The 72,089-nt window shown below is 41.3% G+C and overlaps 3 protein-coding genes and 2 long non-coding RNA genes across 5 annotated transcripts in view; all 5 read left to right on the top strand.

Annotated features, from left to right (window-relative positions):
* Positions 1-15,166, top strand: part of LOC116354961 (uncharacterized) — a 19,706-nt gene extending 4,540 nt beyond the window's left edge. Inside the window, exon 3 of the long non-coding RNA XR_004204136.1 lies at positions 13,796-15,166. This is a non-coding gene — a long non-coding RNA (uncharacterized LOC116354961). The remainder of the gene's footprint in view (positions 1-13,795) is intronic.
* LOC109879116 (uncharacterized) lies at positions 9,451-10,318 on the top strand. Its single transcript, XR_002253479.2, has 3 exons — positions 9,451-9,657; positions 9,784-9,901; positions 10,192-10,318. It is a non-coding gene; the product is annotated as an uncharacterized LOC109879116 (long non-coding RNA).
* Positions 15,167-31,035: 15,869 nt separating the features above from the next.
* On the top strand, positions 31,036-34,074 carry LOC116354959 (avidin-like). The gene is made up of 5 exons (XM_031797140.1): positions 31,036-31,178; positions 31,281-31,319; positions 32,137-32,362; positions 33,540-33,657; positions 33,948-34,074. The coding sequence occupies exons 2-5, from the start codon at positions 31,311-31,313 to the stop codon at positions 33,982-33,984; spliced, it is 390 nt and encodes a 129-aa protein (XP_031653000.1). The 5' UTR covers positions 31,036-31,178; positions 31,281-31,310; the 3' UTR covers positions 33,985-34,074.
* A 15,352-nt stretch (positions 34,075-49,426) lies between these two features.
* LOC109910064 (avidin) lies at positions 49,427-52,432 on the top strand. The gene is made up of 5 exons (XM_031798380.1): positions 49,427-49,545; positions 49,648-49,686; positions 50,496-50,721; positions 51,898-52,015; positions 52,306-52,432. Exons 2-5 carry the CDS (start codon positions 49,678-49,680, stop codon positions 52,340-52,342), a joined length of 390 nt encoding a protein of 129 aa, XP_031654240.1. The 5' UTR covers positions 49,427-49,545; positions 49,648-49,677; the 3' UTR covers positions 52,343-52,432.
* A 4,865-nt stretch (positions 52,433-57,297) lies between these two features.
* LOC109879115 (avidin-like) lies at positions 57,298-60,304 on the top strand. Its single transcript, XM_031798344.1, has 5 exons — positions 57,298-57,416; positions 57,519-57,557; positions 58,367-58,592; positions 59,770-59,887; positions 60,178-60,304. Exons 2-5 carry the CDS (start codon positions 57,549-57,551, stop codon positions 60,212-60,214), a joined length of 390 nt encoding a protein of 129 aa, XP_031654204.1. The 5' UTR covers positions 57,298-57,416; positions 57,519-57,548; the 3' UTR covers positions 60,215-60,304.
* The last annotated feature ends 11,785 nt before the right edge of the window (positions 60,305-72,089 follow it).

The raw sequence follows: 72,089 nt of genomic DNA, 5'->3' as shown, positions 1-72,089 counted from the left end.
TGTTGAAGCAATCGAGAAAAACAGTAAAGAATGTGATCTAACAGGTTATTGGTTCATTTCAGTTGGCATAGTAATGTGTTCAAAAGGTTCAGTGGTGCCAGTTTCCTTATCTAGGACCTCCCTCAGCTAAGAGTGTCAGGGAGGTGTAGCCCTAGAGCAGTTACCCTCAGGGCACTACAGTCATAATAAAAAGGCCAGCTCATTGAGCACTTATTGATACAGATTTAGGGTGATTTACACTGATACTCCTCATCAGATACGGTAAGTTTGACTCTTCCTTCAATATAAACTAACCCAGAAGATGTGAGAAATAAGAAGTAGCTGAGGTGACCCTAACAATGTTATTTTGTTTCTTCCATTTAGCTCAGCATTGTTCCCTCCTAAAATTCCGCAATGGCATTTTTAGCTGAACAGAGAAGCAAGGGGGTTATTTTAAGAAGTAAGGAAAGGGAATTAGAAGAGGGGGAGAAGTGCACTAGGTACTTTTTTAAGAAAATAGTTAGTAAGGGTAGGTTAATGACTCGTTTAAAAAATAAAGATGGGGTTTTAAAAACAGATACAGAAGGAATAAAGGAAGTAGTTGAGGATTTTTATGGGGAACTGTTTGGGGTAAAAGATGTGTGCGAAGAAACAATGGGGGACCTTTTAACATACATCGACAAGACCCTACCCAAGACAGACGACCTGACAAAAGACCTGACGAGGACCGAAATCGAACAAGGACTGAAACATTTTAAGAGGGGTAAATCACCGGGGGAGGACGGCCTCCCTTTGGAGTTTTATTTGACCTTTTGGGATGTTTTAGCCGACGAACTTCTGACTGTTTTTACCGACTTTGAACATCTTGACAGATTACCTGACAGTTTTAGAGTGGGGATCGTGACTCTTTTATATAAGAAAAACGACAGGACTGACTTGAAGAACTGGAGACCGATAACCCTTTTAAACTTTGATTGTAAACTTTTTACCAAGGTTTTAACACTCAGAATGTCTTCTGTTTTAGGGGAGGTGATCCACCCGGACCAAACCTGTGCCGTGCCCGGAAGGAAGATCACGGACACGCCTGATACTGATCCGAGATGCCATCTGTTATGCGAGAGACAGAAACATGCGGCTTGTAGTCCTAAATTTAGATTTTGAAAAAGCCTTTGATCGGGTCTCGCACCAGTACCTCTTTAAGGTACTGCAAAAAATGGGTTTCCCGGACAGGTTCTTAGCTTGGGTGGGACTGCTGTATGGGGACATCACCAGCAAAATCCTTGTAAATGGGCATCTGTCAAAAGCAGTGGGAGTACACTGCGGCGTCCGTCAGGGCTGTCCGTTATCTCCTCTTCTGTTCGTAGCCTGTATTGAACCACTGGCACAGGTCTTGAGAAGGGACCAAGGATCAGTGGGGTGGGTATCCCGGGGAGTGGGGGGATGACCGCCAAGTGCGTCTTTTATATGGACGACGTCAACATTTTATGTACCGACCTTTTATCTGTCGACAGGACTCTGGACAGGACTGACTGGTACGGTCGAGCCTCTGGGGCGAGACTGAACAGAGACAAGACAGAGGCCCAATTCTTCGGACCGTGGGCAGACCCAGACTTGACCAGACTACCTCTGACAGTTAAACTAACGGACATAAGGGTACTGGGGGTAAAGTTTGACCGGGGGGGAGGAGGGAGTGGTAACTGGAGTGGAATCCTGGGGACCGTAAGACAGAGACTGGGTTTTTGGGGACTACGACAGCTGACTCTTGAGGGCAAGGTTTTAATCATTAAAGCTGTGATTTTACCTGTGCTTTTATTAATCAGTTCTGTTTTTATCCCCCCTCGAAGGAGTATTTTAGACCTGGAGCGAATGCTTTTCTACTTCCTGTGGGGAGGCAAGTGGGAGAGGCTGAGGAGGGAGGTGGTCAAGAGGCCCAGGTCCAAGGGGGGGAAAGGCTTGCCTGACCTCTACTTGTTCCTGGGCAGCCGCTACACAGCGTTACATCTGACTCTTGCCACCTCCCCGGTCAACAACAAGACTCAGGCCCTCGCACGGTTCTGGCTGGGATCATACCTCAGGACTCTGAGGCTGATCCCAGTCGACCTGCGAGCCCCGGTCTCTTTCCTGCTACCCCCGCCCTACGTCCAGCTCCAGAAGTTTTTAAGACATTTTAAACTGGAAAAAGAAACAGTCACGGTCTTAACAAAACACCGCTCTCTTCTCTCTCTTGTGCAGGAGCGGGAACCAGTATGTCCAGTGCGCGGGCTCGCTATAGGTGAGCCCACAACGGTTTGGCGCAACGTGGCCCATCCTGCTCTACTGAATCGGCATCGGGACCTGTCCTGGATGGTCGCCCACGAGATCCTCCCGGTCAGGGCCGTTATGCACTCACGGGGCATGGCGAGGACATCCGCGTGCCCCCGAACAGGCTGCGGCCAAGAAGAATCGGTGAGGCACATGCTCTGGGAGTGCAGAGCCGCCAGGGACCTGTGGAAGGAAGCAGGCCCCCTGATTACCTCGTGTCTGCCAGCAGGGGAGGACCTAACACCTCAGCTCGTGCTATATGGGGTGGGCCGAAGGCCCATTTCATCGAAGACCTTCACCAAGCTCTGGCCCACCCTCACGTGCCTGAAGGAAGCACTGTGGTCCTCCCGCAACCTGCTGGTAGCGAAAAACGTAGAGACCACCCCCCAGGCAGTGGCCATGGTAGCCACGGAAGCCCTGGGGTGGTACGAAAGGAAGGGGGCCTCGACCCCAGGCGAAGGGTCCCCCACAACACCCTAGGTCCCGGCGGCCACGGCCTGACAGCGCTGCGGCGCCTAGGGCGGTGCGCCTAGGGGAGGGATCTCCTCTGGGCCCCAAAGGATGGGACGATGGTCTATTCAGAGGAGCAGGATGAGGTGAGCTTGATAAAGACTCACCCCGCTCCTGTACAAAGGACTGAAGACAGCTTTTTAACAAAGTGGCTTTTTAACATGTTTTTCATGTCTTAAAAATGTTTTACCTTTTTAGATCATTAGTACACATTTTAAATGGCTTCTACAGATTTGATATTTTTACAAGGAAAGTACTTTTACTCATGGTTGTTTTAACTAATTGATTTTAACAACATGTACTTTTTAACAAATTCAAATGTAACTCTCAAATGCTGTGTTTTATGCCTTGTTGCCGTTTTTATGTGTGTAAATGATGTAAAAAATGTATGAGCTGTTTTTAAAGGAATTGTGCCAATAAAACTTTTCCAAAAGAAAAAAAAAAACGTTTTTACTTACCACCCCGCTGCTTGATCGACATGTCAGAGCCTGCATGGTGCTCTTTAATAAAGTTAGATCACATAATAAATTCATTAGTATTCTACATAAAACATAACCAACTATAATAACACGAGATAATGTTTCTGTTAAGAAAAACTAGCTAATTTCTCATGACATTTTAGGATGATTGTGCAAACGGTCACATTTTTCTGTCGTGCCGCCAAAATTGAACAGGGCGTGACACTAGGCAAAACATGGTAGGGTAAAGGTTAACACCATCTGCTCACGAAAAAACACTGTACATAATTCAAGATCTCAATTTATATTCCCATGAAACGGATTGAGATCAAATGGTTAGTATGCAGATACTGCATGGACGTTTCACTGGTAGAATGTGAAGAGTCATCATTCACGATTAACAGTGAAAAACGTGATGGGTGCGTAAAAAAAAAAAAAAGTGTGCATAAAGTAGATTATTAACATGTGCAGAGCGGTTGTTTAGCTCTGGGGAAGAGGCATCCAGGGGGATGGAATGGGGTGTTGCCATTGAATCGCGCAGCCTCAGACAAATCATTTCAACAGTGTCATTACCTTTCCTTCCTCGCCTCCAGACCGTGGTCGGGACGGGACAGAGATATTGAGAACTGCCAAGATGGCTGCTTGAACAGACGCTTTTTTCCGGGGTCCGTACCAAACTTCAGAAAGATTGTGAAAATTGTTTTTTTTTTCTTTAAAGTTTAGTCATTATTTTTATTTGTTCAAGATATAAGACCTTTCCTGTGACTGGAATGATAATTGGATAATTTATTTCAGCATGTCCATGCAAAGTCGTGACAAAAAAAGAAAGGAAAAAGTTAGCCGTTCTATTGCTAATCAACAAGAGAGAAACGTGCTTATAGACAACTGCCATAACTACACTTTGCCTATGGATAATATCATGCTTTCGAATGCTGAAGATGACGAATTCCCCTCTTTACCGGTTACTCCGTGCAAACCTCCACCCTCCAAAAAACCCAACATGAACTCTGACATCGTGGCTACCCTCTCCTTACTCATCAACTCCAGGTGTGACGCCATTGAGAAAATGGTAGGCGCGAACACCATGGTTATCGAAGGCTTGAAAAAGACTGTGGAGTTTGCATGTGGTGAAATTAATGATGTGAAAACGAGAGTGGCAAAAGTTGAAAAAAATGTGGAAAGGGTGGAAAAGAATAACAATGTCTACCATAGACGTCTCACTGATCTGGAACAATACACAAGAAAATGGAACCTGAGACTCTACGGCTTGCCAGAGGTGGAGAATGAAGATGTGCGAGGAGAGGCTATCCGTATCTGCCAAGAAGTTTTGCCTGCAGAGAAGAACAAAGTTGGTGATACCATCGACGTTGTACATCGCCTCGGCAAGAAGCAACAGCAAAGCGATTCAAGACCCAGGGGTATCATCATCCTATTCACTACCAGATTCTACAGGGATGCTGTCTGGAAAGCTGCTAGGAAGAACGCCTTCCTTCAGAGCCATGGTATGCGTTTCGCCGAGCATCTCAGCCCGGAAGACATAGAAAGAAGGAACAAGTTGTGGCCAACGATCAAGATAGCACGAAGTGAGGGGAAGGCTGCTTACTTCGTCGGAGGACGAGGTTTCATCAACGGTTCAGAAATCCATATTCCTCCCTAAAATCTCACCAGAAGGAACAGGTTGATGGTTTCAGCCATGGTATTCTCATTTTCCTTATGTGGTTTACCTAACAAGCATCAGGTGACTATTTTAAAGGAATACTCAGGTATTTCAATTCATTAATTTGTTCTTGTATGACCAGAAGTCCTATTTTGTTTATAAACTTACGAAGAAGATTGAAAGCTGAATTTATGTTTTATGTATACAGTAACTAAGATACTGTCCTAAATGGCATACAGGTCTGCTCTGACTTTACACGGTTATTGTTCTATTTAGTTATTAATACTTATTTCCAAAAAAGGTCTTAGGAACGTTTATATGTAAAACATTTTGTTATACAATTATTTTATGATCAGTTTTCATATGTACTTAAAATAGTAGGTACCCTTTTATTTAAATTATTATTTATTTTATTTCTCAAAATAGTTCCTGATTACACTAAAGAGGATTTTTAGTCTCTCTTACTACAAGAACCCTTGGTTTGGTCTTGAACATAATTTCCAGTTGAGTTGAATTTCAAAGGTTATGGAATAAGCTATTTTCACTTTAAATTGACTTAAATGGTGCAGATCTCGGTTCCTTATCGTTTACGTTCACTGCTCCTACGTCTTTGACTCATCCTACTACAGTTTATACTTTTATATAATCTTTGTTGTTTTGTCTTTGTCTATATTATCTCTTAATGCTAGGGGGTTACGAAACAGTGTGAAGCGCAAGGCCTTATTTCTATTTGCTAAACAATTTCGAACAGATTTTTGCTTTTTTCAAGAGTCTCACTCAATTTCTGCTGATGCCAACTTCTGGAGGTCACAGTGGGGCAACGATATTTGGCTTTCCCATGGATCTGAACGCTCTGCTGGTGTCACTACAATGAAAAATACCTTTGGTGGTAATATTCTACACTCGGAATGTGACCCCTTTGGTCACTTTATTTGTCTTGTGATCAGTTACAATGACATTACACTCATTACTGTAAACTTCTACGGGTACAACACCAAACATGAGAATGATGAGTTGCTTGAATCTATAGAGAAACATATACTTCATTGGTTATCTAAATTTCCCAATTCGTTATTATTGATAGGAGGGGACTTTAACATTACAATAGATAATTCAACTGATAGATGGCCCCCAGGTAGGCCAACCAATCAGAATTTGGGTTTAATACTTTTTATGGAAAAGTTTGATCTTACTGATATATGGAGAGAGAGGTTTCCGGCCAAAAGATCTTTCACTTGGAGTAACAAAACAGGCTCCAGACAATCCAGAATAGATTTTTGGCTTATATCCAAATGTATTGATAGTGAGTGTGTTACTACAAATATTTGTACTACTCCCCTCACAGACCATAGGGCTATTTACATTGATATCAAAATATTTACCCCTGATACGAACCTTGGTAGAACATCATACTGGAAGCTAAATGGCTCATTATTAAATAATGATATCGTTACATTTGAGGTTAAAGATCTGCTCTCACACTTTTGGAAAAGGGCTTGTGAAGAAAAATCTTATTGCAAGAACTGGGAGCTCTTTAAATTTGAGGTGTCCAAATATCTTAGAAAATATGGTAGTAATCTTGCTAAGACCAGAAGAGCTGAGGAGGAAAAGGTGATCATTAAGATAACTTCCCTTTCTCAGAGGTCCCCAGCTGACCTCTTGGGGGAGGAGAAGATGGAACTAATTGAGTTACAAAATAAACTGGATAATATATATAAATTAAAAGCAGAAGGAGCCTTTATTAGATCTAGGAAAAAATGGATTGAGGAGGGAGAACAGAATTCATCCTATTTCTTTAGACTTGAGAAATTTCACTCTAAAAATAACACTATCCATAAGTTAAACATTGATGGTGTTATTACAGATGACCAAAAATTAATCGCTAAATACTGCAGCAATTTTTACAGAAAATTGTATAGCTCTACGTACTGTCAGGAATCCACAGATATGTTTTTTAACTCACTGAATAATGTTCACTCTATCAGTGATATAGAATCTAAACAGTGTGATGAACCCATCAAAGTTGAAGAGATTATAGAGTCTATCAAACATCTAAAGAACAATAAATCACCAGGTGTTGATGGAATTACATCAGAATTTTACAAATTATTTTCTGAACAAGTAGCTCCCTTCCTATTTGAAGTCTTTTTAGAGAGTATTAAAAACAATGTTCTCCCTCCTACAATGAGTCAGGGGTTAATAACACTGATACCTAAACCTAAAAAAGAAGTGCTGCTCATCGATAACTGGCGTCCAATTTGTCTTCTTAATAATGACTATAAGATATTAGCCTCACTACTTGCAAAAAGAATTAAAGAAGTTCTGGATGCAATTATTGATGAAACACAGTCTGGCTTCATGAGGAACAGACATATTTCTAACAATGTCAGACTAGTATTAGACGTACTTGACTACTCAGACCTAATAACTGAGGATAGCTTCATATTATTTTTAGATTTTTATAAAGCATTTGACACAGTAGAGCATCAGTTTCTCTTCCACTCCCTTGAGAGACTTGGCTTTGGGGATTTTTTCTGTAAGGCTATTAAGACTCTCTATGCAAATGGTAACAGCTCTATCAAATTGAAATATGGCACCTCACCTAGATTTGAGTTAAAGAGAGGAATTAGGCAAGGTTGTCCTATCTCTCCATACCTGTTTTTATTAATCACCCAACTTCTTGCAAATTCTTTAAATAATAGTCCTGTACAAGGTATTTCCATAGCTGGTAAAGAAATTATTATAAGCCAGCTGGCTGACGATACTACACTTTTTCTGAAAGACGCTAACCAAATTCCCATATCGATCAATGTGATACAATCCTTTTCCAAAGCGTCTGGTCTATATCTTAACATTAAGAAATGTGAACTCATGGCTGTCAAAGATTGTGTGACACCTTCATATTATGGTATTCCAGTAAAAGAAGAACTTACATATTTAGGCATAACCATTACAAAGGATCAGAAGTCTAGAGGCTTACTAAATTTTAACCCTCTTATTAAAAAAACCCAGAAGAAACTAAATCAATGGCTACAGAGGGACTTATCTTTAAAAGGTAGAGTCCTGATAACCAAGGCTGAAGGTATCTCTAGACTAACATATGGTGCTCTATCTTTATATCTTGACCGTAAAATAAGCAAGGAGATAGACCAGATGCTTTTCAACTTTCTTTGGAGAAACCGTACCCATTACATTAGGAAAACTGTTGTAATGAACACTTATGAGAATGGTGGACTGAATTTTCTGGATTTTACTACTTTAAATAATACTTTCAAGATCATTTGGATAAAACAATTCCTAAGAAGACCCACTTCTATCTGGAATTTTATTCCTCATCATGTCTTCTCTACTTTTGGTGGCCTTAACTTCATGTTGTTTTGCAATTATAATATTGACAAAGTTCCAGTGAAACTTTCTGCTTTTCATCGGCAGGTTTTCTTGTCATGGTCCTTAATTTATAAACACAATTTTTCTCCACACAGATATTATATATGGAATAATCGGGATATATTGTATAAAAATACCTCTCTGTTTTTAGAATATTGGTTCAGAAATAATATCCTATTGGTGAGCCAACTGGTAAATGCAGAGGGTTTTTTACTCAGTTATAAAGAATTCTTATCACTTTACAAGGTCCCTGTAACACCTAAAGATTTTGCAATTGTTTTAGATGCCATTCCCTCAGGTGTTGCTATGTTATTCAGGAACATGTCAAGACCTGACCCTCAGAGCCTACCTTCTATTGACCCTGTTGACTCATCAGTAGGAAAGATTTGTTTCTCTTTTGGTCCATTCAACAACAGAGCGATACGATCCTTGTTTCAGCAGGATGTTGTATCTATACCTTATGTCATGCCTTATTGGAATGGATTTATTGATAATATCTGTTGGAAAAAAGTTTGGATGTTGCCACAAACATACCTACTTGTTAACAAAATTAAGGAAATTTCCTTTAAAATTATTCATAAATATTATCCTGCCAACCACTATATGAAGAAGTTTAAGGAAAACATCAACTCAAATTGCTCCTTTTGTAATGACCACCCAGAAACAGTTGTGCATCTTTTTTGGCATTGTATGCATGTAAGAAAACTGTGGCAAGACATCAGTAGGTTTATAATTGAACACATTTATGAAGATTTTACACTATTGTGGAGAGATGTACTGTTTGGATTCTTTACATACAATAGAAATAAGCGGAATCATTTTTATGTAATTAATTTCATTATTCTTTTGGCCAAATTTCATATACACAAATGTAAATTTACAAACAGAAAACCACATTTTCGTACCCTACAAAAAGAAATTGAACTGTATTTTAAGACGGTTAAATGCTCTACTAACAAAAAAGCTGTTAGAATTGTAAGTATATGCATGTCCCTTAAGGTCCTTGTGTAATTGTAATGTGATATTGTACCCCCTAGCTCGATTGTCTATTATTTGTAATCTATGTATGCTTGTGTTCCCTCATGTGCTTTATGTATTGATTTGTTGTTAATAAAAAAAAATAAAAAAAATAAAAAAAATAATAAAAAAAAGACCGTGGTCGGGACGATGCTCTAGGGTAATTCCCACATTTGGGGTTCTTATCTGCCGAGCTGGTCTGGAATTCCACTGAAGTAGTTCATATTTATTAAACTTGTACACCATGTCAGGTAGAGAAAGAGAATCAGAATAACAGAAGGAATCAAAGACTGGTTGGTAAAGTAGGGGTATAGCTTTAAAACACCGAAGTGCATTATGGGTAACATAGTAAGTTAACTTTTGTTTTTGATGCAATTGTTGTGTGAGCAACGCTCTATTATATTGTCATATTATTTTCTCTGTTATTCTGATTCTCTTTCTCTGTCATCCTCTTTCTCTCTTTTCCCCTCACAGGGTCCTGTTCCGCTTTCACAGGGCAGTATTTCAATGAGAATAACCAAGAGGTGATTAAAACCACCTGGAACCTGCGGTCGTCAGAGCCATCTCTCGGTCAAGACTGGGAGGGCACAAGGTGAGATGGTACCCTCAATGAATAACAGGATGATGTACTGTATGAATTCAATTAATGTATGATGTTTAGCTTGTGTGTCTAATCTATTGACCATGTGTATGTCTTTCTCGAATCTCTGAAGATTTCTTATCTTTTGACATGAAATTCCTATAATATGCTTATTCCACAAAGTTAATTTTCCCACCTATTAGTCTGAGTAGGCAATGTGTATGAATTAATATTGTCCATGATTAATTGCACTGCATTTCATAACAAATCATTAATCTTACTTTGTCTCTTTGTGTCCTTAGAGTTGGAACTGATATATTCCGTAGGGTTGCTAAATAAGGAACAAAAGAAGAGGGACAAAAGAAGAAATTCATGAAATGTGACAGCACTGAATTAAATCATTAAGGAAATAAACATATTTTAACTGAATGCATGTGTCCAATCAATTTAATAATAAGGGCGATTCCAGCGTTTTGGACATTACATTTTAATGCAAAATCACAACTTTAATGTCTTGTAGAAAAGACAAATCAAATTAAAGTTTATTTGTCACTTGCACCGAATACAACAGTGAAATGCTTACTTACAGGCCCTAACCAACAGTTCAAATTTTAAGTAAAAAATAGGTAATAGGTGAACAATAGACAAGTAAAGAAATAAAAAACAACAGTAAAAAGACAGTGAAAAATAACAGTAGCGAGGCTATAACAATAGCAAGGCTATATACAGTAGCGAGGCTATAACAATAGCAAGGCTATATACAGTAGCGAGACTATAACAGTAGTCGAGGCTATATACAGGCACCAGTTAGTCAGGATAATTGAGGTAGTATGTAGATATGGTTAAATTGACTATGCATATATGATAAACAGAGAGTAGCAGTAACGTGAAAGAGGGGTTGGCAAGTGGGCGGCAGCGTAGCCTAGTGGTTAGAGCGTTGGACTAGTAACCGGAAGGTTGCAAGTTCAAACCCCCGAGCTGACAAGGTACAAATCTGTCGTTCTGCCCCTGAACAGGCAGTTAACCCACTGTTCCTAGGCCGTCATTGAAAATAAGAATTTGTTCTTAATTGACTTGCCTAGTTAAATAAAGGTTAAAACAAAATTTTATTTTTGTTATTTTTTTATTTTTTAAAGTGGTGGGTGGCGGGACACAATGCAGATAGTCCGGGTAGCCAATGTGCACCGGTTAGTCGGGCTAATTGAGGTAGTATGTACATGAATGTATAGTTAAAGTGACTATGCATATATGATAAACAGAGATTGGCAGCAGCATAAAAGAGGGGTTGGCGGGCACAATGCACACAAAATATAAATTGTACTTTGGATGTGTGTGTGTGTCCTTGGGGGGAGTGTATATTCAAAAAAGGCAGATTTTTGGATGCAACATGAAATGGACAAACTTTTGGTGGAAACTAAACATATACGCAAAAGTCTAAGTCTCAGGTCAAAACATGCAGAGCCATTTCGAAGGAAAGTCTTGGCTGAACACAACGATCATTTTGAAAAGATTGTCATTTCCAAATGAATACAGTACATTAGACCGCTGCGCTGCTCAGGAGCCCCTACTGGCTAAAAGTAAGTTGGCTCAGGCTAGGCCCCTTAGTTCCATTTAAGGGAAATCTTAATTTGTATTTATTTATTTGGTGGCGAAGTAAATACAATACAAATAAATACAATATAGCAAGTAAAACACTGGAATGGTAGATTTGCAGTGGAAGAATGTGCAAAGTAGAGATAGAAATAATGGGGTGCAAAGGAGCAAAATAAATAAATACAGTAGGGGAAGAGGTAGTTGTTTTGGCTAAATTATAGATGGGCTATGTACAGGTGCAGTAATCTGTGAGCTGCTCTGACAGTTGGTGCTTAAAGCTAGTGAGGGAGATAAGTGTTTCCAGTTTCAGAGATTTTTGTAGTTCATTCCAGTCATTGGCAGCAGAGAACTGGATTGAGAGGCGGCCAAAGAAAGAATTGGTTTTGGGGGTGACCAGAGAGATATACAGTGCCTTGCGAAAGTATTCGGCCCCCTTGAACTTTGCGACCTTTTGCCACATTTCAGGCTTCAAACATAAAGATATAAAACAGTATTTTTTTGTGAAGAATCAACAACAAGTGGGACACAATCATGAAGTGGAATGACATTTATTGGATATTTCAAACTTTTTTAACAAATCAAAAACTGAAAAATTGGGCGTGCAAAATTATTCAGCCCCCTTAAGTTAATACTTTGTAGCGCCACCTTTTGCTGCGATTACAGCTGTAAGTCGCTTGGGGTATGTCTCTATCAGTTTTGCACATCGAGAGACTGACATTTTTTCCCATTCCTCCTTGCAAAACAGCTCGAGCTCAGTGAGGTTGGATGGAGAGCATTTGTGAACAGCAGTTTTCAGTTCTTTCCACAGATTCTCGATTGGATTCAGGTCTGGACTTTGACTTGGCCATTCTAACACCTGGATATGTTTATTTTTGAACCATTCCATTGTAGATTTCGCTTTATGTTTTGGATCATTGTCTTGTTGGAAGACAAATCTCCGTCCCAGTCTCAGGTCTTTTGCAGACTCCATCAGGTTTTCTTCCAGAATGGTCCTGTATTTGGCTCCATCCATCTTCCCATCAATTTGAACCATCTTCCCTGTCCCTGCTGAAGAAAAGCAGGCCCAAACCATGATGCTGCCACCACCATGTTTGACAGTGGGGATGTTGTGTTCAGGGTGATGAGCTGTGTTGCTTTTACGCCAAACATAACGTTTTGCATTGTTGCCAAAAAGTTACATTTTGGTTTCATCTGACCAGAGCACCTTCTTCCACATGTTTGGTGTGTCTCCCAGGTGGCTTGTGGCAAACTTTAAACAACACTTTTTATGGATATCTTTAAGAAATGGCTTTCTTCTTGCCACTCTTCCATAAAGGCCAGATTTGTGCAATATACGACTGATTGTTGTCCTATGGACAGAGTCTCCCACCTCAGCTGTAGATCTCTGCAGTTCATCCAGAGTGAACATGGGCCTCTTGGCTGCATCTCTGATCAGTCTTCTCCTTGTATGAGCTGAACGTTTAGAGGGACGGCCAGGTCTTGGTAGATTTGCAGTGGTCTGATACTCCTTCCATTTCAATATTATCGCTTGCACAGTGCTCCTTGGGATGTTTAAAGCTTGGGAAATCTTTTTGTATCCAAATCCGGCTTTAAACTTCTTCACAACAGTATCTCGGACCTGCCTGGTGTGTTCCTTGTTCTTCATGATGCTCTCTGCGCTTTTAACGGACCTCTGAGACTATCACAGTGCAGGTGCATTTATACGGAGACTTGATTACACACAGGTGGATTGTATTTATCATCATTAGTCATTTAGGTCAACATTGGATCATTCAGAGATCCTCACTGAACTTCTGGAGAGAGTTTGCTGCACTGAAAGTAAAGGGGCTGAATAATTTTGCACGCCCAATTTTTCAGTTTTTGATTTGTTAAAAAAGTTAGAAATATCCAATAAATGTCGTTCCACTTCATGATTGTGTCCCACTTGTTGTTGATTCTTCACAAAAAAATACAGTTTTATATCTTTATGTTTGAAGCCTGAAATGTGGCAAAAGGTCGCAAAGTTCAAGGGTGCCGAATACTTTCGCAAGGCACTGTACCTGCTGGAGCGCGTGCTACAGGTGGATGATGCTATGGTGACCAGCGAGCTGAGATAAGGGGGGACTTTACCTAGCAGGGTCTTGTAGATGACATAGAGCCAGTGGGTTTGGCGACGAGTATGAAGCGAGTCTATCCCAAGTCTATCACCCCCACACGTATCCAGGAGAATTGCCAGGTATTATCTCCCATAATTCTCCATTATTTGAAGAGGTGTGTCATCTGATTTAGTTCACGTGTGTGGCTGTGGGGTAATTGTCTTTTTGAACCATGCAGGTGTTTGACTTTGTGTTGAGCGACGAGGAAATGAAGACCATTCTGGGCTTCAACAGGAACTGGAGAGTCTGCCCAATGAGAGGGTGAGGCCCTACGTGGTTTATTTTGACCAATGTACTGTATTTTACAGTATACACTCTCTCTGCAGAGGCTCAAACTGTTTAAATAAGTATTATGAAGTCAAATCATCATTTTAATGTGATGATGACAGCTATGTGTGTTATGATGTTACTTTTCTTTGCATGCAAATATACTTCATGTTTATTTGATTTCTGAACATGTGAAAAACTGTACTGTCTCTCTGAATGGTGTTTCCCTACTTCTTTCCCTACTTTCCCTACTTCAATGCTGAATTTTAAGGAAAGTTACATCTGGTGCTATGACTTGGTTGAGATGTCTGTCCTCTCTCTGTTTAGATTCATTATTATTTCTCCCTTTAAGACAATATGCATAAATAGCCATCCTTGAGCTAGTTTCTAGCGATTGACTGATTTAGTATCTGTGTGTTTCAGTATTGTATTTCTCATGACATATACACTCTGACCTATGTTATAGCATGCTAACCTAGCATAATGCACAATGGTAATGGTAGGATTGAAAAAAGCTTGAGGGTTTGGTAGGAAATCTGGAGCCTAGGATCTGCTAACGCACAGTAGGGTGTTTGTGGCTTCTCACATGACCTAGTTTGTTTGTCTCTTTCGATTTGAGTCTCCAATGGTCTCTCTCAAACTTTTTCATCCACATTTACAGGCCATACATTACCAATATGACTTTATAGAATTGATGTTAACCATAGGAATTCATAGTTTAACCATAGGAGCTGGGTATGTCATACCTGGTCTTACTGAAGTAAGTTACAGAAATACCACAATGGTACATGGACATTGTATGTGATGTACAGTATTACATATCAACTGTGAGATTTTTCATTTAAATCCATCTGTTTTTGTTTCAGGGATAAAAACAGCCAACGAGTAGAAAATTGGCATATAGACATAGTATAGACATAGCTTATCCAAATAGTACATTGACCTATATGCATTAAGATATTTTGTTGAACACTCCCTTCCATCAAATTCCTACTCATAGGAGCCGTTTTCCCTAGAAATAGTCATCCACACTCCTTGCCTAACAGGATAAAGCACTTCTACCCATTGACTGACTCATGATGTGGGTTGAGACTGTTGTGAAATTCCCAGTTCCCTTTTGTGAAAGGTTAAATACATTTATTTTTTACCAATAAAGCTTTCTTTGCTCCAGTCATTGTGCAGTTGATAAGAAAATATTCATATATCATGGTTAGCAGTTTAAATATATCGAAATACATGACATCTTAGTGCAGAACATCAATAAATTCTGGAATTAATCACATTTTACTGTGTAAATTGTCAATGTTAACATATTGTTTGAGATATATCTCTAAAGAGCGCTGTCTAAGCAATGATGAATAGAATTTTATATTAGAACAAGGCGCACAGGGACACCATGATTTGAAAGGCACTTTCCAACATGTAAGTACACTTACAACTGTGCAACATTTATAATAAACGTGTTTAAACTCTGAACAAGTAAAGGCAACACTATTTGGCACTTACAGTTGAAGTCGGAAGTTTACATACACTTAGGTTGGAGTCATTGAAACTCGTTTTTCAACCACTCCACAAATTTCTTGTTAACAAACTACAGTTTTGGCAAGTCGGTTAGGACATCTACTTTGTGCATGACACAAGTCATTTTTCCAACAATTGTTAACAGACAGATTATTTCCCTGATAATACAATGTATCACAATTCCAGTGGGTCAGAAGTTGACTGTGCCTTTAACAGCTTGGAAAATTGGACATTGACCTGTGGATATATTTCAAAGCCTACCTTCAAACTCAGTGCCTCTTAGATAAAGATAAAGATAAAGCAAAGCAGTTCGACACACACAACGACACAGAGTTACACATGGAATAAACAAACACAGTCAATAATACAGTAGAAAAATAAGTCTATATACAATGTGAGCAAATGAGGTGAGATAAGGGAGGTAAAGCGCAAAAAAGGCCATGGTGGCGAAGTAAATGCAATATAGCAAGTAAAACACTGGAATGGTAGATTTGCAGTGGAAGAATGTGCAAAGAAGAGATAGAAATAATGGGGTGCAAAGGAGCGAAATAAATAAATAAATACAGTAGGCGGAGAGGTAGTTGTTTTGGCTAAATTATAGATGGGCTATGTACAGGTGCAGTAATCTGTGAGCTGCTCTGACAGTTGGTGCTTAAAGCTAGTGAGGGAGATAAGTGTTTCCAGTTTCAGAGATTTTTGTAGTTCATTCCAGTCATTGGCAGCAGAGAACTGGAAGGAGAGGCGGCCAAAGAAAGAATTGGTTTTGGGGGTGACCAGAGAGATATACATGTACCTGCTGGAGCGCGTGCTACAGGTGGATGATGCTATGGTGACCAGCGAGCTGAGATAAGGGGGGACTTTACCTAGCAGGGTCTTGTAGATGACATAGAGCCAGTGGGTTTGGCGACGAGTATGAAGCGAGTCTATCCCAAGTCTATCACCCCCACACGTATCCAGGAGAATTGCCAGGTATTATCTCCCATAATTCTCCATTATTTGAAGAGGTGTGTCATCTGATTTAGTTCACGTGTGTGGCTGTGGGGTAATTGTCTTTTTGAACCATGCAGGTGTTTGACTTTGTGTTGAGCGACGAGGAAATGAAGACCATTCTGGGCTTCAACAGGAACTGGAGAGTCTGCCCAATGAGAGGGTGAGGCCCTACGTGGTTTATTTTGACCAATGTACTGTATTTTACAGTATACACTCTCTCTGCAGAGGCTCAAACTGTTTAAATAAGTATTATGAAGTCAAATCATCATTTTAATGTGATGATGACAGCTATGTGTGTTATGATGTTACTTTTCTTTGCATGCAAATATACTTCATGTTTATTTGATTTCTGAACATGTGAAAAACTGTACTGTCTCTCTGAATGGTGTTTCCCTACTTCTTTCCCTACTTCAATGCTGAATTTTAAGGAAAGTTACATCTGGTGCTATGACTTGGTTGAGATGTCTGTCCTCTCTCTGTTTAGATTCATTATTATTTCTCCCTTTAAGACAATATGCATAAATAGCCATCCTTGAGCTAGTTTCTAGCGATTGACTGATTTAGTATCTGTGTGTTTCAGTATTGTATTTCTCATGACATATAAACTCTGACCTATGTTATAGCATGCTAACCTAGCATAATGCACAATGGTAATGGTAGGATTGAAAAAAGCTTGAGGGTTTGGTAGGAAATCTGGAGCCTAGGATCTGCTAACGCACAGTAGGGTGTTTGTGGCTTCTCACATGACCTAGTTTGTTTGTCTCTTTCGATTTGAGTCTCCAATGGTCTCTCTCAAACTTTTTCATCCACATTTACAGGCCATACATTACCAATATGACTTTATAGAATTGATGTTAACCATAGGAATTCATAGTTTAACCATAGGAGCTGGGTATGTCATACCTGGTCTTACTGAAGTAAGTTACAGAAATACCACAATGGTACATGGACATTGTATGTGATGTACAGTATTACATATCAACTGTGAGATTTTTCATTTAAATCCATCTGTTTTTGTTTCAGGGATAAAAACAGCCAACGAGTAGAAAATTGGCATATAGACATAGTATAGACATAGCTTATCCAAATAGTACATTGACCTATATGCATTAAGATATTTTGTTGAACACTCCCTTCCATCAAATTCCTACTCATAGGAGCCGTTTTCCCTAGAAATAGTCATCCACACTCCTTGCCTAACAGGATAAAGCACTTCTACCCATTGACTGACTCATGATGTGGGTTGAGACTGTTGTGAAATTCCCAGTTCCCTTTTGTGAAAGGTTAAATACATTTATTTTTTACCAATAAAGCTTTCTTTGCTCCAGTCATTGTGCAGTTGATAAGAAAATATTCATATATCATGGTTAGCAGTTTAAATATATCGAAATACATGACATCTTAGTGCAGAACATCAATAAATTCTGGAATTAATCACATTTTACTGTGTAAATTGTCAATGTTAACATATTGTTTGAGATATATCTCTAAAGAGTGCTGTCTAAGCAATGATGAATAGAATTTTATATTAGAACAAGGCGCACAGGGACACCATGATTTGAAAGGCACTTTCCAACATGTAAGTACACTTACAACTGTGCAACATTTATAATAAACGTGTTTAAACTCTGAACAAGTAAAGGCAACACTATTTGGCACTTACAGTTGAAGTCGGAAGTTTACATACACTTAGGTTGGAGTCATTGAAACTCGTTTTTCAACCACTCCACAAATTTCTTGTTAACAAACTACAGTTTTGGCAAGTCGGTTAGGACATCTACTTTGTGCATGACACAAGTCATTTTTCCAACAATTGTTAACAGACAGATTATTTCCCTGATAATACAATGTATCACAATTCCAGTGGGTCAGAAGTTGACTGTGCCTTTAACAGCTTGGAAAATTGGACATTGACCTGTGGATATATTTCAAAGCCTACCTTCAAACTCAGTGCCTCTTAGATAAAGATAAAGATAAAGCAAAGCAGTTCGACACACACAACGACACAGAGTTACACATGGAATAAACAAACACAGTCAATAATACAGTAGAAAAATAAGTCTATATACAATGTGAGCAAATGAGGTGAGATAAGGGAGGTAAAGCGCAAAAAAGGCCATGGTGGCGAAGTAAATGCAATATAGCAAGTAAAACACTGGAATGGTAGATTTGCAGTGGAAGAATGTGCAAAGAAGAGATAGAAATAATGGGGTGCAAAGGAGCGAAATAAATAAATAAATACAGTAGGCGGAGAGGTAGTTGTTTTGGCTAAATTATAGATGGGCTATGTACAGGTGCAGTAATCTGTGAGCTGCTCTGACAGTTGGTGCTTAAAGCTAGTGAGGGAGATAAGTGTTTCCAGTTTCAGAGATTTTTGTAGTTCATTCCAGTCATTGGCAGCAGAGAACTGGAAGGAGAGGCGGCCAAAGAAAGAATTGGTTTTGGGGGTGACCAGAGAGATATACATGTACCTGCTGGAGCGCGTGCTACAGGTGGATGATGCTATGGTGACCAGCGAGCTGAGATAAGGGGGGACTTTACCTAGCAGGGTCTTGTAGATGACATAGAGCCAGTGGGATTGGCGACGAGTATGAAGCGAGTCTATCCCAAGTCTATCACCCCCACACGTATCCAGGAGAATTGCCAGGTATTATCTCCCATAATTCTCCATTATTTGAAGAGGTGTGTCATCTGATTTAGTTCACGTGTGTGGCTGTGGGGTAATTGTCTTTTTGAACCATGCAGGTGTTTGACTTTGTGTTGAGCGACGAGGAAATGAAGACCATTCTGGGCTTCAACAGGAACTGGAGAGTCTGCCCAATGACAGGGTGAGGCCCTACGTGGTTTATTTTGACCAATGTACTGTATTTTACAGTATACACTCTCTCTGCAGAGGCTCAAACTGTTTAAATAAGTATTATGAAGTCAAATCATCATTTTAATGTGATGATGACAGCTATGTGTGTTATGATGTTACTTTTCTTTGCATGCAAATATACTTCATGTTTATTTGATTTCTGAACATGTGAAAAACTGTACTGTCTCTCTGAATGGTGTTTCCCTACTTCTTTCCCTACTTCAATGCTGAATTTTAAGGAAAGTTACATCTGGTGATATGACTTGGTTGAGATGTCTGTCCTCTCTCGGTTTAGATTCATTATTATTTCTCCCTTTAAGACAATATGCATAAATAGCCATCCTTGAGCTAGTTTCTAGCGATTGACTGATTTAGTATCTGTGTGTTTCAGTATTGTATTTCTCATGACATATACACTCTGACCTATGTTATAGCATGCTAACCTAGCATAATGCACAATGGTAATGGTAGGATTGAAAAAAGCTTGAGGGTTTGGTAGGAAATCTGGAGCCTAGGATCTGCTAACGCACAGTAGGGTGTTTGTGGCTTCTCACATGACCTAGTTTGTTTGTCTCTTTCGATTTGAGTCTCCAATGGTCTCTCTCAAACTTTTTCATCCACATTTACAGGCCATACATTACCAATATGACTTTATAGAATTGATGTTAACCATAGGACTTCATAGTTTAACCATAGGAGCTGGGTATGTCATACCTGGTCTTACTGAAGTAAGTTACAGAAATACCACAATGGTACATGGACATTGTATGTGATGTACAGTATTACATATCAACTGTGAGATTTTTCATTTAAATCCATCTGTTTTTGTTTCAGGGATAAAAACAGCCAATGAGTAGAAAATTGGCATATAGACATAGTATAGACATAGCTTATTCAAATAGTACATTGACCTATATGCATTAAGATATTTTGTTGAACACTCCCTTCCATCAAATTCCTACTCACAGGAGCCGTTTTCCCTAGAAATAGTCATCCACACTCCTTGCCTAACCGGATAAAGCACTTCAACTCTTTGACTGACTCATGATGTGGTTTGAGACTGTTGTGAAATTCCCAGTTCCCTTTTTGTGAAAGGTTAAATACATTTATTTTTTACCAATAAAGCTTTCTTTGCTCCAGTCATTGTGCAGTTGATAAGAAAATATTCATATATCATGGTTAGCAGTTTAAATATATCGAAATACATGACATCTTAGTGCAGAACATCAATAAATTCTGGAATTAATCACATTTTACTGTGTAAATTGTCAATGTTAACATATTGTTTGAGATATATCTCTAAAGAGCGCTGTCTAAGCAATGATGAATAGAATTTTATATTAGAACAAGGCGCACAGGGACACCATGATTTGAAAGGCACTTTCCAACATGTAAGTACACTTACAACTGTGCAACATTTATAATAAACGTGTTTAAACTCTGAACAAGTAAAGGCAACACTATTTGGCACTTACAGTTGAAGTCGGAAGTTTACATACACTTAGGTTGGAGTCATTGAAACTCGTTTTTCAACCACTCCACAAATTTCTTGTTAACAAACTACAGTTTTGGCAAGTCGGTTAGGACATCTACTTTGTGCATGACACAAGTCATTTTTCCAACAATTGTTAACAGACAGATTATTTCCCTGATAATTCAATGTATCACAATTCCAGTGGGTCAGAAGTTGACTGTGCCTTTTAACAGCTTGGAAAATTGGACATTGACCTGAGGATATATTTCAAAGCCTACCTTCAAACTCAGTGCCTCTTTGCTTGACATCATGGGAAAATAAAAAGAAATCAGCCAAGACCTCAGAAAGAAAAATGGTAGACCACATGTCTGGTTCATCTTTGGGAGCAATTTCCAAATGCCTGAAGGTACCACGTTCATCTGTACAATCATTAGTACGCTAGTATAAACACAATGGGACCACGCCGCCGTCATACCGTTCAGGAAGGGGACGCATTCTGTCTCTTAGAGATGAACATACTTTGGTGCGAAAAGTGCAAATCAATCCCAGAACAACAGCAAAGGACCTTGTGAAGATGCTGGAGGAAACAGGTACAAAAGTATCTATATCCACAGTAAAACAGAGTCCTATATCGACATAACCTGAAAGGCCGCTCAGTAAGGAAGAAGCCACTGCTCCAAAACCTCCATAAAAAAGCCAGACTACGCTTTGCAACTGTACATGGGGACAAAGATTGTACTTTTTGGACAAATGTCCTCTGGTCTGATGAAGCAAAAATAGAACGGTTAGGCCATAATGACAATCGTTATGTTTGGAGGAAAAAGGGGGAGTCTTACAAGCCGAAGAACACCATCCCAACCGTGAAGCACGGGGGTGGCAGCATCATGTTGTGGGGTTGCTTTGCTGCAGGAGGGACTGGTGCACTTCACAAAATAGATGGCTTCATGAGGATGGAAAATGATGTGGATATATTGAAGCAACATCTCAAGGCATCAGTCAGGAAGTTAAAGCTTGGTCGCAAATTGGTCTTCCAAATGGACAATGACCCCAAGCAGACTTCCAAAGTTGTGGCAAAATGGCTTAAGGACAACAAAGTCAAGGTATTGGAGTGGTCCATCACAAAGCCCTGACCTCAATCCCTTAGGAAATTTGTGGGCAGAACTGAAAAAGTGTGTGCGAGCAAGGAGGCATTACAAACCTGACTCAGTTACACCAGCTCTGTCAGGAGGAATGGGCCAAAATTCACCCAACTTATTGTGGGAAGCTTGTGGAAGGCTACCCGAAACAGTAAAACAATTTAAAGGCAATGCTACCAAATACTAATTGAGTGTATGTAAACTTCTGACCCACTGGGGGGAAAAAATGAAATAAATAAAAGCTGAAATAAATCATTCTCTCTACTATTATTCTGACATTTCACATTCTTAAAATAAAGTGGTGATCCTAACTGACCCAAGACAGGGAATTTTTTACTAGGATTAAATGTCAGAAATTGTTAACTGAGTTTAAATGTATTTGGCTACGGTGTATGTAAACTTCCAACTTCAACTGTATTACATTACACACTGACATTATCAGTGGATGTTCTGTTTGCCTCCTGAACTTTTCTGTATCTCAAGAACAATGTCAAAGTATTGGTTGAATCTATATACAACTACTGGACTTCTCGCTGTATGTCCCCAGTGTTTTTCACCGACAGGAAGACGGGCACTACTGTATAGGAATGTGGGTGTCAGGTCAGTGTCCGTTCTGTCTTTAGCTCCAGTTCCACTCTGAGGTTTCAGTACTCTGCATGCAGAGGGAAGTCTTTGTGCTTGTTGCCCCTGCAGTGAGGAGGAGGGTACGTCAGGGAAGAACAGGTAAAGAGGATAGTGGGGTTGAAGTCAGCATCTAGACACTCTGGAACTCTGGACTCACCATTCCATAGTGAATCCTCTCCAGTTCCTGTTGAAACTCAGGATGACTTTCATGTCTTCGTCACTGAGCTCGAAGCCAAACATATGTTTGAAGGCGACAAAATAACAATGTAGAAGTGTGAAGGAACCAGTGGCTTGAAACCAAAAGATTGTGGGTTCAAATCTGACATTTTCTCTTTTTAAGTACAATTCAACAACTGTCAATGTCAAACATATGAACCGGTAAAAGTGTGAAGGTCTCAGTGGCTCCCAGGTTAAATCCCTGCCTTGCATGTAGGTTCAAAACAAATCTCTTGTCCGTTTGTGTACAACTCTCAATATGGGGTGAAGGTTAACATTTCAACAGGACCCTAAGTACACAGCCCAGACAACTCAGGAGTGGCTTCGGGACAAGCCTCTGAATGTCCTTGAGTGGCCCAGCCAGAGCCCGGACTTGAACCTGCCGCAACCATCTGTAGAGAGACCTGAAAATAGCTGTGCAGCAACGCTCCCCATCCAACCTGACAGAGCTTGAGAGGATCTGCAGAGAAGAATAAGAGAAACTCCCCAAATACAGGTGTGCCAAGCTTGTAGTGTCATACTCAAGAAGAGTCGAGGCTGTAATTGCTGCCAAAACTGCTTCAACAATGTACTGAGTAAAGGGTCTGAATACTTATGTAAATGTGATATCAGTTATTTTTAGTTATTTATTTGCAAAATAAAGGTGGGCTATTTACAGGGGCAGTAATCTGTGAGCTGCTCTGACAGCTGGTGCTTAAAGCTAGTGAGGGAGATAAGTGTTTCCAGTTTCAGAGATTTTTGTAGTTCGTTCCAGTCATTGGCAGCAGAGAACTGGAAGGAGAGGCAGCCAAAGAAAGAATTGGTCCTGGGGGTGACTAGAGAGATATACCTGCTGGAGCGCATGCTACAGGTGGGAGATGCTATGGTGACCAGCGAGCTGAGATAAGGGGGGACTTTACCTAGCAGGGTCTTGTAGATGACATGGAGCCAGTGGGTTTGGCGACGAGTATGAACCGAGGGCCAGCCAACGAGAGCGTACAGGTCGCAATGGTGGGTAGTATATGGGGCTTTGGTGACAAAACAGATTGCACTGTGATAGACTGCATCCAATTTGTTGAGTAGGGTATTGGACGCTATTTTGTAAATGACATCGCCAAAGTCGAGGATTGGTAGGATGGTCAGTTTTACAAGGGTATGTTTGGCAGCATGAGTGAAGGATGCTTTGTTGCGAAATAGGCAGCCAATTCTAGATTTAACTTTGGATTGGAGATGTTTGATATGGGTCTGGAAGGAGAGTTTACAGTCTAACCAGACACCTAAGTATTTGTAGTTCTCCACGTATTCTAAGTCAGAGCCGTCCAGAGTAGTGTTGTTGGACAGGCGGGCAGGTGCAGGTAGCGATCGGTTGAAGAGCATGCATTTAGTTTTACTTGTATTTAAGAGCAATTGGAGGCCACGGAACGAGAGTTGTATGGCATTGAAGCTTGCCTGGAGGGTTGTTAACACAGTGTCCAAAGAAGGGCCAGAAGTATACAGAATGGTGTCGTCAGTGTAGAGGTGGATCAGAGACACACCAGCAGCAAGAGCGACCTCATTGATGTATACAGAGAAGAGAGTCGGTCCAAGAATTTAACCCTGTTGCACCCCCATAGAGACTGCCAGAGGTCCGGACAGCAGACCCTCCGATTTGACACACTGAACTCTATCAGAGAAGTAGTTGGTGAACCAGGCGAGGCAATCATTTGAGAAACCAAGGCTGTCGAGTCTGCCGATGAGGATGTGGTGATTGACAGAGTCGAAAGCCTTGGCCAGATCAATGAATACAGCTGCACAGTAATGTTTCTTATCGATGGCGGTTAAGATATCGTTTAGGACCTTGAGCGTGGCTGAGGTGCACCCATGACCAGCTCTGAAACCAGATTGCATAGCAGAGAAGGTATGGTGAGATTCGAAATGGTCGGTAATCTGTTTGTTGACTTGGCTTTCGAAGACCTTAGAAAAGCATGGTAGGATAGATATAGGTCTGTAGCAGTTTGGGTCAAGAGTGTCCCCCCCCTTTGAAGAGGGGGATGACCACAGCTGCTTTCCAATCTTTGGGAATCTCAGACGACACGAAAGAGAGGTTGAACAGGCTAGTAATAGGGGTGGCAACAATCTCGGCAGATAATTTTAGAAAGTTAAGGGTCCAGATTGTCTAGCCCGGCTGATTTGTAGGGGTCCAGATTTTGCAGCTCTTTCAGAACATCAGCTGAACGGATTTGGGAAAAGGAGAAATGGGGAAGGCTTGGGCGAGTTGCTGTGGGGGGTGCAGTGCTGTTGACCGGGGTCGGATTAGCCAGGTGGAAAGCATGGCCAGCCGTAGAAAAATGCTTATTGAAATTCTCAATTATGGTGGATTTATCAGTGGTGACAGTGTTTCCTATCTTCAGTGCAGTGGGCAGCTGGGAGGAGGTGTTCTTATTCTCCATGGACTTTACAGTGTCCCAGAACTTTTGAGTTAGTGTTGCAGGAAGAAAATTTCTGCTTGAAAAAGCTAGCCTTGGCTTTTCTAACTGCCTGTGTATAATGGTTTCTAGCATCCCTGAACAGCTGCATATCACAGGGGCTGTTCGATGCTAATGCAGAACGCCATAGGATGTTTTTTGTGTTGGTTAAGGGCAGTCAGGTCTGGGGAGAACCAAGGGCTATATCTGTTCCTGGTTCTAAATTTCTTGAATGGGGCATGTTTATATAAGATGGTTAGGAAGGCATTTTAAAAAAATATCCAGGCATCCTCTGCTGACGGGATGAGATCAATATCCTTCCAGGATACCCCGGCCAGGTCGATTAGAAAGGCCTGCTCGCTGAAGTGTTTCAGGGAGCATTTGACAGTGATGAGTGGAGGACGTTTGACCGCTGACCCATTACGGATGCAGGCAATGAGGCAGTGATCGCTGAGATCTTGGTTGAAGACAGCAGAGGTGTATTTAGAGGGCAAGTTGGTTAGGGTGATATCTATGAGGGTGCCCGTGTTTAAGGCTTTGGGGAGGTACCTGGTAGGTTCATTGATAATTTGTGAGATTGAGGGCATCAAGTTTAGATTGTAGGATGGCTGGGGTGCAACGGTGAGAGACTTGTTTTTAGAGAGGTGGATTTTTAAAAGTAGAAGTTCAAATTGTTTGGGTACAGACCTGGATAGTAGGACAGAAGTCTGCAGGCTATCTTTGCAGTAGATTGCAACACCGCCCACTTTGGCAGTTCTATCTTGTCTGAAAATGTTGTAGTTTGGGATTAAAATTTCAGAATTTTTGGTGGTCTTCCTAAGCCAGGATTCAGACACAGCTAGAACATCCGGGTTGGCAGAGTGTGCTAAAGCAGTGAATAGAACAAACTTAGGGAGGAGGCTTCTAATGTTAACATGCATGAAACCAAGGCTATTACGGTTACAGAAGTCGTCAAAAGAGAGCGCCTGGGGAATAGGAGTGGAGCTAGGCACTGCAGGGCCTGGATTCACCTCTACATCGCCAGAGGAACAGAGGAGGAGTAGAATAAGGGTACGGCTAAAAGCAATAAGAATTGGTCGTCTAGAACGTTTGGAACAGAGAGTAAAAGGAGGTTTCTGGGGGTGATAAAATAGCATCGAGGTATAATGTTGTTAGTGGAATTCTAAATTCCTCTGTATTATTTCCCAATCAGAATTAATTACTCTGTCAATGCATTCTATGGGATTGTAAAACCCATATTATTATTATTATAGGAATGGACAGAGCCCCAGTCTTAAACTCAGGTAACAGCGTTTATTTCAAGAGAGTACTGCCACATACACATTTTTCCACAGGTTATAAACAGAAAATGACGTCAGCGTTTTCTAAATGTTCTATCTCTTTCATGACACCGGTAGAGAGGCCCTATAGTTCTCGAGCCTTCGCTCCACACCTGAAGTCAAGGTCAGTCAGTATAAATCAGCATTCTAGACAGTCTGGAGAATGTACTATCTCCAGGTGGCAGGGACGGACTTTCATTTGTACAAGGAACAGACCGTCATTGTTACTAAACTCCTGACTACATTATATACAATTGCGAATGGGAGCAAGAGAGAAAATTCATACATGTACAGTACATTATAGCATTTGGACTAGTCAGTTCTGATTGGAATGTATACATAATTAGTCATTTCAACCATAATTTCCTCCAACAAATGTACAGACAAAGGTATGGTAGGATGTGAATACAGTGGAGGTAAACCTAGGTATTGAGTGATGAAGAGAGAGATATTGTCTCTAGAAACATCATTGAAACCAGGAGATGGCATTGCATGTGTGGGTGGTGGAACTAATAGGTTGGATAAGGTATAGTGAGCAGGACTAGAGGCTCTACAGTGAAATAAGCCAATAAACACTAACCAGAACAGCAATGGACAAGGCATATTGACATTAAGGAGAGGCATGCTTAGTCGAGTGATCAAAAGGGTCCAGTGAGTAGAGAGGTTGGTTGGGGGTCACGGCGATTTAGACAGCTTGCCAGGCCATCGGTAGCACGCTAGCATAGGATGGAGGTCTGTTATTAGCCACCTCTTGCATTCCGTCAGTAGATTAGTGGGGTTCCGTGTGGTAGAGGGGATTAATCCAAATCACACAACGACAACAAAAAACAATATATATAGTTATAGAGGCCCAAGAAGAAAAATAATCATAATAATAATAAAAATAAATAAATAAATTGTCCGATTGTCTATTCAGATAGCAGCCGATAAGACAGCTAACGGTTAGCGGGCCGCAGATGGGCGTTCAGGTAACGTCGCGACGGAGGAGCCAGCCGGATAACTCCTTCGGGTAGATAACGTTGGCAGTCCAGTTGTGAAGGTCCGGTGGGGCTCCGCGTAGGCAGTAAAACGGGTCCGGATAGGTGATTGTAGCCCAGGAGTGATTGATGGAACTCTTCAGCTGGCTAGCTCCGGAATAATTGATGTTTGCTCCGGAATCGACGAAAGCGGATAGTCGCACGGATAGCAGCTAGCTAGCTGTGAGATCCAGATATGAATGTCCAGAGTTAGCGGTTGAAATCCAGGGACATGGAGAGAAGAATTGGTCCGGTATGTTCCGTTCCGCGCTGCGCCATACAAAACTGGCGATAGATTTTCGAGCTAAAGGATAGCTGATGACCACAAACCGTGGTTAGCTGAATACTAACGATTAGCCAGTAAAGAAGCTAACTAGCTTCTGATTAGCTTCTGGATTAGCTTCTGATTAGCTTCTGGCTAGCTTCTGGATTAGCTTCTGGCTAGCTTCTGGCTAGCTCCTGGCTAGCTTCTGGCTAGCTTCTTGGAGGATTACAGATTTGAGGTAAATAATACTTTTTTATAAATATAAATTGGTGAGGCGGGTTACAGGAAAGTGTTTTGAAGATGAGTTTATGGAAAATGTAAAAATATATATAAAAAGGTATGTGAAAAAAGTTGTAAATATATATATATATATATGGGACAGGACAAGACGAGGACAAAAGACGTCTGAACTGCTATGCCATCTTGGAATCATAATGCATGAGGCGATACTGATTGAAAGCGCTTTAATATCAAATCAAATTTTATTGGTCACATACACATGGTTATTAGATGTTATTCTGAGTGTAGTGAAATGCTTATGCTTCCAGGTCAGACAGTGCAGCAATATCTAACAAGTAATATCTAACAATTCCACAACAGATACCTAATACACACATATCTAAGTAAAGGAATATATAAATATGTGGATGAGCAATGACAGAGCGGCACGGATACTGTATTGTATATGCAATATATACTGTATTGTATATGCAATACAGTATATACATATGGGAAGAGTAATGCAAGATATGTAAACATTATTAAAGTGAAATTTTTAAAGTGGCTAGTGTCTGTAGGCAGTATCCTCTCTGTGCTAGTGATGGCTGTTTAACAGTCTGTTGGCCTTGAGATAGAAGCTGTTTTTCAGTCTCTCGGTCCCAGCTTTGATGCACCTGTACTGACCTCACCTTCTGGATGATAGCGGGGTGAACAGGCAGTGGCTCGGGTGGTTGTTGTCCTTGATGATCTTTTTGGCCTTCCTGTGACATCGGGTGCTTTAGGTGTCCTGGAGGGAAGGTAGTTTGCCCCCGGTGATGCGTTGTGCAGACCGCACCACTCTCTGGAGAGCCCTGCGGTTGTGGGCGGAGCAGTTGCCGTACCAGGTGGTGATACAGCCCGACAGGATGCTCTCCTTTATGCATCTGTAAAGGTTTGTGGGTTTTCGGTGACGAGCCAAATTTCTTTAGCCTCCTGAGGTTGAAGAGGCGTTGTCATGCCTTCTTCACCACACTGTCTTTTTGGGTGGACCATTTCAGTTTGTCCGTGATGTGTATGCCGAGGAACATAAAACATTCCACCTTCTCTACTGCTGTCCCGTCAATTGAAGTCCAAGATCATCTCCTTTGTTTTGTTGATGTTGAGTGAGAGGTTATTTTCCTGACACCACACTCCGAGAGTCCTCACCTCCTCCCTGTAGGCTGTCATCTGAAAACTTGACTGAGTTGGAGGTGTGAATGGCCACACAGTCATGGGTGAACAGGGAGTACAGGAGCGGGCTAAGCACACACCCTTGTGGTGCCCCCAATGTTGAGGATCAGCAAAGTAGAGATGTTGTTTCCTACCTTCTCCACCTGGGGCGGCCCATCAGGAAGTCCAGGACTCAATTGCACAGGGCGGGGTTGAGACCCAGGGCCTCACTCTTAATCATGAGCTTGGATGGTACTATGGTGTTGAATGCTGAGCTATAGTCAATGAACAGCATTCTTACATAGGTATTCCTCTTGTACAGATGGTATAGGGCAGCGTGCAGTGCGATGGCAATTGTATCGTCTGTGGACCTATTGGGGCGGTAAGCAAATTGAAGTGGGTCTTTGGTGACAGGTAAGGTGGAGGTGATATGATCCTTGACTAGTCTCAACATACTTCATGATGACAGAAGTGAATGCTATCCATCTATCCACGGTTTCTGGTTAGGGTAGGTTTTAATAGTCACAGTGAGTACATCATCTTCTATATACTTACACTTATCTCCTATACACTTATAAACTCACTCACCGGATCAGTGTAAACATCAATAGTATTCTATGAGGCTACCAGGAACATATCCCAGTCCGCGTGATCAAAACAATCTTGAAGCGTGGATTCTGATTGGTGAGGCCAGTGTTGAATAGTGCTTAGCACGGGTGCTTCCTGTTTGAGTTTCTGCCTATAGGAAGGGAGGAGCAAAATGGAGTCATGGTCAGATTTGCCGAAAGGAGGGCGGGGAAGGGCCTAGTACGCATTGTGGAAGTTAGAGTAACAGTGGTCCAGCGTTATGTCAGAACAAGTGCTAAAGTTGATATGCTGATAGAATTTAGGTAGACTTGGTCTCAAATGTGCTTTATTAAAGTCCCCAGCTACAATAAATGCAGCCTCAGAATATATGGTTTCCAGTTTGCATAAAGTCTAGTGAAGTTCCTTGAGGGCCGTTGTGGTATCGGCTTGAGGGGGGATATACACGGCTGTGACAATAACGGAAGATAATTATCTTGGGAGACAATAGTCGGCATTTGATTGTGAGGAATTATAGGTCAGGTGAACAAAAGGACTTGAGTTCCTGTATTTTGTTACAATTACACCATTAATCATGAAACATACACCCCCGCCCTCCTTCTTCCCAGAGAGATGTTTATTCCTGTCAGCGAGACGCACCGATAATCCAGATGGCTTTAACGACTCCGACAGCATATCACTAGAGAGCCATGGAAAGCCACCCTTGCCCTAATTTCGTCAACTGAACTGGACATTTGCGAGTAATATACTCGGAAGGGGTGGGTGGTGTGCACGCCTCCGAAGTCTGACCAGAAGACCGCTCCGCCTACCTCTTCTCTAGCGGCGTTGTTTTGGGTCGGCCTCTGGGATCTGTTCAAATGCCCTGGGTGGTGCAGATATATGATCTGCTTCAGAAAAGTCGTATTCCTGGTCAAAATGCTGGTAAGTTGACGTCTCTCTGATATCCAATAGTTCTTCCCAGCTGTATGTAATAACACTTACAAATTTCTGGGCTAACAATGTAAGAGATAATACATTAAAAAAACAAAATACTGCAAAGTTTCCTAAGGACTAGAAGCGAGGTGCCATCTTTGGCCACAATGGTGAATGACTGAAACACAAACAAATAAACTCACCTCACCCTTGAATAAATACTTGCATAAATATTTAGAAGAGTCCAATGTCTAGGAGACTCTCCTTCACACACAGTTTCATTCACAGTGTTGAAGCAATCGAGAAAAACAGTAAAGAATGTGATCTAACAGGTTATTGGTTCATTTCAGTTGGCATAGTAATGTGTTCCAAAGGTTCAGTGGTGCCAGTTTCCTTATCTAGGACCTCCCTCAGCTAAGAGTGTCAGGGAGGTGTAGCCCTAGAGCAGTTACCCTCAGGGCACTACAGTCATAATAAAAAGGCCAGCTCATTGAGCACTTATTGATACAGATTTAGGGTGATTTACACTGATACTCCTCATCAGATACGGTAAGTTTGACTCTTCCTTCAATATAAACTAACCCAGAAGATGTGAGAAATAAGAAGTAGCTGAGGTGACCCTAACAATGTTATTTTGTTTCTTCCATTTAGCTCAGCATTGTTCCCTCCTAAAATTCCGCAATGGCCGAGGTAAATATAAAATTCCATCCAATTATCTCGCAAAAGTGTTGATTAAATTGAAAGAGGTGATTAAACGTTGCTACAAATAATTAGTTGGTTAGTTGTATGGATGCTCAAAAGATTTCCATTATGCAATTGATAGTTTCAATATTTGAAGGGTATTTTCAAAGCGCGATACACTCAAATGTATTACATTTGTGTTTTTTCACCAGAAATGATTGCTTATGGGTACCGTCGTGTGTGTGTGTGTGTGTAAAATATTACTGTTCTCAGATTTTGTATGCATAGATTGTAGATATATGTATCCATTGTTTAGTTGGAATATATTGTTTGTATACTGTATATTTGACTGTGATAGCTTGATGAGACAACCACATATCTTAACATTTTTTAAATGTATTGTTTTACCTTGAACTGAATATGACCTGTAAGTCGCTCTAGATAAGAGCATCTGTTAAATAACTCAAATGTAAAATGTGAATTTCTTTACATACAGATCTCATATTACTGAATTGATATTTTTTCTTTAAAAAATACATATTGATGTCACAAATGTATCATTTGTACAGTTATTTATTTTATCTGATAGTGAGGCAGAAGTTTAGAGTAAATAAAAAACATGATTATTTGTCTCTCTGAAATTAAACCATCAAGTGATTTCAAACAAATGATTTCAAAAAATAAACACATCTCTTTCATAAGTTCACAATAAAAGCTCATTTACCAACATTTCTGGAAATGGATATATAGCGTTTTGGAAAGAAACTATTTGTTTATATCTCAACAGCTATAACATCCATAAATGCTCTTACTGCCATAATTGTAGGTTACAAAGATTGCTCACCTATCAGGAGAATGGAAGAATGAGCTGGGGTCTATAATGACTCTAAAGTTTGAGCCAACCAATTCGGCGCTCAGTGGGACGTACAAATCACTTGTGGGAGAACATCCGCATGACACTAAAGAACTCAATGAACCATTGGTGGGCTTCTACAACATAAAGGAACCACAAATGCCAACCATCGCCTTCTGCATTTCATGGGGAAATATTGGTATGTGCCTACGTCTTTACCATTTAAGAAAATACTGATTTATTTTGAGATACAAAACAGAAGTCAAATTAGAAGTAGACTATTCTATACATATCACTGTCAGCACCAATACTACTACAATTAATAACAACCATGGGAGGAGCTGCTTGGCTGAATCCTCTGGACGCCTCTTCCCGATAGCTAACTACTGAATCTTCTGCGCTTTTGCGGGATTCTCTACTTTGCACAAAAACGTTTTTACTTACCACCCCGCTGCTTGATCGACATGTCAGAGCCTGCATGGTGCTCTTTAATAAAGTTAGATCACATAATAAATTCATTAGTATTCTACATAAAACATAACCAACTATAATAACACGAGATAATGTTTCTGTTAAGAAAAACTAGCTAATTTCTCATGACATTTTAGGATGATTGTGCAAACGGTCACATTTTTCTGTCGTGCCGCCAAAATTGAACAGGGCGTGACACTAGGCAAAACATGGTAGGGTAAAGGTTAACACCATCTGCTCACGAAAAAACACTGTACATAATTCAAGATCTCAATTTATATTCCCATGAAACGGATTGAGATCAAATGGTTAGTATGCAGATACTGCATGGACGTTTCACTGGTAGAATGTGAAGAGTCATCATTCACGATTAACAGTGAAAAACGTGATGGGTGCGTAAAAAAAAAAAAGTGTGCATAAAGTAGATTATTAACATGTGCAGAGCGGTTGTTTAGCTCTGGGGAAGAGGCATCCAGGGGGATGGAATGGGGTGTTGCCATTGAATCGCGCAGCCTCAGACAAATCATTTCAACAGTGTCATTACCTTTCCTTCCTCGCCTCCAGACCGTGGTCGGGACGATGCTCTAGGGTAATTCCCACATTTGGGGTTCTTATCTGCCGAGCTGGTCTTGAATTCCACTGAAGTAGTTCATATTTATTAAACTTGTACACCATGTCAGGTAGAGAGAAAGAGAATCAGAATAACAGAAGGAATCAAAGACTGGTTGGTAAAGTAGGGGTATAGCTTTAAAACACCGAAGTGCATTATGGGTAACATAGTAAGTTAACTTTTGTTTTTGATGCAATTGTTGTGTGAGCAACGCTCTATTATTTTGTCATATTATTTTCTCTGTTATTCTGATTCTCTTTCTCTGTCATCCTCTTTCTCTCTTTTCCCCTCACAGGGTCCTGTTCCGCTTTCACAGGGCAGTATTTCAATGAGAATAACCAAGAGGTGATTAAAACCACCTGGATCCTGCGGTCGTCAGAGCCATCTCTCGGTCAAGACTGGGAGGGCACAAGGTGAGATGGTACCCTCAATGAATAACAGGATGATGTACTGTATGAATTCAATTAATGTATGATGTTTAGCTTGTGTGTCTAATCTATTGACCATGTGTATGTCTTTCTCGAATCTCTGAAGATTTCTTATCTTTTGACATGAAATTCATATAATATGCTTATTCCACAAAGTTAATTTTCCCACCTATTAGTCTGAGTAGGCAATGTGTATGAATTAATATTGTCCATGATTAATTGCACTGCATTTCATAACAAATCATTAATCTTACTTTGTCTCTTTGTGTCCTTAGAGTTGGAACTGATATATTCCTTAGGGTTGCTAAATAAGGAACAAAAGAAGAGGGACAAAAGAAGAAATTCATGAAATGTGACAGCACTGAATTAAATCATTAAGGAAATAAACATATTTTAACTGAATGCATGTGTCCAATCAATTTAATAATAAGGGCGATTCCAGCGTTTTGGACATTACATTTTAATGCAAAATCACAACTTTAATGTCTTGTAGAAAAGACAAATCAAATTAAATTTTATTTGTCACTTGCACTTGCAGTGAAATGCTTACTTACAGGCCCTAACCAACAGTTCAAATTTTAAGTAAAAAATAGGTAATAGGTGAACAATAGACAAGTAAAGAAATAAAAAACAACAGTAAAAAGACAGTGAAAAATAACAGTAGCGAGGCTATAACAATAGCAAGGCTATATACAGTAGCAAGGCTATATACAGTAGCGAGACTATAACAGTAGTCGAGGCTATATACAGGCACCAGTTAGTCAGGATAATTGAGGTAGTATGTAGATATGGTTAAATTGACTATGCATATATGATAAACAGAGAGTAGCAGTAACGTGAAAGAGGGGTTGGCAAGTGGGCGGCAGCGTAGCCTAGTGGTTAGAGCGTTGGACTAGTAACCGGAAGGTTGCAAGTTCAAACCCCCGAGCTGACAAGGTACAAATCTGTCGTTCTGCCCCTGAACAGGCAGTTAACCCACTGTTCCTAGGCCGTCATTGAAAATAAGAATTTGTTCTTAATTGACTTGCCTAGTTAAATAAAGGTTAAAACAAAAAAAAACTTTTTTATTTTTTTTATTTTTTAAAGTGGTGGGTGGCGGGACACAATGCAGATAGTCCGGGTAGCCAATGTGCACCGGTTAGTCGGGCTAATTGAGGTAGTATGTACATGAATGTATAGTTAAAGTGACTATGCATATATGATAAACAGAGATTGGCAGCAGCATAAAAGAGGGGTTGGCGGGCACAATGCACACAAAATATAAATTGTACTTTGGATGTGTGTGTGTCCCCTTGGGGGGAGTGTATATTCAAAAAAGGCAGATTTTTGGATGCAACATGAAATGGACAAACTTTTGGTGGAAACTAAACATATACGCAAAAGTCTAAGTCTCAGGTCAAAACATGCAGAGCCATTTCGAAGGAAAGTCTTGGCTGAACACAACGATCATTTTGAAAAGATTGTCATTTCCAAATGAATACAGTACATTAGACCGCTGCGCTGCTCAGGAGCCCCTACTGGCTAAAAGTAAGTTGGCTCAGGCTAGGCCCCTTAGTTCCAGTTAAGGGAAATCTTAATTTGTATTTATTTATTTGGTGGCGAAGTAAATACAATACAAATAAATACAATATAGCAAGTAACACACTGGAATGGTAGATTTGCAGTGGAAGAATGTGCAAAGTAGAGATAGAAATAATGGGGTGCAAAGGAGCAAAATAAATAAATACAGTAGGGGAAGAGGTAGTTGTTTTGGCTAAATTATAGATGGGCTATGTACAGGTGCAGTAATCTGTGAGCTGCTCTGACAGTTGGTGCTTAAAGCTAGTGAGGGAGATAAGTGTTTCCAGTTTCAGAGATTTTTGTAGTTCATTCCAGTCATTGGCAGCAGAGAACTGGATTGAGAGGCGGCCAAAGAAAGAATTGGTTTTGGGGGTGACCAGAGAGATATACAGTGCCTTGCGAAAGTATTCCCCCTTGAACTTTGCGACCTTTTGCCACATTTCAGGCTTCAAACATAAAGATATAAAACAGTATTTTTTTGTGAAGAATCAACAACAAGTGGGACACAATCATGAAGTGGAACGACATTTATTGGATATTTCAAACTTTTTTAACAAATCAAAAACTGAAAAATTGGGCGTGCAAAATTATTCAGCCCCCTTAAGTTAATACTTTGTAGCGCCACCTTTTGCTGCGATTACAGCTGTAAGTCGCTTGGGGTATGTCTCTATCAGTTTTGCACATCGAGAGACTGACATTTTTTCCCATTCCTCCTTGCAAAACAGCTCGAGCTCAGTGAGGTTGGATGGAGAGCATTTGTGAACAGCAGTTTTCAGTTCTTTCCACAGATTCTCGATTGGATTCAGGTCTGGACTTTGACTTGGCCATTCTAACACCTGGATATGTTTATTTTTGAACCATTCCATTGTAGATTTCGCTTTATGTTTTGGATCATTGTCTTGTTGGAAGACAAATCTCCGTCCCAGTCTCAGGTCTTTTGCAGACTCCATCAGGTTTTCTTCCAGAATGGTCCTGTATTTGGCTCCATCCATCTTCCCATCAATTTGAACCATCTTCCCTGTCCCTGCTGAAGAAAAGCAGGCCCAAACCATGATGCTGCCACCACCATGTTTGACAGTGGGGATGTTGTGTTCAGGGTGATGAGCTGTGTTGCTTTTACGCCAAACATAACGTTTTGCATTGTTGCCAAAAAGTTACATTTTGGTTTCATCTGACCAGAGCACCTTCTTCCACATGTTTGGTGTGTCTCCCAGGTGGCTTGTGGCAAACTTTAAACAACACTTTTTATGGATATCTTTAAGAAATGGCTTTCTTCTTGCCACTCTTCCATAAAGGCCAGATTTGTGCAATATACGACTGATTGTTGTCCTATGGACAGAGTCTCCCACCTCAGCTGTAGATCTCTGCAGTTCATCCAGAGTGAACATGGGCCTCTTGGCTGCATCTCTGATCAGTCTTCTCCTTGTATGAGCTGAACGTTTAGAGGGACGGCCAGGTCTTGGTAGATTTGCAGTGGTCTGATACTCCTTCCATTTCAATATTATCGCTTGCACAGTGCTCCTTGGGATGTTTAAAGCTTGGGAAATCTTTTTGTATCCAAATCCGGCTTTAAACTTCTTCACAACAGTATCTCGGACCTGCCTGGTGTGTTCCTTGTTCTTCATGATGCTCTCTGCGCTTTTAACGGACCTCTGAGACTATCACAGTGCAGGTGCATTTATACGGAGACTTGATTACACACAGGTGGATTGTATTTATCATCATTAGTCATTTAGGTCAACATTGGATCATTCAGAGATCCTCACTGAACTTCTGGAGAGAGTTTGCTGCACTGAAAGTAAAGGGGCTGAATAATTTTGCACGCCCAATTTTTCAGTTTTTGATTTGTTAAAAAAGTTAGAAATATCCAATAAATGTCGTTCCACTTCATGATTGTGTCCCACTTGTTGTTGATTCTTCACAAAAAAATACAGTTTTATATCTTTATGTTTGAAGCCTGAAATGTGGCAAAAGGTCGCAAAGTTCAAGGGTGCCGAATACTTTCGCAAGGCACTGTACCTGCTGGAGCGCGTGCTACAGGTGGATGATGCTATGGTGACCAGCGAGCTGAGATAAGGGGGGACTTTACCTAGCAGGGTCTTGTAGATGACATAGAGCCAGTGGGTTTGGCGACGAGTATGAAGCGAGTCTATCCCAAGTCTATCACCCCCACACGTATCCAGGAGAATTGCCAGGTATTATCTCCCATAATTCTCCATTATTTGAAGAGGTGTGTCATCTGATTTAGTTCACGTGTGTGGCTGTGGGGTAATTGTCTTTTTGAACCATGCAGGTGTTTGACTTTGTGTTGAGCGACGAGGAAATGAAGACCATTCTGGGCTTCAACAGGAACTGGAGAGTCTGCCCAATGAGAGGGTGAGGCCCTACGTGGTTTATTTTGACCAATGTACTGTATTTTACAGTATACACTCTCTCTGCAGAGGCTCAAACTGTTTAAATAAGTATTATGAAGTCAAATCATCATTTTAATGTGATGATGACAGCTATGTGTGTTATGATGTTACTTTTCTTTGCATGCAAATATACTTCATGTTTATTTGATTTCTGAACATGTGAAAAACTGTACTGTCTCTCTGAATGGTGTTTCCCTACTTCTTTCCCTACTTCAATGCTGAATTTTAAGGAAAGTTACATCTGGTGATATGACTTGGTTGAGATGTCTGTCCTCTCTCTGTTTAGATTCATTATTATTTCTCCCTTTAAGACAATATGCATAAATAGCCATCCTTGAGCTAGTTTCTAGCGATTGACTGATTTAGTATCTGTGTGTTTCAGTATTGTATTTCTCATGACATATACACTCTGACCTATGTTATAGCATGCTAACCTAGCATAATGCACAATGGTAATGGTAGGATTGAAAAAAGCTTGAGGGTTTGGTAGGAAATCTGGAGCCTAGGATCTGCTAACGCACAGTAGGGTGTTTGTGGCTTCTCACATGACCTAGTTTGTTTGTCTCTTTCGATTTGAGTCTCCAATGGTCTCTCTCAAACTTTTTCATCCACATTTACAGGCCATACATTACCAATATGACTTTATAGAATTGATGTTAACCATAGGAATTCATAGTTTAACCATAGGAGCTGGGTATGTCATACCTGGTCTTACTGAAGTAAGTTACAGAAATACCACAATGGTACATGGACATTGTATGTGATGTACAGTATTACATATCAACTGTGAGATTTTTCATTTAAATCCATCTGTTTTTGTTTCAGGGATAAAAACAGCCAACGAGTAGAAAATTGGCATATAGACATAGTATAGACATAGCTTATCCAAATAGTACATTGACCTATATGCATTAAGATATTTTGTTGAACACTCCCTTCCATCAAATTCCTACTCATAGGAGCCGTTTTCCCTAGAAATAGTCATCCACACTCCTTGCCTAACAGGATAAAGCACTTCTACCCATTGACTGACTCATGATGTGGGTTGAGACTGTTGTGAAATTCCCAGTTCCCTTTTGTGAAAGGTTAAATACATTTATTTTTTACCAATAAAGCTTTCTTTGCTCCAGTCATTGTGCAGTTGATAAGAAAATATTCATATATCATGGTTAGCAGTTTAAATATATCGAAATACATGACATCTTAGTGCAGAACATCAATAAATTCTGGAATTAATCACATTTTACTGTGTAAATTGTCAATGTTAACATATTGTTTGAGATATATCTCTAAAGAGCGCTGTCTAAGCAATGATGAATAGAATTTTATATTAGAACAAGGCGCACAGGGACACCATGATTTGAAAGGCACTTTCCAACATGTAAGTACACTTACAACTGTGCAACATTTATAATAAACGTGTTTAAACTCTGAACAAGTAAAGGCAACACTATTTGGCACTTACAGTTGAAGTCGGAAGTTTACATACACTTAGGTTGGAGTCATTGAAACTCGTTTTTCAACCACTCCACAAATTTCTTGTTAACAAACTACAGTTTTGGCAAGTCGGTTAGGACATCTACTTTGTGCATGACACAAGTCATTTTTCCAACAATTGTTAACAGACAGATTATTTCCCTGATAATTCAATGTATCACAATTCCAGTGGGTCAGAAGTTGACTGTGCCTTTTAACAGCTTGGAAAATTGGACATTGACCTGAGGATATATTTCAAAGCCTACCTTCAAACTCAGTGCCTCTTTGCTTGACATCATGGGAAAATAAAAAGAAATCAGCCAAGACCTCAGAAAGAAAAATGGTAGACCACATGTCTGGTTCATCTTTGGGAGCAATTTCCAAATGCCTGAAGGTACCACGTTCATCTGTACAATCATTAGTACGCAAGTATAAACACAATGGGACCACGCCGCCGTCATACCGTTCAGGAAGGGGACGCATTCTGTCTCTTAGAGATGAACATACTTTGGTGCGAAAAGTGCAAATCAATCCCAGAACAACAGCAAAGGACCTTGTGAAGATGCTGGAGGAAACAGGTACAAAAGTATCTATATCCACAGTAAAACAGAGTCCTATATCGACATAACCTGAAAGGCCGCTCAGTAAGGAAGAAGCCACTGCTCCAAAACCTCCATAAAAAAGCCAGACTACGCTTTGCAACTGTACATGGGGACAAAGATTGTACTTTTTGGACAAATGTCCTCTGGTCTGATGAAGCAAAAATAGAACGGTTAGGCCATAATGACAATCGTTATGTTTGGAGGAAAAAGGGGGAGTCTTACAAGCCGAAGAACACCATCCCAACCGTGAAGCACGGGGGTGGCAGCATCATGTTGTGGGGTTGCTTTGCTGCAGGAGGGACTGGTGCACTTCACAAAATAGATGGCTTCATGAGGATGGAAAATGATGTGGATATATTGAAGCAACATCTCAAGGCATCAGTCAGGAAGTTAAAGCTTGGTCGCAAATTGGTCTTCCAAATGGACAATGACCCCAAGCAGACTTCCAAAGTTGTGGCAAAATGGCTTAAGGACAACAAAGTCAAGGTATTGGAGTGGTCCATCACAAAGCCCTGACCTCAATCCCTTAGGAAATTTGTGGGCAGAACTGAAAAAGTGTGTGCGAGCAAGGAGGCATTACAAACCTGACTCAGTTACACCAGCTCTGTCAGGAGGAATGGGCCAAAATTCACCCAACTTATTGTGGGAAGCTTGTGGAAGGCTACCCGAAACAGTAAAACAATTTAAAGGCAATGCTACCAAATACTAATTGAGTGTATGTAAACTTCTGACCCACTGGGGGGAAAAAATGAAATAAATAAAAGCTGAAATAAATCATTCTCTCTACTATTATTCTGACATTTCACATTCTTAAAATAAAGTGGTGATCCTAACTGACCCAAGACAGGGAATTTTTTACTAGGATTAAATGTCAGAAATTGTTAACTGAGTTTAAATGTATTTGGCTACGGTGTATGTAAACTTCCAACTTCAACTGTATTACATTACACACTGACATTATCAGTGGATGTTCTGTTTGCCTCCTGAACTTTTCTGTATCTCAAGAACAATGTCAAAGTATTGGTTGAATCTATATACAACTACTGGACTTCTCGCTGTATGTCCCCAGTGTTTTTCACCGACAGGAAGACGGGCACTACTGTATAGGAATGTGGGTGTCAGGTCAGTGTCCGTTCTGTCTTTAGCTCCAGTTCCACTCTGAGGTTTCAGTACTCTGCATGCAGAGGGAAGTCTTTGTGCTTGTTGCCCCTGCAGTGAGGAGGAGGGTACGTCAGGGAAGAACAGGTAAAGAGGATAGTGGGGTTGAAGTCAGCATCTAGACACTCTGGAACTCTGGACTCACCATTCCATAGTGAATCCTCTCCAGTTCCTGTTGAAACTCAGGATGACTTTCATGTCTTCGTCACTGAGCTCGAAGCCAAACATATGTTTGAAGGCGACAAAATAACAATGTAGAAGTGTGAAGGAACCAGTGGCTTGAAACCAAAAGATTGTGGGTTCAAATCTGACATTTTCTCTTTTTAAGTACAATTCAACAACTGTCAATGTCAAACATATGAACCGGTAAAAGTGTGAAGGTCTCAGTGGCTCCCAGGTTAAATCCCTGCCTTGCATGTAGGTTCAAAACAAATCTCTTGTCCGTTTGTGTACAACTCTCAATATGGGGTGAAGGTTAACATTTCAACAGGACCCTAAGTACACGGCTTCGGGACAAGCGTCTGAATGTCCTTGAGTGGCCCAGCCAGAGCCCGGACTTGAACCTGCCGCAACCATCTGTAGAGAGACCTGAAAATAGCTGTGCAGCAACGCTCCCCATCCAACCTGACAGAGCTTGAGAGGATCTGCAGAGAAGAATAAGAGAAACTCCCCAAATACAGGTGTGCCAAGCTTGTAGTGTCATACTCAAGAAGAGTCGAGGCTGTAATTGCTGCCAAAACTGCTTCAACAATGTACTGAGTAAAGGGTCTGAATACTTATGTAAATGTGATATCAGTTATTTTTAGTTATTTATTTGCAAAATAAAGGTGGGCTATTTACAGGGGCAGTAATCTGTGAGCTGCTCTGACAGCTGGTGCTTAAAGCTAGTGAGGGAGATAAGTGTTTCCAGTTTCAGAGATTTTTGTAGTTCGTTCCAGTCATTGGCAGCAGAGAACTGGAAGGAGAGGCAGCCAAAGAAAGAATTGGCCCTGGGGGTGACTAGAGAGATATACCTGCTGGAGCGCATGCTACAGGTGGGAGATGCTATGGTGACCAGCGAGCTGAGATAAGGGGGGACTTTACCTAGCAGGGTCTTGTAGATGACCTGGAGCCAGTGGGTTTGGCGACGAGTATGAAGTGAGGGCCAGCCAACGAGAGCGTACAGGTCGCAATGGTGGGTAGTATATGGGGCTTTGGTGACAAAACAGATTGCACTGTGATAGACTGCATCCAATTTGTTGAGTAGGGTATTGGACGCTATTTTGTAAATGACATCGCCAAAGTCGAGGATTGGTAGGATGGTCAGTTTTACAAGGGTATGTTTGGTAGCATGAGTGAAGGATGCTTTGTTGCGAAATAGGGAGCCAATTCTAGATTTAACTTTGGATTGGAGATGTTTGATATGGGTCTGGAAGGAGAGTTTACAGTCTAACCAGACACCTAAGTATTTGTAGTTCTCCACGTATTCTAAGTCAGAGCCATCCAGAGTAGTGTTGTTGGACAGGCGGGCAGGTGCAGGTAGCGATCGGTTGAAGAGCATGCATTTAGTTTTACTTGTATTTAAGAGGAATTGGAGGCCACGGAACGAGAGTTGTATGGCATTGAAGCTTGCCTGGAGGGTTGTTAACACAGTGTCCAAAGAAGGGCCAGAAGTATACAGAATGGTGTCGTCAGTGTAGAGGTGGATCAGAGACACACCAGCAGCAAGAGCGACCTCATTGATGTATACAGAGAAGAGAGTCGGTCCAAGAATTGAACCCTGTTGCACCCCCATAGAGACTGCCAGAGGTCCGGACAGCAGACCCTCCGATTTGACACACTGAACTCTATCAGAGAAGTAGTTGGTGAACCAGGCGAGGCAATCATTTGAGAAACCAAGGCTGTCGAGTCTGCCGATGAGGATGTGGTGATTGACAGAGTCGAAAGCCTTGGCCAGATCAATGAATACAGCTGCACAGTAATGTTTCTTATCGATGGCGGTTAAGATATCGTTTAGGACCTTGAGCGTGGCTGAGGTGCACCCATGACCAGCTCTGAAACCAGATTGCATAGCAGAGAAGGTATGGTGAGATTCGAAATGGTCGGTAATCTGTTTGTTGACTTGGCTTTCGAAGACCTTAGAAAAGCATGGTAGGATAGATATAGGTCTGTAGCAGTTTGGGTCAAGAGTGTCCCCCCCCTTTGAAGAGGGGGATGACCACAGCTGCTTTCCAATCTTTGGGAATCTCAGACGACACGAAAGAGAGGTTGAACAGGCTAGTAATAGGGGTGGCAACAATCTCGGCAGATAATTTTAGAAAGTTAAGGGTCCAGATTGTCTAGCCCGGCTGATTTGTAGGGGTCCAGATTTTGCAGCTCTTTCAGAACATCAGCTGAACGGATTTGGGAAAAGGAGAAATGGGGAAGGCTTGGGCGAGTTGCTGTGGGGGGTGCAGTGCTGTTGACCGGGGTCAGATTAGCCAGGTGGAAAGCATGGCCAGCCGTAGAAAAATGCTTATTGAAATTCTCAATTATGATGGATTTATCAGTGGTGACAGTGTTTCCTATCTTCAGTGCAGTGGGCAGCTGGGAGGAGGTGTTCTTATTCTCCATGGACTTTACAGTGTCCCAGAACTTTTGAGTTAGTGTTGCAGGAAGAAAATATCTGCTTGAAAAAGCTAGCCTTGGCTTTTCTAACTGCCTGTGTATAATGGTTTCTAGCATCCCTGAACAGCTGCATATCACGGGGGCTGTTCGATGCTAATGCAGAACGCCATATGATGTTTTTTGTGTTGGTTAAGGGCAGTCAGGTCTGGGGAGAACCAAGGGCTATATCTGTTCCTGGTTCTAAATTTCTTGAATGGGGCATGTTTATTTAAGATGGTTAGGAAGGCATTTAAAAAAAATATCCAGGCATCCTCTGCTGACGGGATGAGATCAATATCCTTCCAGGATACCCCGGCCAGGTCGATTAGAAAGGCCTGCTCGCTGAAGTGTTTCAGGGAGCATTTGACAGTGATGAGTGGAGGACGTTTGACCGCTGACCCATTACGGATGCAGGCAATGAGGCAGTGATCGCTGAGATCTTGGTTGAAGACAGCAGAGGTGTATTTAGAGGGCAAGTTGGTTAGGGTGATATCTATGAGGGTGCCCGTGTTTAAGGCTTTGGGGAGGTACCTGGTAGGTTCATTGATAATTTGTGAGATTGAGGGCATCAAGTTTAGATTGTAGGATGGCTGGGGTGCAACGGTGAGAGACTTGTTTTTAGAGAGGTGGATTTTTAAAAGTAGAAGTTCAAATTGTTTGGGTACAGACCTGGATAGTAGGACAGAAGTCTGCAGGCTATCTTTGCAGTAGATTGCAACACCGCCCACTTTGGCAGTTCTATCTTGTCTGAAAATGTTGTAGTTTGGGATTAAAATTTCAGAATTTTTGGTGGTCTTCCTAAGCCAGGATTCAGACACAGCTAGAACATCCGGGTTGGCAGAGTGTGCTAAAGCAGTGAATAGAACAAACTTAGGGAGGAGGCTTCTAATGTTAACATGCATGAAACCAAGGCTATTACGGTTACAGAAGTCGTCAAAAGAGAGCGCCTGGGGAATAGGAGTGGAGCTAGGCACTGCAGGGCCTGGATTCACCTCTACATCGCCAGAGGAACAGAGGAGGAGTAGAATAAGGGTACGGCTAAAAGCAATAAGAATTGGTCGTCTAGAACGTTTGGAACAGAGAGTAAAAGGAGGTTTCTGGGGGTGATAAAATAGCATCGAGGTATAATGTTGTTAGTGGAATTCTAAATTCCTCTGTATTATTTCCCAATCAGAATTAATTACTCTGTCAATGCATTCTATGGGATTGTAAAACCCATATTATTATTATTATTATAGGAATGGACAGAGCCCCAGTCTTAAACTCAGGTAACAGCGTTTATTTCAAGAGAGTACTGCCACATACACATTTTTCCACAGGTTATAAACAGAAAATGACGTCAGCGTTTTCTAAATGTTCTATCTCTTTCATGACACCGGTAGAGAGGCCCTATAGTTCTCGAGCCTTCGCTCCACACCTGAAGTCAAGGTCAGTCAGTATAAATCAGCATTCTAGACAGTCTGGAGAATGTACTATCTCCAGGTGGCAGGGACGGACTTTCATTTGTACAAGGAACAGACCGTCATTGTTACTAAACTCCTGACTACATTATATACAATTGCGAATGGGAGCAAGAGAGAAAATTCATACATGTACAGTACATTATAGCATTTGGACTAGTCAGTTCTGATTGGAATGTATACATAATTAGTCATTTCAACCATAATTTCCTCCAACAAATGTACAGACAAAGGTATGGTAGGATGTGAATACAGTGGAGGTAAACCTAGGTATTGAGTGATGAAGAGAGAGATATTGTCTCTAGAAACATCATTGAAACCAGGAGATGGCATTGCATGTGTGGGTGGTGGAACTAATAGGTTGGATAAGGTATAGTGAGCAGGACTAGAGGCTCTACAGTGAAATAAGCCAATAAACACTAACCAGAACAGCAATGGACAAGGCATATTGACATTAAGGAGAGGCATGCTTAGTCGAGTGATCAAAAGGGTCCAGTGAGTAGAGAGGTTGGTTGGGGGTCACGGCGATTTAGACAGCTTGCCAGGCCATCGGTAGCACGCTAGCATAGGATGGAGGTCTGTTATTAGCCACCTCTTGCATTCCGTCAGTAGATTAGTGGGGTTCCGTGTGGTAGAGGGGATTAATCCAAATCACACAACGACAACAAAAAACAATATATATAGTTATAGAGGCCCAAGAAGAAAAATAATCATAATAATAATAAAAATAAATAAATAAATTGTCCGATTGTCTATTCAGATAGCAGCCGATAAGACAGCTAACGGTTAGCGGGCCGCAGATGGGCGTTCAGGTAACGTCGCGACGGAGGAGCCAGCCGGATAACTCCTTCGGGTAGATAACGTTGGCAGTCCAGTTGTGAAGGTCCGGTGGGGCTCCGCGTAGGCAGTAAAACGGGTCCGGATAGGTGATTGTAGCCCAGGAGTGATTGATGGAACTCTTCAGCTGGCTAGCTCCGGAATAATTGATGTTTGCTCCGGAATCGACGAAAGCGGATAGTCGCACGGATAGCAGCTAGCTAGCTGTGAGATCCAGATATGAATGTCCAGAGTTAGCGGTTGAAATCCAGGGACATGGAGAGAAGAATTGGTCCGGTATGTTCCGTTCCGCGCTGTGCCATACAAAACTGGCGATAGATTTTCGAGCTAAAGGATAGCTGATGACCACAAACCGTGGTTAGCTGAATACTAACGATTAGCCAGTAAAGAAGCTAACTAGCTTCTGATTAGCTTCTGGATTAGCTTCTGATTAGCTTCTGGCTAGCTTCTGGATTAGCTTCTGGCTAGCTTCTGGCTAGCTCCTGGCTAGCTTCTGGCTAGCTTCTTGGAGGATTACAGATTTGAGGTAAATAATACTTTTTTATAAATATAAATTGGTGAGGCGGGTTACAGGAAAGTGTTTTGAAGATGAGTTTATGGAAAATGTAAAAATATATATAAAAAGGTATGTGAAAAAAGTAGTAAATATATATATATATATATGGGACAGGACAAGACGAGGACAAAAGACGTCTGAACTGCTATGCCATCTTGGAATCATAATGCATGAGGCGATACTGATTGAAAGCGCTTTAATATCAAATCAAATTTTATTGGTCACATACACATGGTTATTAGATGTTATTCTGAGTGTAGTGAAATGCTTATGCTTCCAGGTCAGACAGTGCAGCAATATCTAACAAGTAATATCTAACAATTCCACAACAGATACCTAATACACACATATCTAAGTAAAGGAATATATAAATATGTGGATGAGCAATGACAGAGCGGCACGGATACTGTATTGTATATGCAATATATACTGTATTGTATATGCAATACAGTATATACATATGGGAAGAGTAATGCAAGATATGTAAACATTATTAAAGTGAAATTTTTAAAGTGGCTAGTGTCTGTAGGCAGTATCCTCTCTGTGCTAGTGATGGCTGTTTAACAGTCTGTTGGCCTTGAGATAGAAGCTGTTTTTCAGTCTCTCGGTCCCAGCTTTGATGCACCTGTACTGACCTCACCTTCTGGATGATAGCGGGGTGAACAGGCAGTGGCTCGGGTGGTTGTTGTCCTTGATGATCTTTTTGGCCTTCCTGTGACATCGGGTGCTTTAGGTGTCCTGGAGGGAAGGTAGTTTGCCCCCGGTGATGCGTTGTGCAGACCGCACCACTCTCTGGAGAGCCCTGCGGTTGTGGGCGGAGCAGTTGCCGTACCAGGTGGTGATACAGCCCGACAGGATGCTCTCCTTTATGCATCTGTAAAGGTTTGTGGGTTTTCGGTGACAAGCCAAATTTCTTTAGCCTCCTGAGGTTGAAGAGGCGTTGTCATGCCTTCTTCACCACACTGTCTTTTTGGGTGGACCATTTCAGTTTGTCCGTGATGTGTATGCCGAGGAACATAAAACATTCCACCTTCTCTACTGCTGTCCCGTCAATTGAAGTCCAAGATCATCTCCTTTGTTTTGTTGATGTTGAGTGAGAGGTTATTTTCCTGACACCACACTCCGAGAGTCCTCACCTCCTCCCTGTAGGCTGTCATCTGAAAACTTGACTGAGTTGGAGGTGTGAATGGCCACACAGTCATGGGTGAACAGGGAGTACAGGAGCGGGCTAAGCACACACCCTTGTGGTGCCCCCAATGTTGAGGATCAGCAAAGTAGAGATGTTGTTTCCTACCTTCTCCACCTGGGGCGGCCCATCAGGAAGTCCAGGACTCAATTGCACAGGGCGGGGTTGAGACCCAGGGCCTCACTCTTAATCATGAGCTTGGATGGTACTATGGTGTTGAATGCTGAGCTATAGTCAATGAACAGCATTCTTACATAGGTATTCCTCTTGTACAGATGGTATAGGGCAGCGTGCAGTGCGATGGCAATTGTATCGTCTGTGGACCTATTGGGGCGGTAAGCAAATTGAAGTGGGTCTTTGGTGACAGGTAAGGTGGAGGTGATATGATCCTTGACTAGTCTCAACATACTTCATGATGACAGAAGTGAATGCTATCCATCTATCCACGGTTTCTGGTTAGGGTAGGTTTTAATAGTCACAGTGAGTACATCATCTTCTATATACTTACACTTATCTCCTATACACTTATAAACTCACTCACCGGATCAGTGTAAACATCAATAGTATTCTCTGAGGCTACCAGGAACATATCCCAGTCCGCGTGATCAAAACAATCTTGAAGCGTGGATTCTGATTGGTGAGGCCAGTGTTGAATAGTGCTTAGCACGGGTGCTTCCTGTTTGAGTTTCTGCCTATAGGAAGGGAGGAGCAAAATGGAGTCATGGTCTGATTTGCCGAAAGGAGGGCGGGGGAGGGCCTAGTACGCATTGTGGAAGTTAGAGTAACAGTGGTCCAGCGTTATGTCAGAACAAGTGCTAAAGTTGATATGCTGATAGAATTTAGGTAGACTTGGTCTCAAATGTGCTTTATTAAAGTCCCCAGCTACAATAAATGCAGCCTCAGAATATATGGTTTCCAGTTTGCATAAAGTCTAGTGAAGTTCCTTGAGGGCCGTTGTGGTATCGGCTTGAGGGGGGATATACACGGCTGTGACAATAACGGAAGATAATTATCTTGGGAGACAATAGTCGGCATTTGATTGTGAGGAATTATAGGTCAGGTGAACAAAAGGACTTGAGTTCCTGTATTTTGTTACAATTACACCATTAATCATGAAACATACACCCCCGCCCTCCTTCTTCCCAGAGAGATGTTTATTCCTGTCAGCGAGACGCACCGATAATCCAGATGGCTTTAACGACTCCGACAGCATATCACTAGAGAGCCATGGAAAGCCACCCTTGCCCTAATTTCGTCAACTGAACTGGACATTTGCGAGTAATATACTCGGAAGGGGTGGGTGGTGTGCACGCCTCCGAAGTCTGACCAGAAGACCGCTCCGCCTACCTCTTCTCTAGCGGCGTTGTTTTGGGTCGGCCTCTGGGATCTGTTCAAATGCCCTGGGTGGTGCAGATATATGATCTGCTTCAGAAAAGTCGTATTCCTGGTCAAAATGCTGGTAAGTTGACGTCTCTCTGATATCCAATAGTTCTTCCCAGCTGTATGTAATAACACTTACAAATTTCTGGGCTAACAATGTAAGAGATAATACATTAAAAAAACAAAATACTGCAAAGTTTCCTAAGGACTAGAAGCGAGGTGCCATCTTTGGCCACAATGGTGAATGACTGAAACACAAACAAATAAACTCACCTCACCCTTGAATAAATACTTGCATAAATATTTAGAAGAGTCCAATGTCTAGGAGACTCTCCTTCACACACAGTTTCATTCACAGTGTTGAAGCAATCGAGAAAAACAGTAAAGAATGTGATCTAACAGGTTATTGGTTCATTTCAGTTGGCATAGTAATGTGTTCCAAAGGTTCAGTGGTGCCAGTTTCCTTATCTAGGACCTCCCTCAGCTAAGAGTGTCAGGGAGGTGTAGCCCTAGAGCAGTTACCCTCAGGGCACTACAGTCATAATAAAAAGGCCAGCTCATTGAGCACTTATTGATACAAATTTAGGGTGATTTACACTGATACTCCTCATCAGATACGGTAAGTTTGACTCTTCCTTCAATATAAACTAACCCAGAAGATGTGAGAAATAAGAAGTAGCTGAGGTGACCCTAACAATGTTATTTTGTTTCTTCCATTTAGCTCAGCATTGTTCCCTCCTAAAATTCCGCAATGGCCGAGGTAAATATAAAATTCCATCCAATTATCTCGCAAAAGTGTTGATTAAATTGAAAGAGGTGATTAAACGTTGCTACAAATAATTAGTTGGTTAGTTGTATGGATGCTCAAAAGATTTCCATTATGCAATTGATAGTTTCAATATTTTAAGGGTATTTTCAAAGCGCGATACACTCAAATGTATTACATTTGTGTTTTTTCACCAGAAATGATTGCTTATGGGTACCGTCGTGTGTGTGTGTAAAATATTACTGTTCTCAGATTTTGTATGCATAGATTGTAGATATATGTATCCATTGTTTAGTTGGAATATATTGTTTGTATACTGTATATTTGACTGTGATAGCTTGATGAGACAACCACATATCTTAATTTTTTTAATGTATTGTTTTACCTTGAACTGAATATGACCTGTAAGTCGCTCTAGATAAGAGCATCTGTTAAATAACTCAAATGTAAAATGTGAATTTCTTTACATACAGATCTCATATTACTGAATTGATATTTTTTCTTTAAAAAATACATATTGATGTCACAAATGTATCATTTGTACAGTTATTTATTTTATCTGATAGTGAGGCAGAAGTTTAGAGTAAATAAAAAACATGATTATTTGTCTCTCTGAAATTAAACCATCAAGTGATTTCAAACAAATGATTTCAAAAAATAAACACATCTCTTTCATAAGTTCACAATAAAAGCTCATTTACCAACATTTCTGGAAATGGATATATAGCGTTTTGGAAAGAAACTATTTGTTTATATCTCAACAGCTATAACATCCATAAATGCTCTTACTGCCATAATTGTAGGTTACAAAGATTGCACACCTATCAGGAGTATGGAAGAATGAGCTGGGGTCTATAATGACTCTAAAGTTTGAGCCAACCAATTCGGCGCTCAGTGGGACGTACAAATCACTTGTGGGAGAACATCCGCATGACACTAAAGAACTCAATGAACCATTGGTGGGCTTCTACAACATAAAGGAACCACAAATGCCAACCATCGCCTTCTGCATTTCATGGGGAAATATTGGTATGTGCCTACGTCTTTACCATTTAAGAAAATACTGATTTATTTTGAGATACAAAACAGAAGTCAAATTAGAAGTAGACTATTCTATACATATCACTGTCAGCACCAATACTACTACAATTAATAACAACCATGGGAGGAGCTGCTTGGCTGAATCCTCTGGACGCCTCTTCCCGATAGCTAACTACTGAATCTTCTGCGCTTTTGCGGGATTCTCTACTTTGCACAAAAACGTTTTTACTTACCACCCCGCTGCTTGATCGACATGTCAGAGCCTGCATGGTGCTCTTTAATAAAGTTAGATCACATAATAAATTCATTATTATTCTACATAAAACATAACCAACTATAATAACACGAGATAATGTTTCTGTTAAGAAAAACTAGCTAATTTCTCATGACATTTTAGGATGATTGTGCAAACGGTCACATTTTTCTGTCGTGCCGCCAAAATTGAACAGGGCGTGACACTAGGCAAAACATGGTAGGGTAAAGGTTAACACCATCTGCTCACGAAAAAACACTGTACATAATTCAAGATCTCAATTTATATTCCCATGAAACGGATTGAGATCAAATGGTTAGTATGCAGATACTGCATGGACGTTTCACTGGTAGAATGTGAAGAGTCATCATTCACGATTAACAGTGAAAAACGTGATGGGTGCGTAAAAAAAAAAAGTGTGCATAAAGTAGATTATTAACATGTGCAGAGCGGTTGTTTAGCTCTGGGGAAGAGGCATCCAGGGGGATGGAATGGGGTGTTGCCATTGAATCGCGCAGCCTCAGACAAATCATTTCAACAGTGTCATTACCTTTCCTTCCTCGCCTCCAGACCGTGGTCGGGACGATGCTCTAGGGTAATTCCCACATTTGGGGTTCTTATCTGCCGAGCTGGTCTGGAATTCCACTGAAGTAGTTCATATTTATTAAACTTGTACACCATGTCAGGTAGAGAGAAAGAGAATCAGAATAACAGAAGGAATCAAAGACTGGTTGGTAAAGTAGGGGTATAGCTTTAAAACACCGAAGTGCATTATGGGTAACATAGTAAGTTAACTTTTGTTTTTGATGCAATTGTTGTGTGAGCAACGCTCTATTATTTTGTCATATTATTTTCTCTGTTATTCTGATTCTCTTTCTCTGTCATCCTCTTTCTCTCTTTTCCCCTCACAGGGTCCTGTTCCGCTTTCACAGGGCAGTATTTCAATGAGAATAACCAAGAGGTGATTAAAACCACCTGGATCCTGCGGTCGTCAGAGCCATCTCTCGGTCAAGACTGGGAGGGCACAAGGTGAGATGGTACCCTCAATGAATAACAGGATGATGTACTGTATGAATTCAATTAATGTATGATGTTTAGCTTGTGTGTCTAATCTATTGACCATGTGTATGTCTTTCTCGAATCTCTGAAGATTTCTTATCTTTTGACATGAAATTCATATAATATGCTTATTCCACAAAGTTAATTTTCCCACCTATTAGTCTGAGTAGGCAATGTGTATGAATTAATATTGTCCATGATTAATTGCACTGCATTTCATAACAAATCATTAATCTTACTTTGTCTCTTTGTGTCCTTAGAGTTGGAACTGATATATTCCTTAGGGTTGCTAAATAAGGAACAAAAGAAGAGGGACAAAAGAAGAAATTCATGAAATGTGACAGCACTGAATTAAATCATTAAGGAAATAAACATATTTTAACTGAATGCATGTGTCCAATCAATTTAATAATAAGGGCGATTCCAGCGTTTTGGACATTACATTTTAATGCAAAATCACAACTTTAATGTCTTGTAGAAAAGACAAATCAAATTAAAGTTTATTTGTCACTTGCACCGAATACAACAGTGAAATGCTTACTTACAGGCCCTAACCAACAGTTCAAATTTTAAGTAAAAAATAGGTAATAGGTGAACAATAGACAAGTAAAGAAATAAAAAACAACAGTAAAAAGACAGTGAAAAATAACAGTAGCGAGGCTATAACAATAGCAAGGCTATATACAGTAGCGAGGCTATAACAATAGCAAGGCTATATACAGTAGCGAGACTATAACAGTAGTCGAGGCTATATACAGGCACCAGTTAGTCAGGATAATTGAGGTAGTATGTACATGTAGATATGGTTAAGTTGACTATGCATATATGATAAACAGAGAGTAGCAGTAACGTGAAAGAGGGGTTGGCAAGTGGGCGGCAGCGTAGCCTAGTGGTTAGAGCGTTGGACTAGTAACCGGAAGGTTGCAAGTTCAAACCCCCGAGCTGACAAGGTACAAATCTGTCGTTCTGCCCCTGAACAGGCAGTTAACCCACTGTTCCTGTTCCTACAAATGTACAGACAAAGGTATGGTAGGATGTGAATACAGTGGAGGTAAACCTAGGTATTGAGTGATGAAGAGAGAGATATTGTCTCTAGAAACATCATTGAAACCAGGAGATGGCATTGCATGTGTGGGTGGTGGAACTAATAGGTTGGATAAGGTATAGTGAGCAGGACTAGAGGCTCTACAGTGAAATAAGCCAATAAACACTAACCAGAACAGCAATGGACAAGGCATATTGACATTAAGGAGAGGCATGCTTAGTCGAGTGATCAAAAGGGTCCAGTGAGTAGAGAGGTTGGTTGGGGGTCACGGCGATTTAGACAGCTTGCCAGGCCATCGGTAGCACGCTAGCATAGGATGGAGGTCTGTTATTAGCCACCTCTTGCATTCCGTCAGTAGATTAGTGGGGTTCCGTGTGGTAGAGGGGATTAATCCAAATCACACAACGACAACAAAAAACAATATATATAGTTATAGAGGCCCAAGAAGAAAAATAATCATAATAATAATAAAAATAAATAAATAAATTGTCCGATTGTCTATTCAGATAGCAGCCGATAAGACAGCTAACGGTTAGCGGGCCGCAGATGGGCGTTCAGGTAACGTCGCGACGGAGGAGCCAGCCGGATAACTCCTTCGGGTAGATAACGTTGGCAGTCCAGTTGTGAAGGTCCGGTGGGGCTCCGCGTAGGCAGTAAAACGGGTCCGGATAGGTGATTGTAGCCCAGGAGTGATTGATGGAACTCTTCAGCTGGCTAGCTCCGGAATAATTGATGTTTGCTCCGGAATCGACGAAAGCGGATAGTCGCACGGATAGCAGCTAGCTAGCTGTGAGATCCAGATCTGAATGTCCAGAGTTAGCGGTTGAAATCCAGGGACATGGAGAGAAGAATTGGTCCGGTATGTTCCGTTCCGCGCTGCGCCATACAAAACTGGCGATAGATTTTCGAGCTAAAGGATAGCTGATGACCACAAACCGTGGTTAGCTGAATACTAACGATTAGCCAGTAAAGAAGCTAACTAGCTTCTGATTAGCTTCTGGATTAGCTTCTGATTAGCTTCTGGCTAGCTTCTGGATTAGCTTCTGGCTAGCTTCTGGCTAGCTCCTGGCTAGCTTCTGGCTAGCTTCTTGGAGGATTACAGATTTGAGGTAAATAATACTTTTTTATAAATATAAATTGGTGAGGCGGGTTACAGGAAAGTGTTTTGAAGATGAGTTTATGGAAAATGTAAAAATATATATAAAAAGGTATGTGAAAAAAGTAGTAAATATATATATATATATATATGGGACAGGACAAGACGAGGACAAAAGACGTCTGAACTGCTATGCCATCTTGGAATCATAATGCATGAGGCGATACTGATTGAAAGCGCTTTAATATCAAATCAAATTTTATTGGTCACATACACATGGTTATTAGATGTTATTCTGAGTGTAGTGAAATGCTTATGCTTCCAGGTCAGACAGTGCAGCAATATCTAACAAGTAATATCTAACAATTCCACAACAGATACCTAATACACACATATCTAAGTAAAGGAATATATAAATATGTGGATGAGCAATGACAGAGCGGCACGGATACTGTATTGTATATGCAATATATACTGTATTGTATATGCAATACAGTATATACATATGGGAAGAGTAATGCAAGATATGTAAACATTATTAAAGTGAAATTTTTAAAGTGGCTAGTGTCTGTAGGCAGTATCCTCTCTGTGCTAGTGATGGCTGTTTAACAGTCTGTTGGCCTTGAGATAGAAGCTGTTTTTCAGTCTCTCGGTCCCAGCTTTGATGCACCTGTACTGACCTCACCTTCTGGATGATAGCGGGGTGAACAGGCAGTGGCTCGGGTGGTTGTTGTCCTTGATGATCTTTTTGGCCTTCCTGTGACATCGGGTGCTTTAGGTGTCCTGGAGGGAAGGTAGTTTGCCCCCGGTGATGCGTTGTGCAGACCGCACCACTCTCTGGAGAGCCCTGCGGTTGTGGGCGGAGCAGTTGCCGTACCAGGTGGTGATACAGCCCGACAGGATGCTCTCCTTTATGCATCTGTAAAGGTTTGTGGGTTTTCGGTGACAAGCCAAATTTCTTTAGCCTCCTGAGGTTGAAGAGGCGTTGTCATGCCTTCTTCACCACACTGTCTTTTTGGGTGGACCATTTCAGTTTGTCCGTGATGTGTATGCCGAGGAACATAAAACATTCCACCTTCTCTACTGCTGTCCCGTCAATTGAAGTCCAAGATCATCTCCTTTGTTTTGTTGATGTTGAGTGAGAGGTTATTTTCCTGACACCACACTCCGAGAGTCCTCACCTCCTCCCTGTAGGCTGTCATCTGAAAACTTGACTGAGTTGGAGGTGTGAATGGCCACACAGTCATGGGTGAACAGGGAGTACAGGAGCGGGCTAAGCACACACCCTTGTGGTGCCCCCAATGTTGAGGATCAGCAAAGTAGAGATGTTGTTTCCTACCTTCTCCACCTGGGGCGGCCCATCAGGAAGTCCAGGACTCAATTGCACAGGGCGGGGTTGAGACCCAGGGCCTCACTCTTAATCATGAGCTTGGATGGTACTATGGTGTTGAATGCTGAGCTATAGTCAATGAACAGCATTCTTACATAGGTATTCCTCTTGTACAGATGGTATAGGGCAGCGTGCAGTGCGATGGCAATTGTATCGTCTGTGGACCTATTGGGGCGGTAAGCAAATTGAAGTGGGTCTTTGGTGACAGGTAAGGTGGAGGTGATATGATCCTTGACTAGTCTCAACATACTTCATGATGACAGAAGTGAATGCTATCCATCTATCCACGGTTTCTGGTTAGGGTAGGTTTTAATAGTCACAGTGAGTACATCATCTTCTATATACTTACACTTATCTCCTATACACTTATAAACTCACTCACCGGATCAGTGTAAACATCAATAGTATTCTCTGAGGCTACCAGGAACATATCCCAGTCCGCGTGATCAAAACAATCTTGAAGCGTGGATTCTGATTGGTGAGGCCAGTGTTGAATAGTGCTTAGCACGGGTGCTTCCTGTTTGAGTTTCTGCCTATAGGAAGGGAGGAGCAAAATGGAGTCATGGTCTGATTTGCCGAAAGGAGGGCGGGGGAGGGCCTAGTACGCATTGTGGAAGTTAGAGTAACAGTGGTCCAGCGTTATGTCAGAACAAGTGCTAAAGTTGATATGCTGATAGAATTTAGGTAGACTTGGTCTCAAATGTGCTTTATTAAAGTCCCCAGCTACAATAAATGCAGCCTCAGAATATATGGTTTCCAGTTTGCATAAAGTCTAGTGAAGTTCCTTGAGGGCCGTTGTGGTATCGGCTTGAGGGGGGATATACACGGCTGTGACAATAACGGAAGATAATTATCTTGGGAGACAATAGTCGGCATTTGATTGTGAGGAATTATAGGTCAGGTGAACAAAAGGACTTGAGTTCCTGTATTTTGTTACAATTACACCATTAATCATGAAACATACACCCCCGCCCTCCTTCTTCCCAGAGAGATGTTTATTCCTGTCAGCGAGACGCACCGATAATCCAGATGGCTTTAACGACTCCGACAGCATATCACTAGAGAGCCATGGAAAGCCACCCTTGCCCTAATTTCGTCAACTGAACTGGACATTTGCGAGTAATATACTCGGAAGGGGTGGGTGGTGTGCACGCCTCCGAAGTCTGACCAGAAGACCGCTCCGCCTACCTCTTCTCTAGCGGCGTTGTTTTGGGTCGGCCTCTGGGATCTGTTCAAATGCCCTGGGTGGTGCAGATATATGATCTGCTTCAGAAAAGTCGTATTCCTGGTCAAAATGCTGGTAAGTTGACGTCTCTCTGATATCCAATAGTTCTTCCCAGCTGTATGTAATAACACTTACAAATTTCTGGGCTAACAATGTAAGAGATAATACATTAAAAAAACAAAATACTGCAAAGTTTCCTAAGGACTAGAAGCGAGGTGCCATCTTTGGCCACAATGGTGAATGACTGAAACACAAACAAATAAACTCACCTCACCCTTGAATAAATACTTGCATAAATATTTAGAAGAGTCCAATGTCTAGGAGACTCTCCTTCACACACAGTTTCATTCACAGTGTTGAAGCAATCGAGAAAAACAGTAAAGAATGTGATCTAACAGGTTATTGGTTCATTTCAGTTGGCATAGTAATGTGTTCCAAAGGTTCAGTGGTGCCAGTTTCCTTATCTAGGACCTCCCTCAGCTAAGAGTGTCAGGGAGGTGTAGCCCTAGAGCAGTTACCCTCAGGGCACTACAGTCATAATAAAAAGGCCAGCTCATTGAGCACTTATTGATACAAATTTAGGGTGATTTACACTGATACTCCTCATCAGATACGGTAAGTTTGACTCTTCCTTCAATATAAACTAACCCAGAAGATGTGAGAAATAAGAAGTAGCTGAGGTGACCCTAACAATGTTATTTTGTTTCTTCCATTTAGCTCAGCATTGTTCCCTCCTAAAATTCCGCAATGGCCGAGGTAAATATAAAATTCCATCCAATTATCTCGCAAAAGTGTTGATTAAATTGAAAGAGGTGATTAAACGTTGCTACAAATAATTAGTTGGTTAGTTGTATGGATGCTCAAAAGATTTCCATTATGCAATTGATAGTTTCAATATTTTAAGGGTATTTTCAAAGCGCGATACACTCAAATGTATTACATTTGTGTTTTTTCACCAGAAATGATTGCTTATGGGTACCGTCGTGTGTGTGTGTAAAATATTACTGTTCTCAGATTTTGTATGCATAGATTGTAGATATATGTATCCATTGTTTAGTTGGAATATATTGTTTGTATACTGTATATTTGACTGTGATAGCTTGATGAGACAACCACATATCTTAATTTTTTTAATGTATTGTTTTACCTTGAACTGAATATGACCTGTAAGTCGCTCTAGATAAGAGCATCTGTTAAATAACTCAAATGTAAAATGTGAATTTCTTTACATACAGATCTCATATTACTGAATTGATATTTTTTCTTTAAAAAATACATATTGATGTCACAAATGTATCATTTGTACAGTTATTTATTTTATCTGATAGTGAGGCAGAAGTTTAGAGTAAATAAAAAACATGATTATTTGTCTCTCTGAAATTAAACCATCAAGTGATTTCAAACAAATGATTTCAAAAAATAAACACATCTCTTTCATAAGTTCACAATAAAAGCTCATTTACCAACATTTCTGGAAATGGATATATAGCGTTTTGGAAAGAAACTATTTGTTTATATCTCAACAGCTATAACATCCATAAATGCTCTTACTGCCATAATTGTAGGTTACAAAGATTGCACACCTATCAGGAGTATGGAAGAATGAGCTGGGGTCTATAATGACTCTAAAGTTTGAGCCAACCAATTCGGCGCTCAGTGGGACGTACAAATCACTTGTGGGAGAACATCCGCATGACACTAAAGAACTCAATGAACCATTGGTGGGCTTCTACAACATAAAGGAACCACAAATGCCAACCATCGCCTTCTGCATTTCATGGGGAAATATTGGTATGTGCCTACGTCTTTACCATTTAAGAAAATACTGATTTATTTTGAGATACAAAACAGAAGTCAAATTAGAAGTAGACTATTCTATACATATCACTGTCAGCACCAATACTACTACAATTAATAACAACCATGGGAGGAGCTGCTTGGCTGAATCCTCTGGACGCCTCTTCCCGATAGCTAACTACTGAATCTTCTGCGCTTTTGCGGGATTCTCTACTTTGCACAAAAACGTTTTTACTTACCACCCCGCTGCTTGATCGACATGTCAGAGCCTGCATGGTGCTCTTTAATAAAGTTAGATCACATAATAAATTCATTAGTATTCTACATAAAACATAACCAACTATAATAACACGAGATAATGTTTCTGTTAAGAAAAACTAGCTAATTTCTCATGACATTTTAGGATGATTGTGCAAACGGTCACATTTTTCTGTCGTGCCGCCAAAATTGAACAGGGCGTGACACTAGGCAAAACATGGTAGGGTAAAGGTTAACACCATCTGCTCACGAAAAAACACTGTACATAATTCAAGATCTCAATTTATATTCCCATGAAACGGATTGAGATCAAATGGTTAGTATGCAGATACTGCATGGACGTTTCACTGGTAGAATGTGAAGAGTCATCATTCACGATTAACAGTGAAAAACGTGATGGGTGCGTAAAAAAAAAAAAGTGTGCATAAAGTAGATTATTAACATGTGCAGAGCGGTTGTTTAGCTCTGGGGAAGAGGCATCCAGGGGGATGGAATGGGGTGTTGCCATTGAATCGCGCAGCCTCAGACAAATCATTTCAACAGTGTCATTACCTTTCCTTCCTCGCCTCCAGACCGTGGTCGGGACGATGCTCTAGGGTAATTCCCACATTTGGGGTTCTTATCTGCCGAGCTGGTCTGGAATTCCACTGAAGTAGTTCATATTTATTAAACTTGTACACCATGTCAGGTAGAGAGAAAGAGAATCAGAATAACAGAAGGAATCAAAGACTGGTTGGTAAAGTAGGGGTATAGCTTTAAAACACCGAAGTGCATTATGGGTAACATAGTAAGTTAACTTTTGTTTTTGATGCAATTGTTGTGTGAGCAACGCTCTATTATTTTGTCATATTATTTTCTCTGTTATTCTGATTCTCTTTCTCTGTCATCCTCTTTCTCTCTTTTCCCCTCACAGGGTCCTGTTCCGCTTTCACAGGGCAGTATTTCAATGAGAATAACCAAGAGGTGATTAAAACCACCTGGATCCTGCGGTCGTCAGAGCCATCTCTCGGTCAAGACTGGGAGGGCACAAGGTGAGATGGTACCCTCAATGAATAACAGGATGATGTACTGTATGAATTCAATTAATGTATGATGTTTAGCTTGTGTGTCTAATCTATTGACCATGTGTATGTCTTTCTCGAATCTCTGAAGATTTCTTATCTTTTGACATGAAATTCATATAATATGCTTATTCCACAAAGTTAATTTTCCCACCTATTAGTCTGAGTAGGCAATGTGTATGAATTAATATTGTCCATGATTAATTGCACTGCATTTCATAACAAATCATTAATCTTACTTTGTCTCTTTGTGTCCTTAGAGTTGGAACTGATATATTCCTTAGGGTTGCTAAATAAGGAACAAAAGAAGAGGGACAAAAGAAGAAATTCATGAAATGTGACAGCACTGAATTAAATCATTAAGGAAATAAACATATTTTAACTGAATGCATGTGTCCAATCAATTTAATAATAAGGGCGATTCCAGCGTTTTGGACATTACATTTTAATGCAAAATCACAACTTTAATGTCTTGTAGAAAAGACAAATCAAATTAAAGTTTATTTGTCACTTGCACCGAATACAACAGTGAAATGCTTACTTACAGGCCCTAACCAACAGTTCAAATTTTAAGTAAAAAATAGGTAATAGGTGAACAATAGACAAGTAAAGAAATAAAAAACAACAGTAAAAAGACAGTGAAAAATAACAGTAGCGAGGCTATAACAATAGCAAGGCTATATACAGTAGCGAGGCTATAACAATAGCAAGGCTATATACAGTAGCGAGACTATAACAGTAGTCGAGGCTATATACAGGCACCAGTTAGTCAGGATAATTGAGGTAGTATGTACATGTAGATATGGTTAAGTTGACTATGCATATATGATAAACAGAGAGTAGCAGTAACGTGAAAGAGGGGTTGGCAAGTGGGCGGCAGCGTAGCCTAGTGGTTAGAGCGTTGGACTAGTAACCGGAAGGTTGCAAGTTCAAACCCCCGAGCTGACAAGGTACAAATCTGTCGTTCTGCCCCTGAACAGGCAGTTAACCCACTGTTCCTAGGCTGTCATTGAAAATAAGAATTTGTTCTTAATTGACTTGCCTAGTTAAATAAAGGTTAAAACAAAATTTTATTTTTTTATTTATTTATTTTTTAAAGTGGTGGGTGGCGGGACACAATGCAGATAGTCCGGGTAGCCAATGTGCACCGGTTAGTCGGGCTAATTGAGGTAGTATGTACATGAATGTATAGTTAAAGTGACTATGCATATATGATAAACAGAGATTGGCAGCAGCATAAAAGAGGGGTTGGCGGGCACAATGCACACAAAATATAAATTGTACTTTGGATGTGTGTGTGTCCCCTTGGGGGGAGTGTATATTCAAAAAAGGCAGATTTTTGGATGTAACATGAAATGGACAAACTTTTGGTGGAAACTAAACATATACGCAAAAGTCTAAGTCTCAGGTCAAAACATGCAGAGCCATTTAGAAGGAAAGTCTTGGCTGAACACAACGATCATTTTGAAAAGATTGTCATTTCCATTATTACTTTAGAGGAAAAATGACCCTTGAGATACAGTACATTAGACCGCTGCGCTGCTCAGGAGCCCCTACTGGCTAAAAGTAAGTTGGCTCAGGCTAGGCCCCTTAGTTCCAGTTAAGGGAAATCTTAATTTGTATTTATTTATTTGGTGGCGAAGTAAATACAATACAAATAAATACAATATAGCAAGTAAAACACTGGAATGGTAGATTTGCAGTGGAAGAATGTGCAAAGTAGAGATAGAAATAATGGGGTGCAAAGGAGCAAAATAAATAAATACAGTAGGGGAAGAGGTAGTTGTTTGGTCTAAATTATAGATGGGCTATGTACAGGGGCAGTAATCTGTGAGCTGCTCTGACAGCTGGTGCTTAAAGCTAGTGAGGGAGATAAGTGTTTCCAGTTTCAGAGATTTTTGTAGTTCGTTCCAGTCATTGGCAGTAGAGAACTGGAAGGAGAGGCGGACAAAGGATGAATTGGTTTTGGGGGTTACCAGAGAGATATACATGCTGGAGCGCATGCTACAGGTGGGCGCTGCTATGGTGACCAGCGAGCTGAGATAAGGGGGACTTTACCTAGCAGGGTCTCGTAGATGACCTGGAGCCAGTGGGTTTGGCGACAAGTATGAAGCGAGTGCCAGCCAACGAGAGCGTACAGGTCGCAATGGTGGGTAGTATATGGGGTTTTGGTGACAAAACGGATGGCACTGGGAAAGACTGCATCTAATTTATTGAGTAGGGTATTGGAGGCTATTTTGTAAATGACATCGCCAAAGTCGGATCGGTAGGATGGTCAGTTTTACAAGGGTATGTTTGGCAGCATGAGTGAAGGATGCTTTGTTGCGAAATAGGAAGCCAATTCTAGATTTAACTTTGGATTGGAGATGTTTGATGTGAGTCTGGAAGGAGAGTTTACAGTCTAACCAGACACCTAGGTATTTGTAGTTGTCCACATATTCTAAGTCAGAACCGTCCAGAGTAATGATGTTGGACGGGCGGGCAGGTGCAGGCAGTGATCGGTTGAAGAGCATGCATTTAGTTTTACTTGTATTTAAGAGCAATTGGAGGCCACGGAAGGAGAGTTGTACATTGAAGCTTGTCTGGAGGGTTGTTTAAACACAGTGTCCAAAGAAGGGCCAGAAGTATACAGAATGATGTCAACTGCGTAGAGGTGGATCAGAGACTCACCAGCAGCAAGAGTGACATCATTGATGTATACAGAGATGAGAGTCGGTCCAAGAATTGAACCCTGTGGCACCCCCATAGAAACTGCCAGAGGCCCGGACAACAGGTCCTCCGATTTGACACACTTAACTCTATCAGAGAAGTAGTTGGTGAACGAGGCGAGGCAATAATTTGAGAAACCAAGGCTATCGAGTCTGCCGATGAGGATGCGGTGATTGACAGAGTCGGAAGCCTTGGCCAGGTAAATGAATACGGCTGCACAGTATTGATTCTTATCGATGGCGGTTAAGATATCGTTTAGGACCTTGAGCGTGGCTGAGGTGCACCCATGACCAGCTCTGAAACCAGATTGCATTGCGGAGAAGGTGCGGTGGGATTCGAAATGGTCGGTAATCTGTTTGTTGACTTGGCTTTCGAAGACCTTAGAAAGGCAGGGTAGGATAGATATAGGTCTGTAGCAGTTTGGGTCAAGAGTGTCCCCCCCTTTGAAGAGGGGAATGACCGCAGCTGCTTTCCAATCTTTGGGAATCTCAGACGACATGAGAGGTTGAACAGGCGTGTAATAGGGGTTACAACAATTTTGGAAGATCATTTTAGAAAGAAAGGGTCCAGATTGTCTAGCCTGGCTGATTTGTAGGGTTCCAGATTTTGCAGCTCTTTCAAAACATCAGCTGACTGGATTTGGGAGAAGGAGAAATGGGGAAGGCTTGGGCGAGTTGCTGTGGGGGGTGCAGTGCTGTTGACCGGGGTAGGGGTAGCCAGGTGGAAAGCATGGCCAGCCGTAGAAAAATGCTTATTGAAATTCTCAATTATAGTGGATTTATCGGTGGTGACAGTGTTTCCTATCCTCGGTGTAGTGGGCAGCTGGGAGGAGGTGTTCTTATTCTCCATGGACTTTACAGTGTCCCAGAACTTTTTTGAGTTTGTTGCAGGAAGCAAATTTCTGCTTGAAAAAGCTAGCCTTGGCTTTTCTAACTGCCTGTGTATATTGGTTTCTAGCTTCCCTGAAAAGTTGCGTATCACGGGTGCTGTTCGATGCAAATGCAGAACGCCATAGGATGTTTTTGTGTTGGTTAAGGGCAGTCAGGTCTGGAGAGAACCAAGGGCTATATCTGTTCCTGGTTCTACATTTCTTGAAATTTAGTACTACAGCATACAATGACTCAGCATGCAATGACATTCTAATATGATTTATTTTACAGTGTACATGTAAAATGCAGGCCCCTTGTGGAAATTAGTTGAATTGATACATCACTTAGCCTGAATTCAAAAGCTCTCCCATTCCCCTCCCCAACCACTTACTACAGTAACGGCATTAAAACTGTTTTAATTACTGAAATGTACTTTTAGCCAATTACCTGTTAGTTACTGTAAAACAGTGGTAAGACATATTACAGTAAGAGCATTTGGTACTATAAAAACACTACAGTATTATTATTGGTACCATACACTCTTAGAATTTTTTAAAATAATATGTCCCAGCATGCTCTACTGCAGGTTTATTTATTGTAATTTATTTTCATATCTGTGTTTTTGCATTGCATTGATTGGTTGATCTTATGCTACTCAGAGATGAATAACATACATTTTTCTAAACTAATTTGAACCCGTTACTGAAATGGTTGTTCCAGATTAAATGGTTTAGGTCTCCTCACAATGTCCCTTACAGTCATTCTGAATGCAGGTTGCAGGTGAATGAAAATGTCAACTGTTGGATATCCTAACCACAGAGTTTCTAAACCCAGAGACGCAACATCAAGACTTCCGGGAACACTTGCGAAGCAGACCAGGCCGGGGTTTGAGAAGTGAAAAATGATTCCTTGATTGTTAATCTTCTAGAAATCTAAAGGCACAACCTAGTTTCAAGCCAATGTCTTAAGTAGTTGAACATGTTATTACTCCAACCTTGTGAAATGAGTCTTTCAATTTGAAACAAGCAAGCTGCAAAAACGTTCAGTTTATATCTTAAACAAACACTGGCTGCTATAACTATCTAAGAAAAGCATGGCAATAGTTGAGGTGAATTACAATCAGAAACTCAGATTTCAGTCAGTAACATAGACCCAATGCTATTGAAATGATAAGTAAATCCCACAAACAGCCCAATTACAATGGTATGTAGTCCTAACATCTTGGCACAGTAATGACATAATTACCAGAAAATAGCCTTAAAGTTCATTCAAGTGTTTCTTTGCAAAGATATTCACACGCGCAAAGGGGACTTATTCACAATCATAGCAGTCAAACAAATTAAATCCAATTAAAAGTGTTCAATTCCATCAAAAAACACAATATCGAAGGGGTACATTTGATTGGACTTCTTTTGATTTCTATTGGAGAAGCATTCTGCCTATCATTCATACTCTTCTCCCTTTGTCCTAACTCTGGCTGAATTCCAATAGGAATTATGTTTCGTTCATAACCAAGGTGTAAAATCACCTGAAAGGCCCTCCAACTGGTAATTAGTAGTGGGAATCTCACCTATCATCCTGAGCTTCCACTTCTCCCACATACTTATCTTTGACGTCACCTACTAAGGAAATGACCTCCATAACAGCATTTTCAGTAGTTAAATGCAGCAACACATTATTTATTAAAAGCAATATACTAATATCGTTTTTGAACACTATCAATTGTTTACAAGCATGATAACTGTTCTTTTAGTTGATGGGTTACAGAGCTTGATGGCCATTCGCCAATTGGAGCTTCTAAACGAGTTCAAAGTACGTGAATGCATCCAACTGGTATTTACGACTTCACAACTGGTAAATTCCTACCTCCCACATAGTTACTGTCGTAGAATTACAACATTATGTTAATCACATTACTTTCATATTAGAATGTATCCCTATGTTACTACATTCACTGATTTTCTTAGAAGCAACTAAATAAGGTTCTTAGAACTTTCATGTGCCTGTGTTAAGGCTGACAGTAGATTTACAATGCTTTAGGTGATAAACCTATTCCATTCCATTCATGTGAGGGAGACTGCTCGTTTTAGGGGCCAAACTCTGGTTTACTTACAATGAGAACAGTCTTCACAACAGATACTGTCTGCTGTGAATTATTCATTTATTTCATACAAATCCTAACCTTTTGACCCATTCCACACATTTGCTGTTTGTCATGTTTTCAGAAGGATCGCACAAAAACACACGAAATATGCTGAAATGCATTATGTACATATATGCATGAATTGAATGTGAGACTGTGGTGGTTGTTGCTAAAAAGATCTGTAACTCAGTTCTGCTCTGGCTGGGAGCATCATCTGAAAGGATACATCATTTCAAACAGATTTAGATTAAGGGTTTATTTTTTTATTTTTTCACCTTGTTTAACCAGGTAAGCTAGTTGAGAACAAGTTCTAATTTCAAATCAAATCAAATGTATTTATATAGCCCTTCGTACATCAGCTGATATCTCAAAGTGCTGTACAGAAACCCAGCCTAAAACCCCAAACAGCAAGCAATGCAGGTGTAGAAGCACGGTGGCTAGGAAAAACTCCCTAGAAAGGCCAAAACCTAGAGAGGAACCAGGCTATGTGGGGTGGCCAGTCCTCTTCTGGCTGTGCCGGGTGGAGATTATAACAGAACATGGCCAAGATGTTCAAATGTTCATAAATGACCAGCATGGTCGTATAATAATAAGGCAGAACAGTTGAAACTGGAGCAGCAGCACGGTCAGATGGACTGGGGACAGCAAGGAGTCATCATGTCAGGTAGTCCTGGGGCATGGTCCTAGGGCTCAGGTCAGTTGAAACTGGAGCAGCAGCACGGCCAGGTGGACTGGGGACAGCAAGGAGTCATCATGTCAGGTAGTCCTGGGGCATGGTCCTAGGGCTCAGGTCCTCCGAGAGAGAGAAAGAAAGAGAGAAGGAGAGAATTAGAGAACGCACACTTAGATTCACACAGGACACCGAATAAGACAGGAGAAGTACTCTAGATATAACTAATTTAATTAATTTACAACTGCGACCTGGCCAAGATAAAGCAAAGCAGTTCGACACATACAACAACACAGAGTTGCACATGGAGTAAACAAACACAGTCAATAATACAGTAGAAAAGTCTATATACAGTGTGTGCACATGAGGTTTTATTTTTATTTTTTTTATTTCACCTTTATTTAACCAGGTAGGCTAGTTGAGAACAAGTTCTCATTTGCAACTGCGACCTGGCCAAGATAAAGCATAGCAGTGTGAGCATACAACAAAGAGTTACACATGGAGTAAACAATTAACAAGTCAATAACACAGTAGAAAACGAAGGGGGGGTCTATATACAATGTGTGCAAAAGGCATGAGGAGGTAGGCAAATAATTACAATTTTGCAGATTAACACTGGAGTGATAAAAGATCAGATGGTCATGTACAGGTAGAGATATTGGTGTGCAGAAGAGCAGAAAAGTAAATAAATAGAAACAGTACGGGGATGAGGTAGGTGAAAAGGGTGGGCTATTTACCAATAGACTATGTACAGCTGCAGCGATCGGTTAGCTGCTCAGATAGCTGATGTTTGAAGTTGGTGAGGGAGATAAAAGTCTCCAACTTCAGCGATTTTTGCAATTCGTTCCAGTCACAGGCAGCAGAGTACTGGAACGAAAGGCGGCCAAATGAGGTGTTGGCTTTAGGGATGATCAGTGAGATACACCTGCTGGAGCGCGTGCTACGGATGGGTGTTGCCATCGTGACCAGTGAGCTGAGATAAGGCGGAGCTTTACCTAGCATAGACTTGTAGATGACCTGGAGCCAGTGGGTCTGGCGACGAATATGTAGCGAGGGCCAGCCGACTAGAGCATACAAGTCGCAGTGGTGGGTAGTATAAGGTGCTTTAGTGACAAAACGGATGGCACTGTGATAGACTGCATCCAGTTTGCTGAGTAGAGTGTTGGAAGCCATTTTGTAGATGACATCGCCGAAGTCGAGGATCGGTAGGATAGTCAGTTTTACTAGGGTAAGCTTGGCGGCTTGAGTGAAGGAGGCTTTGTTGCGGAATAGAAAGCCGACTCTTGATTTGATTTTCGATTGGAGATGTTTGATATGAGTCTGGAAGGAGAGTTTGCGGTCTAGCCAGACACCTAGGTACTTATAGACGTCCACATATTCTAGGTCGGAACCATCCAGGGTGGTGATGCTAGTCGGGCATGCAGGTGCAGGCAGCGACCGGTTGAAAAGCATGCATTTGGTCTTACTAGCGTTTAAGAGCAGTTGGAGGCCACGGAAGGAGTGTTGTATGGCATTGAAGCTTGTTTGGAGGTTAGATAGCACAGTGTCCAGAGACGGGCCGAAAGTATATAGAATGGTGTCGTCTGCGTAGAGGTGGATCAGGGAATCGCCCGCAGCAAGAGCAACATCATTGATATACACAGAGAAAAGAGTCGGCCCGAGAATTGAACCCTGTGGCACCCCCATAGAGACTGCCAGAGGACCGGACAGCATGCCCTCCGATTTGACACACTGAACTCTGTCTGCAAAGTAATTGGTGAACCAGGCAAGGCAGTCATCCGAAAAACCGAGGCTACTGAGTCTGCCAATAAGAATATGGTGATTGACAGAGTCGAAAGCCTTGGCGAGGTCGATGAAGACGGCTGCACAGTACTGTCTTTTATCGATGGCGGTTATGATGTCGTTTAGTACCTTGAGTGTGGCTGAGGTGCACCCATGACCGGCTCGGAAACCAGATTGCACAGCGGAGGGACGGTGGGATTCGAGATGGTCAGTGACCTGTTTGTTGACTTGGCTTTCGAAGACCTTAGATAGGCAGGGCAGGATGGATATAGGTCTGTAACAGTTTGGGTCCAGGGTGTCTCCCCCTTTGAAGAGGGGGATGACTGCGGCAGCTTTCCAATCCTTGGGGATCTCAGAGGAGATGAAAGAGAGGTTGAACAGGCTGGTAATAGGGGTTGCGACAATGGTGGCAGATAGTTTCAGAAATAGAGGGTCCAGATTGTCAAGCCCAGCTGATTTGTACGGGTCCAGGTTTTGCAGCTCTTTCAGAACATCTGCTATCTGGATTTGGGTAAAGGAGAACCTGGAGAGGCTTGGGCGAGGAGCTGCGGGGGGGGCGGAGCTGTTGGCCGAGGTTGAAGTAGCCAGGCGGAAGGCATGGCCAGCCGTTGAGAAATGCTTATTGAAGTTTTCGATAATCATGGATTTATCAGTGGTGACCGTGTTACCTAGCCTCAGTGCAGTGGGCAGCTGGGAGGAGGTGCTCTTGTTCTCCATGGACTTCACAGTGTCCCAGAACTTTTTGGAGTTGGAGCTACAGGATGCAAACTTCTGCCTGAAGAAGCTGGCCTTAGCTTTCCTGACTGACTGCGTGTATTGGTTCCGGACTTCCCTGAACAGTTGCATATCACGGGGACTATTCGATGCTATTGCAGTCCGCCACAGGATGTTTTTGTGCTGGTCGAGGGCAGTCAGGTCTGGGGTGAACCAAGGGCTGTATCTGTTCTTAGTTCTGCATTTTTTGAACGGAGCATGCTTATCTAAAATGGTGAGGAAGTTACTTTTAAAGAATGACCAGGCATCCTCAACTGACGGGATGAGGTCAATGTCCTTCCAGGATACCCGGGCCAGGTCGATTAGAAAGGCCTGCTCACAGAAGTGTTTTAGGGAGCGCTTGACAGTGATGAGGGGTGGTCGTTTGACTGCGGCTCCGTAGCGGATACAGGCAATGAGGCAGTGATCGCTGAGATCCTGGTTGAAGACAGCGGAGGTGTATTTGGAGGGCCAGTTGGTCAGGATGACGTCTATGAGGGTGCCCTTGTTTACAGAGTTAGGGTTGTACCTGGTGGGTTCCTTGATGATTTGTGTGAGATTGAGGGCATCTAGCTTAGATTGTAGGACTGGCGGGGTGTTAAGCATATCCCAGTTTAGGTCACCTAACAGAACAAACTCTGAAGCTAGATGGGGGGCGATCAATTCACAAATGGTGTCCAGGGCACAGCTGGGAGCTGAGGGGGGTCGGTAGCAGGCGGCAACCGTGAGAGACTTATTTCTGGAGAGAGTAATTTTCAAAATTAGTAGTTCGAACTGTTTGGGTATGGACCTGGAAAGTATGACATTACTTTGCAGGCCATCTCTGCAGTAAACTGCAACTCCTCCCCCTTTGGCAGTTCTATCTTGACGGAAGATGTTATAGTTGGGTATGGAAATCTCTGAATTTTTGGTGGCCTTCCTGAGCCAGGATTCAGACACAGCAAGGACATCAGGGTTAGCAGAGTGTGCTAAAGCAGTGAGTAAGACAAACTTAGGGAGGAGGCTTCTGATGTTGACATGCATGAAACCAAGGCTTTTTCGAACACAGAAGTCAACAAATGAGGGTGCCTGGGGACATGCAGGGCCTGGGTTTACCTCCACATCACCCGCGGAACAGAGAAGGAGTAGTATGAGGGTGCGGCTAAAGGCTATCAAAACTGGTCGCCTAGAGCGTTGGGGACAGAGAATAAGAGGAGCAGGTTTCTGGGCATGGTAGAATATATTCAGGGCATAATGCGCAGACAGGGGTATGGTGGGGTGCGGGTACAGCGGAGGTAAGCCCAGGCACTGGGTGATGATGAGAGAGGTTGTATCTCTGGACATGCTGGTAGTAATGGGTGAGGTCACCGCATGTGTGGGAGGTGGGACAAAGGAGTTATCAGGGGTATGAAGAGTGGAACTAGGGGCTCCATTGTGGACTAAAACAATGATAACTAACCTGAACAACAGTATACAAGGCATATTGACATTTGAGAGAGACATACAGCGAGGCATACAGTAATCACAGGTGTTGAATTGGGAAAGCTAGCTAAAACAGTAGGTGAGACAACAGCTAATCAGCTAGCACAACAACAGCAGGTAAAATGGCGTAGACTAGGCAACGGGGCCAACAGATAAAACAAACAAGCAGAATGGAGTACCGTGATTTATGGACAGTCCAGCGTGCATCAGCTATGTAGCCAAGAGATCAGTGTCCAGGGGGCAGCGGTGGATGGGGAAGGGAAGCTGGACTGGCGAGTGTTATCCAGGTTAAAAAAACGAACAATGACTAAATAGCTTGTAGCTAGTTAGCTGGTTAGCTTCTGGAGGTTCTTGAGTGTGTTCTAAAAATAAATAAAAAATAATAGCGATTCCGTATCACATTGGGTGAGGCAGGTTTCCGGAAGGTATAAACAAATTAAAAGTCAAAAGAGATAGAAAGTAAATATGGGTCCGGAGGGCGTTTGGGACGCAGGGATTCAGGCGGTTAGCAGGCCTGTGCTAACAAGCTAACAGTTTGTAGGCCCGGGCTAGACAAGGTAGCAGTTAGCGGACCGGAGCTGGACAAGCTAGCAGTTAGCAGGCCGAATTAGCAAGCAGGGAGATAGCGAGGGCTAGAGAGTTAGCCTTTGGGGGACGTCGCGATGGGGTGAGTCTGTTTATTCCTCTTCATGCGGTGACATCGATAGACCGGTCGTGGGCCCGGGTATTGTAGCTCAGGAGTATGCTACGGTGGTAGCGCAGGCCGGGCTAGCTTCAAGCTAAGTGGGTGGAAACGCTAGCCAGGGGTAATCGTCCAGGGTTGCGGTTTAGCTGGATAGCTAGTTGTGAAGATCCAGCGTATTTGGAAGCTTAGGTTTAGCAAAATGTTTTTAAAGGGATAGCTATGTAAAAAACGAAAAATATGTAAAAAAACGAAAAATAAACAAAATATAAACAAAATATACAGGGACACGACACGACAGGACGACTTACTGCTACGCCATCTTGGATATTAAGGGTAGGGTAAAGCAATAAATAGGCCATGGTGTCGAAGTAATTACAATATAGCAATTAAACACTGGAATGGTAGATGTGCAGAAGATGAATGTGCAAGTAGAGATACTGGGGTGCAAAGGAGCAAGATAAATAAATAAATACAGTATGGGGATGAGGAAGTTGGATGGGCTATTTACAGATGGGCTATGTAAAGGTGCAGTGGGTGAGACTGGGGTGAGACTGATTTCTTTCAATAATTGAACTTGAATGTGCACAGAATTAATATTACTAATTAAACATAAATTGAAATTGTTCATGTTGAGTGGACAGTTAGGCGAAAGTGATGAGTGGGCAAGAAGAAATGTCAAGTAGCTAATGATATATTTTTCTTGAAAGACATGCTACCCTTATCCTAGGTTGAGGGGTAGGTGTGGAAACGAGAAGTATAGTCGCTTATTTACCTAGGTAAGAGTTAGGCAGTTAGGCAAAAAGGGTATTCATTGTCTTTAAATTATTCCTACTCCACGTAGGTTTGGAAACGATAAATAGGTATCTGATTATAAACCCTAGGAATGTAAGCGATCTTCAATTGAAATTTGAGAAATCCTGTTTGAAGAACAGGTCGCGGGTACTGATGTGTTTGTATGACGTCTAGACATTGTATTTCGGCCATTTCTTTAGTGTGTGGTCGGTCATTGTATCTTGGTGGGCCAGATCCCTGCAGGTTTCCCAAATTTGGAAACCTTAGAGATTTATGATTTTGGTCAAATTGGTTATAGTAAAATGTTC

The sequence above is a fragment of the Oncorhynchus kisutch genome, linkage group LG19 (genome assembly GCF_002021735.2).
Source record: "Oncorhynchus kisutch isolate 150728-3 linkage group LG19, Okis_V2, whole genome shotgun sequence".
In the NCBI taxonomy this organism is placed as follows: Eukaryota; Metazoa; Chordata; class Actinopteri; order Salmoniformes; family Salmonidae; genus Oncorhynchus; species Oncorhynchus kisutch.
Note: the sequence above shows the minus strand (reverse complement) of the source record. Positions and strands in the feature narration are given on the sequence as shown.

Bases quoted from the DNA above. Each gene is read 5' to 3' on its own strand.
- LOC116354959 (XM_031797140.1), top strand. The intron at 32,363-33,539 runs GTATGTGCCTAC...TTCCCCTCACAG, and splicing joins CATTTCATGGGGAAATATTG to GGTCCTGTTCCGCTTTCACA. The intron at 33,658-33,947 runs GTGAGATGGTAC...TTGTGTCCTTAG, and splicing joins CAAGACTGGGAGGGCACAAG to AGTTGGAACTGATATATTCC.
- LOC109910064 (XM_031798380.1), top strand. The intron at 50,722-51,897 runs GTATGTGCCTAC...TTCCCCTCACAG, and splicing joins CATTTCATGGGGAAATATTG to GGTCCTGTTCCGCTTTCACA. The intron at 52,016-52,305 runs GTGAGATGGTAC...TTGTGTCCTTAG, and splicing joins CAAGACTGGGAGGGCACAAG to AGTTGGAACTGATATATTCC.
- LOC109879115 (XM_031798344.1), top strand. The intron at 58,593-59,769 runs GTATGTGCCTAC...TTCCCCTCACAG, and splicing joins CATTTCATGGGGAAATATTG to GGTCCTGTTCCGCTTTCACA. The intron at 59,888-60,177 runs GTGAGATGGTAC...TTGTGTCCTTAG, and splicing joins CAAGACTGGGAGGGCACAAG to AGTTGGAACTGATATATTCC.